Source organism: Gastrolobium bilobum, unplaced genomic scaffold, assembly GCF_033153095.1.
Source record: "Gastrolobium bilobum isolate Gb01-03AN ecotype WA unplaced genomic scaffold, APGP_CSIRO_Gbil_v1 utg19275, whole genome shotgun sequence".
Taxonomy (NCBI): domain Eukaryota; kingdom Viridiplantae; phylum Streptophyta; class Magnoliopsida; order Fabales; family Fabaceae; genus Gastrolobium; species Gastrolobium bilobum.
In genome coordinates, this window is record NW_026896117.1 from 52,362 (window position 1) to 117,636 (window position 65,275).

The 65,275-nt window shown below is 35.8% G+C and overlaps 6 protein-coding genes and 1 long non-coding RNA gene across 11 annotated transcripts in view; 4 read left to right on the forward strand and 3 right to left on the reverse strand.

The window, feature by feature from the left end:
* Positions 1–423, forward strand: part of LOC133297868 (methylenetetrahydrofolate reductase (NADH) 2-like) — a 6,946-nt gene extending 6,523 nt beyond the window's left edge. The window contains exon 12 of the mRNA XM_061497092.1: positions 1–423. This exon is cut by the window's left edge and continues 67 nt beyond it. Coding sequence (XP_061353076.1) covers positions 1–17 — 17 coding nt within the window. The 3' untranslated portion in view covers positions 18–423.
* A 2,929-nt stretch (positions 424–3,352) lies between these two features.
* On the forward strand, positions 3,353–5,339 carry LOC133297881 (mitotic-spindle organizing protein 1B-like). Its single transcript, XM_061497111.1, has 2 exons — positions 3,353–3,545; positions 4,862–5,339. Exon 2 carries the CDS (start codon positions 4,923–4,925, stop codon positions 5,145–5,147), a length of 225 nt encoding a protein of 74 aa, XP_061353095.1. The 5' UTR covers positions 3,353–3,545; positions 4,862–4,922; the 3' UTR covers positions 5,148–5,339.
* A 17,892-nt stretch (positions 5,340–23,231) lies between these two features.
* On the reverse strand, positions 23,232–24,452 carry LOC133297872 (uncharacterized). The gene is made up of 2 exons (XM_061497096.1): positions 23,942–24,452; positions 23,232–23,812 (listed from the first exon to the last, which is right to left on the reverse strand). The coding sequence occupies exons 1-2, from the start codon at positions 24,450–24,452 to the stop codon at positions 23,232–23,234; spliced, it is 1,092 nt and encodes a 363-aa protein (XP_061353080.1).
* A 7,147-nt stretch (positions 24,453–31,599) lies between these two features.
* Positions 31,600–34,550, forward strand: LOC133297869 (serine carboxypeptidase-like 45). Of its 2 annotated transcripts, none has more exons than XM_061497093.1 (10): positions 31,600–32,107; positions 32,411–32,512; positions 32,602–32,697; positions 32,818–32,910; positions 32,991–33,061; positions 33,166–33,447; positions 33,535–33,659; positions 33,788–33,880; positions 33,996–34,113; positions 34,204–34,550. In XM_061497093.1, the coding sequence occupies exons 1-10, from the start codon at positions 31,858–31,860 to the stop codon at positions 34,354–34,356; spliced, it is 1,383 nt and encodes a 460-aa protein (XP_061353077.1). In that variant the 5' UTR covers positions 31,600–31,857; the 3' UTR covers positions 34,357–34,550. The 2 variants fall into 2 exon arrangements, with proteins under 2 accessions (XP_061353077.1, XP_061353078.1); XM_061497094.1 differs by having other exon boundaries at positions 33,166–33,442; positions 33,524–33,659.
* Positions 34,551–36,322: 1,772 nt separating this feature from the next.
* LOC133297871 (uncharacterized) lies at positions 36,323–46,524 on the reverse strand. Its single transcript, XM_061497095.1, has 3 exons — positions 46,143–46,524; positions 41,446–41,675; positions 36,323–36,718 (listed from the first exon to the last, which is right to left on the reverse strand). Exons 1-3 carry the CDS (start codon positions 46,489–46,491, stop codon positions 36,440–36,442), a joined length of 858 nt encoding a protein of 285 aa, XP_061353079.1. The 5' UTR covers positions 46,492–46,524; the 3' UTR covers positions 36,323–36,439.
* A 1,664-nt stretch (positions 46,525–48,188) lies between these two features.
* LOC133297880 (uncharacterized) lies at positions 48,189–50,580 on the forward strand. Its single transcript, XR_009749686.1, has 4 exons — positions 48,189–48,382; positions 49,123–49,202; positions 49,626–50,290; positions 50,384–50,580. It is a non-coding gene; the product is annotated as an uncharacterized LOC133297880 (long non-coding RNA).
* Positions 50,581–57,688: 7,108 nt separating this feature from the next.
* On the reverse strand, positions 57,689–60,961 carry LOC133297879 (ubiquitin-conjugating enzyme E2 28-like). 4 transcript variants are annotated; one of them, XM_061497106.1, is made up of 5 exons: positions 60,877–60,961; positions 60,244–60,361; positions 59,128–59,255; positions 58,255–58,359; positions 57,689–58,002 (listed from the first exon to the last, which is right to left on the reverse strand). In XM_061497106.1, the coding sequence occupies exons 2-5, from the start codon at positions 60,311–60,313 to the stop codon at positions 57,859–57,861; spliced, it is 447 nt and encodes a 148-aa protein (XP_061353090.1). In that variant the 5' UTR covers positions 60,314–60,361; positions 60,877–60,961; the 3' UTR covers positions 57,689–57,858. The 4 variants fall into 4 exon arrangements, with proteins under 4 accessions (XP_061353090.1, XP_061353093.1, XP_061353091.1 ...); XM_061497109.1 differs by having other exon boundaries at positions 59,128–59,258; XM_061497107.1 differs by having other exon boundaries at positions 60,244–60,323; positions 60,877–60,949.
* Between the last annotated feature and the right edge of the window lie 4,314 nt (positions 60,962–65,275).

The following is a 65,275-nucleotide window of genomic DNA, read 5'->3' on the forward strand; positions in this document are numbered from 1 at the left end:
TGTTTGCAGATTTCTGAACGAGCTTCTGCATATATTAGTGTTTTGAACTCTGCCAGTTCTGTTGCTTGTCAACCTTTTTCCTTTCTTTTATTTTTTTCTCAACATGATGATTCAAATTACATAGATGGTTCTAAGTTGGAGTGACAATTGAATTGTCTGGACTATATCACTATCATTCTTCGGAGTTACAGGAGTATTATGTCGTTTCATGAAGTCACCTGTACGTTAGACAAGTTGCTCATTCCTCTGAATTTGATGGTTGTAGGAGACTCAATTTATATTTCTAAATATATGTAAGAGTGAAAGTAGAAGTAGAAGATTGAAATCTCGTGTCTTGTGTTTGCTAAGATGAAGGCCTAACCTTCAAGCTAGCAGGGCCTCTTTTTTCTCATTATTTCTTTCTCTCAAACCTCGTCCTGTCTTGAAGAGAAATATCAAATATATTGCTATTACTAATTATATGATCACCTCACTTCAGCGAATTAGAAATTTTTATTAATCCTATCTAAAAATTTAGGAACAGATCATACAAGATATGGCTATATGGGTTGAAAGTTGAAACTTATCAAATGGCATCAATACAAGCAACTTCAGTATTTCATTCGCACCAGGTTGACTGTCAGTCCAGACTTTAAGCGCTATGTGCTTCTGAAATGTAAAGATTAAATTTATATTTAAACATCAAATTTTTTAGCACAAGCACTTCAGTGTCCCTACGAAACGCTTTTAACGTGAGGGCTTATTGTATGCATAAGGACGTGAGAGATTGCTATACTATACTACTTGGGACTTCAACCTTTGCATATTAATTTTAGAAGCTATATTATTAAAGTGATATTAATTTTGTTGTTTATTTAGGGCTTATAACTTTGCAATTAAGATTTTTGACTGGGGATTATTTATTATTATTTTTGTATTTTATTTTATTTTATTTAAAATTGTATTATTTTACTTAGATAGGAACATCTTATTAGGGCATTTGAGAATGTTTGTTAGTAGAAAGATTTAAGATGTTTTCCGTTCAAGCAAGATCTTGGGTTCAAGTTCTTGTGAATGCAAAAAAAAATTTTTGGGAGAGCTAGTTCTACCATGATGTGAATGTTCCCGACTCGAATGAGATTGTCTTCCGTGAAAACACATATGGTTTAAAAAAAAATGATACCGAGAATAGTTGATCATGAATTTGAGAACTAACACTTTTATGGTTGAATATTTAAGAAAAAAAAATTATTTTAATGGTTTAAAAAATTTAATTTAACGTTTACATACTATGATATACTTATAATTGGTTAATTATGAAAATGAATGTATATATGGGAAAAATTTTAGTGCTCCAGATCCCACGTGATCCTTCTGTTCAGGAGGTGATACTTAGACACAAATTTATTTTTATTTCTTCTTTCTCTTCTTTCCTTATTAGTTGTCTGATTTTGATGGATTCGAATTACTGAGTTAATAATGGTCTAGGACCAGTGAAATTCTTCTCGTATATATGGTTCATGTTAGCAATGATGCTAACATATAATAGATATTATTGGTCAACCATAATTATAGGTTGGGAGCCTATCTAGACATGAGGCCTATTATTAATTTATTCTGGGTGGGGAATGTAAGTGTGGTGTCTGAGATTGATATGGTTCTAAGAACTTACAAAGGTTGGGCTTGAGATTAATATGGGGAGTGAACTTGCTTAGGCTGGGCCTGTTGTAGTTATATCATAGTATGCTTCACTTCAACATGTATATAATTTCATGAAAGTGTAAGTTTATTGAGAAAAATATTTGTACTTTTAAATGACATAATTTGTGTATTTTACTCTTACAAAGAGGTGAGATCCATATTTTTATTTTTTTTATCCACTCTCTCTCTCCTATAATCTATCTCTTTCTTTTATTTAAAATGACACAATTTTACATCTTTTAAAATGATACACATTTTTCTCAGTGTATATATAAATTAATTTGAACTGGGTGTGTGTAATGGTAGTGAGACGCTAGGGTTTTAGAAGTATGTAACAAGAGCATGTAACTTCCTATATATAGGTAGATGTTTGGGTAAGAGAAATCTTTTTGAGTGGATAAAGCCTTTTATCTATTAATTTATATTTGGGAAAAATATTTATTATGTTACAGGAAATAAAGTTATCTCTACAATTCCAAAACTATTTCATTTTGAGAGTTAGAGGAATTAATGAAGGATATTTTTATAATTATATTTTTTTATTATATGAATTTTACCAAAACACACTTCATTAATTCCTCTAACTCTCCAAATATCGTAATTTTCAATGTTATTAAAATTGGCCCGGTCGAGATACTGAGTCAGTGGGTCACTGGTTCAATCGCATGACCCGGTAATTATATGTAATTTTATAATTTATATTAAAAAATTATAAACATACTCAAATATCTAAAAAAAATGATAAAAATTTCAAATATATTGATATAAAAATTAATAAATCACATATTATTATCCAATAAAAGATCAAACAAAAATATAATGATCGCGATACGGAGCTTTAGGTTCAGAAAGGTACATGTCTAACTATAAATTAATTCAAAAATTTTTGCATAGTACATAGTTGAGATAATATTAGTGTTGTATGTACATAACTTATGTAAGTCAATAAACAAAGAAATATTCAAATATGTCCATTATGATTTTTTTTGAAAAAAAAAATTTAGAATTAATTTTTTTTTTACCGGGCCGGGTCACCGGTTTTTTATGAAAACCGGCCGGGTCGGACCGAGTCGCATGCATGGCCGGTCCGTTGCTTCAATCGGACCAGTTATATGACCGGTTTACCGGTTCCCGGGTCGATCCGGCCAGGTCGACCCGGTTTTAATAACTATGGTAATTTTAGAATTGCAGGAAATAACTTTATTTCTTGTGGTAGTTGAAACAAAAAAAACCCTTTATATTTAAATATCTTTTGAGTTTGTGCGTATATACTGATACAGAACATAATGTGTATCTAATAGATTATATTTAGAGGTTGTTTAAGTTTTTCATTTTTTAAATTTAATATTGGAGATATTGTTTCTAATATTATATAAGATAATTTATCTTATGCTATATACAAAAAAGTAAATGAGATCAATTAAGAAAAAAAAAACAAATCACCCACTTTTTTATATGTTTCATCGTACAAATTTGAGAAACAATATTTCCTTTAGTTTGGTATAGGAGAACTTTTTTTTTATCCGGGAATCTCGATTTTCAGAAATATGATTTTTACATTCAGTTTATGAAAATATCCAAAATTTAAAAATTCAAAAAAATTCAATTTTTCACGAATCTTAAAAAATACCGCATACCAAACATCTCCTAAATTGGGGAGGGGGGTGGTACAGCGAAATGAATAAATAAACAAATAAAGGGAGGAAGTTCACTATTTTCTCAAAAGAAAAAAGTGGATGCCAAAACCTTTTTGGGCCGAATGAAAATCAATCATTCTCAGCACAACAACCCAATTTTGCTATCAAATAACTATCATCATCTCCATCAGAGAGGAGTATTTTGGGAGAAAGGAGGTGCGAGTGCAGGTATGTTATTTCCCTTCTTCTTTCTTTTGAGATCAATCCTCTCTGTTTTACTTTTACCTATGATCTTCGTACCTTTTCTTTCTTTTATTTTTTTCGCCTAAAACCACAGATTCTGTTCTATATTTTGCAATCCCTTGTGATACTTGGTCTCTCTAATGATTTGGAATCATTTCTTTTGGTTGCTGTAACAATTGCACTAACTTCACTTGCCTTAAGTTGTTGCCTTCTCATATACTGCCATTTCCTTATAAGTGTAAGACTAAGCTCAACAAATGATTCTTAATTTCAGATTGTGATTTCAAGATTGATGAACAAGGGTTTTGCACTGCGTTTTTATCATCGTTTTTTCTTTTATATGAAATGTTGGTTTTAACAACACACTGCAAAAAAATTTCCCCCCTTCTTTTAATTGCTGCGTGAATAACAGTTTTGAACAATGCTCACTGCTGAAATGAAAAGAAAAAAATGAATGAAGCATTATGGGTTTCGTGAGCTTGCTTAATCAATGAACGTAGAAAATTCAATTTGTGCTCATGAATATTTTAATTTGAGAGAGATTATAATTATGAACTATTTTCTCTTGCAACCTCTTACTAACTATTTTTGTTATCGATCAAAATTAAATCAATTATTACAAAATAGCATCAGATGAGAGTAGCGGATTTAATTTTGATCCAATGATAACAAAAACAGTTATAAGAGATTGCAAGGGAAAATAGATTCTATCTCATTTTTGTTTTGGTGTGACAAAGTTTAGAGTAGGTGATGTTGTTCCATTCCAAGGTGAAAGTTATTAAACTTTGTAGTCAAGGGAAATCACCAAACGATAGTAGCTCAATTGGTGTCAGGGAGTTGAGCAGGTGGGGATAAGAGTATTTGTTTGATCTTTTCCAATACCATCTTTGGGAAAAGTTTAAAGTCTTAATCTTGGGATCCGCCCCGAATCGGACTAGTCGTGAAGCAATGAATCAATTGGAATATATCTAAAAAAAATAAAAAAACAATTTTTAGGGTGTAGCGAGAGTACCAAGTTCGGTATTCCCCTTTTCCTAAATTGGAAAATTTTCATCCCTTTTGTATCCATGACTTTATTTATATTTCCCTTCATGTCCTGATTTTTTTCTTATTTTTTAGCAATGATGTAGGTACATCTGCTAAACATAAAAAGCTCACGTAGTCAAGAAGTTTAATCTTACTAGTTGGGACATCCCTCATTAGCTTATTCATGAGAATTTAATTTAAACATTTCCAAATTCGTGTTCCTTTTATCAGTAATTGATTTTGTTGTTATATCTGAACCCGGGACCTATGTTCAGGTGTTTTCATTCTGTGATACTGGTGAATTAAACATACGCTGCTCAGTTCTCAGATTAAAGCATGGATCCAGAAGCTGCAAGAACTGCACGAGAATCTCTAGATCTTGCATTCCATATGTCAAATATACTCGACACAGGTCTAGATCGTCACACACTTTCTGTTCTTATTGCCCTTTGTGATCTTGGAGTCAATCCTGAAGCACTTGCTGCTGTTGTCAAGGAACTAAGGAAAGAGAAACCATCTTTGTCATCCTCGCCTCATGCAGCTCCATCTTCTTTTTCATAAATTGGTTTTTGATTGGATATCATTCTATCTATGCTTGCTCAAAGATTCATCCTGTTTTTCTGTGCTTGATTTGGTTTATTGAATTTCTTTATATGCTTTGCTATGGGTTTCGTTTGATATGTAGTGGCATTGTTTTAGTTCAAAATTGATGTGTGTATTGGAACATATATGCAATTAGAAATGCATGTTCAATGACACCAATATTTATCCATGAGTTGTTGATTTGGTGGGGATTCGGGTAGATCTCAAGATTTGATCTATCGAAAAGATAATGAGTTCGATGCCTAAGAGTCGCAACGGGGAGGGTGGAGAGGCTTGAATCCAAAACTGGATTAGTTGAATCTGTTAGAGCCTCGGACACCAGTTAACAGGGGTAAGATCTTCTTATACCGGTGTAAGAATAATAAATTTTATATTCAATCTTAACAGTTGATATCTGACGGTTATAATTTATTGAGAATAATAACTAATTAATGAGAATAACCCAATTAATTATGGTCGTTTGATGGACGGAAATCAAAGGTGAAGATTGAGTGTAAGATTTATTATTCTTACACTGATGTAAATTGATTATGTCCCCCATATATATATATGGGGAAAATATTTCTATAGCTACTTTAGATAAGGTTGTTTACAGCTACTCCTTTTTTAACTAAGTATGATCATACATAAAAATTGCATTTTCTTTCTTCGCCACGTCAGCCTACAGTGTCTGAGGAAAGAAAAAAAAGAACAGTTTTATTGTTATAACTATGTATGACCGGTGATACTTAGTTAAAAAGGGGTAGGTGTAGACAATATTATCTAAAATGGTTGTAGAAATATTTACCCATATATATATATATGATGGGGCTACTACATGTGTAAAAGCTTGTAATGGAATATCAAGTTATTTTCTTATCACGGTAGGTATACACCAAGGGTCGGCTCTAAGTCCTTATCTCTTTGCCTTAGTTATGGATGAACTAACAAAAGATATTCAAGAGTAAGTGCCATGGTGTATGTTTTTTGCAGACGATATTATGCTTATTGATGAGAGCAAGGAGGGTGTTAATAGAAAACTTGAATTGTGGAGAAGCACATTGGAATCCAAAGGATTCACATTAAGTCGAAGCAAAACTGAGTATCTGAAGTGTGAGTTTTCGCTGGTACGAGATGGGGACCAAGAGCCCGTGCATTTAAATGGTCAAGAAGTACCCAAAAAAGATGCTTTTAAATACTTGGGCTCCATTTTACAAAAAGGTGGAGAGATTGATGGGGATGTAAATCACAGAATCAAAGCAGGGTGGATGAAATGGCGCAGTGCATATGGGTTTTTATGTGACCGCAAAATTCCTCTTAAGTTAAAAGGAAAATTCTATCAAACGACAGTAAGACCGACAATGCTATATGGCGCGGAATGCTGGCCAGCACATAGGCAACATGGGCATAAGATGAGAGTAGCAAAGATGAGGATGTTAAGGTGGATGTGTGGTTACACAAGGATGGATAAGATAAGAAATGAAGATATTCGACGAAAGGTCGGAGTAGTACCAGTAGCCGAGAAGATGAGAGAACATAGATTGAGGTGGTTTGGGCACGTGATGAGAAGGCCCCTGGATGCTCCTGTAAGAACATAAGTTTGTTACCGAGAGCTCAATACAAAAAGAGGCAAAGGTAGGCCGAAACTTACTTGGGAGAAGGTGGTAAAACAAGATTTAATGGAGTGGGATATAGATTGGCAGATGGTATGTCTTAGAACGGAATGGAGAAAAGCTATAAGTATGGTGGAGGGTTAGACCCGTTGTTATTCCTATGTTCCAGATGGTCCTTTTTTAGTCTTTTTCCCCTTCATCTCCCCCACTTCTTCTTGTCCCTTTCTTTTTTTTTTTTTTTTTATTTATACACACACACACACACACACACACACACACACATATATATATATATTATTTTATTGTATTTTATTTTATTTTTTTTCAACCGTTTGTATCTTTCATGTGGGTTCATCTACCACCGACCCCAATTAATTTGGGATAAAGGTGATGTTAATGTTGATGTTGATATATATATATATATATATATATATATATATATATATATATATATATATATATATATAAAAGACACTGAAAATAAAAGACACCAATATTTCAGTGTGTATGCAAATGATCACTTGGCTATAAGTGCAGAGATATATTCATTCGCAGAACCAGATACTATAATGCTCAAAATAAAGAACAGTTGAGTTCCACGATTGAACTGAAAAGTTTATAAACATTTGACAGTGAATAAGACTGAAGTAGCAAGTTGGAGAAAATCAAGGATATGAAGCCGGGTGGTTATAATAGTTTGAAGTGAGTGCCAAACTTGTGTATTATCTTCTTTAAAAAGCCAAGGATTTTCCTTACCTAGGACCTTCGGGTCCTTTGTTTTTCTTTGGTCTCGGAATATATATAGAGGCTACACATACTACTGCAATGCGCAATAAGATTGTCCAAGAGTTCAAGCTTTGCATATGTGGCAAACGGCTACTAAGAAGAGCGAACAAAAAAAACCCTCGACTAACGGAATAATGGCCATGATTTGGACATTGGCTATATTTAAGGTTTATTTCCAGGCATATGCAATGCACCTCGCTTTATATATTGTTTTGGATCAGTCACAGCCCAATCTAATGGGCCGGTTACTAAGGCCTATTAAATGGTCACTCCTTTACATTTTCTTTTTTAATACAAAAAAAAAAAAAAAAAAACTTGAACTTATGTTAGTTTCATATGTTTATATTCTTAAAATGAGACTTTTATGTTCGCTCTTCTTAGTAGCCGTTTGCCATATATGAAAGTTCAAGTTATATAATAGTGGATATATTCTCAAAATAGAGGCAACACATACTACTAACATATGAAAGTTCAAGTTTAAATGTCTCATTTTTCTTAACCTATTACAAAAGGATTCATATGTTTTATAAAAGTGGAGAGAAACCTTACACTTTTTTTCTAGAATCTTTCATCATTAAAGAGGTAGGTAGCGTTGACGCTGTTGGTTTAGACATTGACTCATGCATCCATAAATGTAGTGCAGGCTTAACCACCAAGCATTAAATGGAGGAACAGACCCCAACAAATCTCTTCTTTCCGACTTTAATGTATCGGGTTCAACAACCAGGCACCTATGATGCACGGACACGGACACGGGACACGACACGCCGACACGTTAATTCTAAAAAATGTCATATTTTGATACGTTGGGACACGTTTTGATATTAAATAAAAATTTTAATATATATAATATAATTTATATTTAATACATATAAGAGTCCATAATAAGTCATATAACCAATCAAATATTTAAATTTCATAACATAAATATAAATATAAGTAATTTTTCGTATTTTGTTAATTTTCAATGTCAAATTTCATAACCGAAAAAAATTAATTTATAAATTATTTCTTTTATATTTAGTTAACAAAATAAAATTAAGATTTAAAAAAAAAAACGTGTCCGAGCGTGTCCAAAAATGTTGACCGTGTGTCCCCAAATATTGACCGCGTGTCGAAACGTGTCGGAGAGTTGACCGCGTGTCCCCAAATGTTGACCGTGTGTCGGACGCATGTCCTAGCGTGTCGGACACGTGTCCGACACGCAAATTTTAAAAAAAATTTGCGTGTCCGTGCATATAAGCCAGGCACCTTCACAACATTCTTTAAATTTTTTTGCTGGTACTGGCTTGGTCATCGTGTCAGACTAATTTAAGTTGATGTGTACTTTGACAAGTTCGAGTTGTTTATCCTCTATCACATACTGATCTAGTGATACCTTATGTCAATGTATTTAGTGTGGGAGTGAAAAGTCGAGTTCTTTGCCAGATGAATAGCATTTTGGTCATCACACTTCAACTCGAATTTGTCGTATTTATGACCGAATTCAAGTAGGAACTTCTTCATCCACATCATCTTCTTGCACGCTTCAGTCGCGGCTATGTACGCTGCCACAGTTGTTGAAAGTGCAACATATTTTTGCAATTTTAATTGTCAGGAGACATCTCTTCCTGCAAAAGTCATTAGACAACCCGTCGTCGACTTCCTCGAGTCGACATTTCCCCCTAAATTAGCATTCGTAAAGCCTTCTAGCATGGCCTTATCTTCTCTAAAGCGGAGGCAATAATTCTTTGTTCCTCTGAGATACTTGAAGACCTATTTGACATATTCCTTGTGCTCTTTGTCAGGGTTTGAAAGATATTGGCTTACCGTTCTAACAACATATGCCAAGTCGGGTTTTGTACACACCATTGCATACACCAAGCTTCCGACAACGGACTGATACGAGATCTTTAACATCTCATCGTTCTCTTCATCAAACCTCATACATTGTCTCTGACTCTATTTTAAGTGTCCGGCTAGGGGGTGCTCACTATCTTGGTTTTGTCCATGCTGAATCTCTTCAAAAATTTCTCAATGTATTTTTCTTAAGAGTTAAGATAGCCACATGAGCTTTCTTTAACGTTCTTTGATAATTTTAATTCCCAAAATTTGCTTTGTCGAGCCGAGATCCTTCATGGTGAAGGACGATCTCAACAACACATCCTCAACATATAAAAGTAAAAATAGAAAGTCTCCAGCCTCATACCTTTCAGCAAATACGTAGTGGTCGGCCTTCGTCTTCGTGAACTTGTGCTTGGTCTTGAAGGATTCAAATTTCTTGTACCACTACCGACGTGCTTGTTTTAAGTCGTACTAGCTCTTCAATCGGTACACCAAGTCTTCTTTTCTTGGAGCTCATAACCCTTCAGGTTGTTCCATATAAATTACTTCTTCGAGGTCACCATGACGGAATGCAGTCTTCACGTCTATTTGTTCAAATTTTAGCTCATTGACCCTGCCATAGCCAATATATTTCGGACCGAAGTCATCTTCACAATAAGAGAGAAAATTTCTTCAAAATCTATTCCTTTCTTCTGATAGTAGCCTTTCACCATAATTCTAGCTTTGTATCTCGACCTTTGGTTGTTCTCTTCTTGCTTAAGTTTGAACACCCAATTATTTTCAGAGCTCGTCTTCCTTGAGGAAGCTCGGTCAACTCATAAGTCTGACTTTCATGTAAGAATTTCATCTTGTCCTACATTACTTTCTCCCATTCTTTCTTCTGGGAGCTCGTCATGGCCTTATTAAATTTCTCGGGTTCTCCATCATCAGCAATAATTGTGGATTCATTAGGTGATTATTTTGTAAAAGGTCATCTCACTTTAGTAGAGTTTCTAGAGTGTATCTCAGGTTGAGAGTCCAACTATTCATTCTCATGTAGGACCTCTAGACGACCTATATCAACTTGTCTTTCTTCATCACCTTCAGCAGGTGGTTCTTCTTGTTGGTCATTTTCATCAGTATTTTCTTGATCGTTTTCTCCCTCTACATCGGCTCGGACAGGAGGGACGAGTTATTCTCTCCGGGAAGCAACCCAGACTTTGGGCTTTACAATGTTTTTGATTGTTTCGTCTTCATGGAAGACTACATCCCGACTTCTCACTACTTTATGGTTGACAGGATCCCAAAGTCTTTCTCCGAACTCACATCTCGGTGGAACTAAGGTATATGATTCTTTTATCTTCACATCAAGTTTTGCCTCTCATCTTTGGGAAGATGCATGAAAGCTTGGCATCCAAACAATTTCAAGTGGTCATAGGTTGCTTCCAGACCTGATCAAACTTCTTGAGGAATTTTTCCTTCAAGTAACTGTGATGATGATAGGTTAATCAAAGTAGCAGCAGTTCAGACAACTTCTTCCTAGAATGATTTTGGTAACCCGGTACGAGATATTATACTTTAGAGCCTTTCTTCAATGGTCCAGTTCATTCTCTCAGCAACTCCATTCAATTGAGGAGTCTTGGGGGGCATCTTCTCAAGTCTTAACCCAACCTCTCTATAATTGGCATCAAAAGGGCCGCAATATTCACCATCGTTATCAAAATGTACCACCTTTACCTTCTTACTAGTCTCCCTTTTCCCCATAGCATAAAATTCTTCAAAGGCTTGGAGTACCCGTTCTTTAGACTTCAACAAATACGAGTCACACTTTGCGCGAATGGTCATAAGAAAAGAAACAAAATTTTGAGCCCCATCAAGTGATCTCTCCTACATGGAACAGACATTGGTGTGAACGAGGTCAAGAATATGCCTGCATCGTCTGGGCTGGTCCGATCTCAAGAAAAAAACTCGGTGATGTTTTCTAGTCAGGCAATGTGTTCAACTCTCTTCAACCCGATTAAGAGTCCATTCTTGTTCAATATTAGGAACCATTTCTTGCTCATGTGGTCGAGGCGCTTGTGCCACAACTCCATGCTAAGTCCATCTTGGACAGAGTTGACTTCTCCACCATTTATTTTTCCATGCATCACATACAAAGAGCCTTCCTTCTTGCCTCAGCCAAACGCCAAGTTTTCCTTGGCCAATTTCCATCTTCCACCTCCAAAATAATTCACCAATCTAATATCATCAAGATTTTCTACCGAGATTAGGTTCAGTCGCATGCCATACTTCTTTTAACATAAGTCAGCACCTAACGTGCATTAATAGCTCTCTTATGGAAAGTTATTTTTAGGCTTTTATTTGATGATTTAGTGCCATATATTATGTATAATTCCCTTAGAATTACATAATATTTGCATTAATCTTGTCTATTTATTTTTGGAATGAGAAATATGTTAAGTGTTGATATTTGATATTATTTCGAGTGTTAGAGCAATTCACTGTCTATGTTGTTTTTGTTGCAGAGTTGTAGCAATCATGCTTAAGTGAAATAGTATGTTGAAGGTACAATGAGTAACTAACTTTTGAATTTAAAATTCAAATAGAGAGATAAGACAGTTACAACGTTGGATCAGGATAAGGAAGCTGCGCAATATAAAGTAAGGCATATATCGCTTCCAATTCTTAAAATTCAGCTAATAAGAGGATTAAACCGAGTTAAAGGATAAACATTTATCCTCTTCAGAAGTTATCTTTAGGGAATTCGAATTTGAAGAGTTACTTGGCGCCCAAGTCACCATCGTCTATATAAAGAAGAGTCTACACACGTCCAAATTATGCTGAGAAGCTGTGGAACACTAAGAAGATTTTGGGGACCTCGTTGAGAGAAATCCAACAAGTCAAAAGGTGAAGCTAGGGACTAGTAGAGAGATCATTGGACCCAGTTGATCCTTGCGCTATTCCGGTGGAGAATGGCGATGCATGGAGTTGCTCCGAGATCAAAGCTACAACAATGTTTCTGTATTTTTTTTATCTTAGTCTCCATAGATCTTTCCCCTTTCTTATTTCTTCTCTATTTCTTTTTTTTCAAGTTTGATTTGAATTGTTTAGGATTGGGTGATAGAGTATCCTATTGTAATGTAACTATAGTTGCCTAAACTATGTTATTGTTATTTTCCATTAGTTGTTTAATAAAGTATTTCATTCTTAATCTTGTTGACTTATCGAGAGAAGCTGCAACTGTTACGGGGTTTGGGCTATAGAGATATAGGTGAACCTGAAACCTTATTAAACATTGTGGTTAACTAGTTCAATTTAGTTAAGTGTGGGTAGAAAGATCATTCACGCCACAAAACCATATAGAACTTGAACTTAATGAATTCAGTAATTATTTTAGCTATAGAAATATAGAAATAAGTTATTGGGTATACATGTAAGGTTGGTGAGAGCCCATACATACAAAAGTGTTCTGGTTATTGATGGAGGATCGCTATAGCGTTGTTCTAGCATTCGGGTGAAATTACAATATTGGAAAAATTTACCCCAATTGTAACGCCCCGAATACTCAACCGAGGTGTTAACATTGCTTAACAACATACTTAGCGCGGAAGGATTATCCTAAGCGTGGTCTATTTTGGAATTCTAGGGGGATTAATTTCGTTCTTTAATTCTACTAAGTAAACAATCGTACTTATCCATCTTCTCATGTATTCTCAGCGTCAATAGATTCCTCACACTGCCTAGGGTGCATTATGTCACGATTTGTATCCATATGAATCTCTAAGTCTTCTATTTATTTAGCTTCTATCCATCCTCGCTTTCCCCTATGTATAGTTTCATCATTAGGTCCTCCTAGCGGGAAGGGAAAAAGTGGCTCTACTTTTAAATCATAAATGAAGAAAGCCTTGGTTCCTGAACCTTGGAGGCGTCGCCTAGGGAGTGGGGAAAAAGAATTTATGTTTCCTTTCTTCTACATGGTCGACGGCTTGCACTTGGGGAATGACCAAGTTTCATTCAATTATTTTCCCTTATTGGTTGCATGTAGTGGCAACCACTCCTCAAATGCCACATCATTCATCATATGTTCATGGACTTGGGCTTGTTGCACCACTAAAGAGGGTCCACGGTGTTGGCTTCAAAAATATTGGGATTGCTTTGCATTTTGGGCCAAGACCACACTAGGTAATGGGTTCGACCCACTTTGGCCTTTTGGGGTTAGATTTCCATTGAAATTAATGAATGGGCCAAGTCTTATTCCTTTGCATGATGGGTTCGGCCCAAGGAGTCTTTGGGTTGGGATCACACTAGGTTGGGCTACTTATGTTTAAGTTTGATGTGGGCTTAGTCTAAGATCATATAACTCCAAGAGTCATGAGTTTGGGCCATTAAGGCCATTAGTTGGTGTGGGTTCAACCCATTAAGTTTTGGGCTTTTAGATTATTTAACCATACTTAACTTGGACTATTCACATATAACTATCATTAATTCATTTGGTCCACACAAGACTCATTAATAAATGTGGCTACATAATTTAGGGTTATTACACCAATCTACCTTTAATACTTGAATTTTCTGTTCTTGAGTGCACTCTTACTTTATTTTTACTTTACTTGTAGCTTAGTTTAGTAATTAGTTAGTGATTAGTATTAGTTTAGTCCTTGTAATTCTTAAATCACAAAACTTTTATAAAAATTGTTACTTTTATTGCTTCACATTGATCCTAACTTTATAGTTTTCTTCGTGGTACGATACTTGGACTCGCACATCCATTTTTTACTTATTGACACGTGCACATACGCTAATGTGTGATTGATAAAAGAGTTACACAATTGAACAACATTTGTGGATAGAGTTATATCATAGACTTCAACAATTTTACTGGTGACTTGGTTCCCCAATTTTACAACTCTGAAATCATTGCTTCTATAGGAAGAGAATAAGCCCTTATGTAGAGTGACGCGGAAGGAGGCACCTGAGTCAACAATCCAGGTGCAATAATCATAGGCAATATTAAGAAAATTGTCCTCACCAAGTAAGAAGACCGCAACATCAGTATTGACAACCACCGCAGTAGTGCTTTTATCTTATTTCTTCTTGGGCTCAATCTGATCCGGTTTGATATTGTCGTTCTTTTGGTCTTTCTTTAGAGTCCGACAGTCAGGCTTCTTGTGATCGGGCTTCTCACAATAGAAGCATGTTAATTCATACTTTGGCCTAGAACGATATCTAGACTTATCACGACCCTGGAAGTTGGACTTTCCTTTATTTTCAACAATGTTCACATTGGACATGTTGTTTACACCTCTCTCTTCTCTTGGATTTCTTATTTAGGAGGTTGTCCGCCACAAAGTCCATCAATTTTTCCTCAGGAGCGAGTTGCTCAATGTCACTATTAGAGTATCCTAACTTTGTCGCAGCGAGTTGAGGAGTAACAGAGCCTGAAGCTCATCATCAATCTTCATTTCAACTTTAGACAGGTGGTTTGCAATGCCTTTTTACGTGTTGAGGTATTTTATCATGCTCATGTCGTCTTTGTATTCGAGCTTCACAAGTTGGAGAATTAGGTGCGCTTTGTTCCTAGGAGTCTTCTACTGTATCTTGGATTTCAGTTTCGTCCATAACTCATGCGCATTGGTGAACTGAGAAATATGCTCAAAGAGGCTTTTGTCAATGTACTTCCAGATCATGGCAAACAACCTTTCTATTTAGGATTTCTCATTCCTTCTCCTTTTTTCCTTCATGCATCTCGACATTAAGAATGGGCTCGTATAGGTCCTTGTAGAATAAATGATCTTCCATCATGAGTCTCTAGTAAGTAAAACTATCTATGGTGAGCTTAAACATGTCTCTGTCGTGAGCTTTACCACTAGTCTCCATCTCATCTTGTCAGAACACTTCGAACTCAATCTCTGATACTACTATTGGGACAGGGTCCTTCAATCAACTTGAAAGCGATTCACAGGTCGGCACGTCGAGCTCGCAGCTCGGCACTTTGAGGTCGACCGGTGTAAGAACCAGTACCGCTAAATTAGGAATTTAATGAGTTAAATATAATTTTAGGAAAATATTCCACAATTGATGTAGGATAATTATGGGAAAATTATAACAATCAGTATGAAGTCACTTTTCAGAAGAAAAGTGCAAATACCGGGTATTTCACAATATAAATGTGTACCGGTGAAGTGTCTCAAAAAATTAAAATTAAAATATGATAATTCTTAGAAAAATGTCTTGGTTAAGAATATAAAGTTTGGTAGAAAAATAATCAGTAGAGCTATTAGAACTAATACCAATGATTTAAGTGAGTACATCTATAAATAGAGAAGGACACTAAACCCTAGGTCATTTTTCTAACTCCCACGTAGGTGTTCTTCCATTTTTACATGTTGCCATATAATCACAACCTCAACACTATAGCCTCTTTGCCAAGAAAGTCTCAAGATACCTTTTCTTCCTCTTTGAATTAACCAATCTTTGCTACAACTTGAAAGTTTTCACCTTGAAGTAGAAAAATCCCTTCTTGAAGTGTTGTAGCTGTTGTGTTTGGTGGTTTGGGGGGCTGTTCTTCTTTGTGTATGGGTTGGGGTCATTCATACTCATTTGGGAGCATTAAAAAAGAAACCTTGTGAAGAAAAGAACCGAGCGGTGATTGTAAATTTTGTGCATCATCTTGGCAGTAGCTTAGGATCACACCAAAGACTTCAAATCCCCTTTCTTTCTCTGTTTTTAAGAGCCTCAAGGTAACCCCTCATCCCTTCCTTTGCATTTTTATGAAAATGGCTTGTTTTGAGTAATGAAAAAGGGAAAATTTAATGATTTGAGTTGAGAGTTGTTTATCTATGTATAATCATGTGGATTGAACTTCTGTTTGATGGAAAAACGAGAGTTGGAACCCTTGGAGGCCATGGAAGTCGCGATTATGGAAAAATCTGTAGATTTCGCATTTTGTCCGCGTGGTAATAGATTACCTTACACATGGTAATCAATTACTATGAAGGGTAATCGATTACCCCTTGCATGGTAATTGATTACCTCAGGCAGAAAGAGCCAAAAATCATCCCTTGTGCGTTGGGAAGCCCCAATTAGGGTATAGTACCTTAGGAAAATCAGTGTTATGGTAGGAAATGAGGGTACATGTAACAAACGATTATGTAAATTAAAGATTGTTGCTTTGGAAAGAATTTGCAGTCATTAAACGAAAAAGAAAACGTAGTCCAAATGTCATGAAATTCGGGAATCTAATTGTTAATGACATTTTTGACATAAAACATACTATGATTTTGTTGTTTGGTGATCTGTGAGCTGTCGTTTGGATTTTGAGCTTGATTATACTACTTGACAGGTAAGTTTCATATTCTTAGGGTTAATCCCCATTTGTTCCATCATACTCCAAGGAGGATGATAGTTTATATGGTATATGTGCTTATCTGTTATTTGAGATGATGAAATGATGCACTCTTATATATGTATGTTATATGGTGTATTACAAACAAGATGGTAATCCCTGAGTGAGGGTATAAGGTAGATGCCTTATGCTTTTTATGCGTGTAGCAGACGTGCGTAAATCATGCGTTCTCTGGCCAGTAGACTTGTTAGCATACATGCATGATATATATATATATATATATATATATATATATATATATATATATATATAAATATATATGTTGTTGCATCATATGAATATTATTACTGTTAAATTGTTATTTTTAAACTGTTATACTGAAGTGAACTTGGGGCGGAGGAACTCTTCGAGAACCCTTGCTTACTGAGATTTCTGTTAAAGATCTCACCCCTTCTAGGGCATATTTTTTTCAGGTGCAGATATCCATGAGATGGATGCTTCCAGAGGCAAGAGGTCGGAGTAGAGTTTCCTTATATGCATGATTTATTCACATTATTTTGGATATGGTTATTGTATCTGAGACATAATTAATTATATGCTAAACTTTGTATGTTTATTTGATGTGAGCATGTGGGTTGTCCATGTCACTTATTAATAATTGGTATTGTTGATGGACATACGTATCTGTATACGCCATGAGGTGTGGACGTTTGTCATGACTATGTGATGTAGCTTCATGACTTGGTATTTTATTTGTATATTGAGGCATTTAAGAATTCTATTTTGGTTTTGCAACTACATAAGGATGTAGATGAACTTTTATATTGTTATGTTAATAAAGAAAAAGTAATCTTGCATGTCTAATAACTTGATTTATATAGCTTCCGCATTTAATCGAGCTGCGCTTAATACCGTAATATGATAACAAATCCGGATGCATACGGGGTGTTACAACCTGAAGACACCAGGTCGACCAAAGCCCAAAAAATGAAAATATGCAAAAATAAGAGATGAAGAAGAAAATCACACATGAAATTTTAACATGGAAAATCTTCCATAATGCAGAGGAGTAAAACTCACGGGACCTAGTCTAGAAAATCTTCCACTATGAAAAAGTAGGATTACAAAGTAATCAAATTTTCCTAGTTTCACTAAAGCTACACTCAAGTTTCACTAACAATGGTGGTCACAAGTTCTTTTCTAAAGAGGTCTCACACTCAAACTTCTCTTCAGAAGATTCTTGCTAATCTCAGTTTTTCTTAACCTATTACAAAATGTTTCATATGTTTTATAAAGGTGGAGAGAAATCTTACACCTTCTTCTAGAATCTTTCATCATTAAAGAGGTGGGTAATATTCATTGAGGTGGTTGGTTCAGATATTGAGCCATACACCAATAAATGTGGTGCATGCTTAGCCATCAAACATTAAAAAGAGGAACACACCCAACAAACTTTTGTTAATTTACGAGTTTTATGATAATTATATTATTTAAGATATTGATATCTTTCTTTGATAATATCTAATTTAAGGAAATTCGTATATTATTAAGATTATGTATCTAATTACAATTTATATGGGATTTTTATTTACCTAAAAATTTTATTATCTTTGGGTCATAAACAATGTTATTAAACTCGGCCCAGTTAGTGACTCGGTCGGGATACTGGTTTAATGAGTTACTGCTTCAACCAGTGGGGTCAATGGTTGAACTCGTTACCCGATATATATATATATATATATATATATATATATATATATATATATATATATATATATATATATTATATTATACTAAAATTTTTAAAAATTATAACATAAACTAACTTAAAAAAATAATAATAATAAAATAAAAGAGTAAAAAGAAAGGAAAATTAAAATATAAAACTACAAGTTACAATTAAATTTTAGCCTTAATCCAAAAACACAAATAAAAGAAAAAGAAAAGATAAATAAGCCCAACACCAACAACCCATCTTTCATTAGTTAACTTTGACCCACAAACTTTATTTGTTACTACCTTCATAAAAAACCCTAGCCTCCATCTGATCATCACCCAAGAACTTTAGTTGCCGTGTGTTTCAGAAATTGCCATCAAATCGAGTCACCCTTGTCTCGGCTTCCATTCCTTCCCAAATTCTTTTGATCTAAAGCAAAGCATAACAAGATAGCCCTTATGCCAAAAGCACCGTTCGAAGTAAAGCATTAGGTGATATCTCTTCCTCTGCCAAATGTTTGCTGATGGTTGACATCCATCGAAGGTCTCCACCTCCATTTCAATCAGATAACTCCTCCATCATGCTACATGTGTGTCCCGACCAAGCACATCAGAAGATGTTTCATTTTTTTAAATTGAATGACCCATTTTTTTGGCAACCGATTTTTTAAAAAGACCGGTTCATACCAGTTCACATGCATGTTTGATCTATTATATAACTTGAACCGATTAATATGGTCGGTTCGTCGATTCCCGAGCTGACTCGATCGGTTTGAGCCTGGTTTTATAACACTGGTCATAAATACCCTTTAGTTATTTTATATAATTAAATCTTTTGCATAATTGCTAATTGATATTTTTTTATTAGGAGAGTATGATACGTAAATCAAAGGAATACTTCACCATAAAAGAATACTCTAGATGTAAATAACATAATTATTATAACTCCACAGATAAAAAAATAAAATAAAATAAGAATTTGCCTTCTTTAACAAGGATGCACAGTATAAGGAAAAGTGCGGAGTTATAACCATTGATTAATAAATCTGAGATTGAGATTATAATAAGATACATGCACATTTATAACAAACAGATAATTAACTTGTTAAAATCTTCGCTTTTTCATGTGAAGTGCACCCCTCATTTTAAGGAGTCAAATACTTAAAATAACACAAATGATTCTTGGTCTGCGTCAGTGGCAGAGATGTCTAACCGTAGGTTAGCTGGTTGATGTAGGATTTAGATGCTCTCTCTAGATACTGGTGGATTAGGTATCTTGGGATAGCGAATCACAACACACGATGTAACGACCTTTAGCCAAAGAGAGAGGGTGGTGTGTGTGCTGTGTGATTGCATAAAATAGGTTAGAGGAAGATCCGTCATACCTGTGGTCTTTAGCTCCTATTTATAGAGTTTACCTTTGGGGTTAAGTTGTCTGGACCTCCCAAGGATATGGGCCTTACACTGGTCCATAAGAGTTTCCCCCAGCTCGATAGACTGATAACTCAGGGTGCCGGGATGGATAAGTTATGTGTTTCAATATGGATGTCTTTACCTCGGATTAGTCTTTGATTCGGTTCTCCTCCTCCTTTGATCTGACCTTGAAGGTTATAGCTGAGATACTCTAGCTGACCTCAGATAAAGATTCTATTCGAGGTTCCTCCTTTAACCTGACCAATCTTTACCTAGCCAGGAGGATTAAAGCCGATATATCCCAGTTTAATCATGATAAAGGTTCCTTTGAAAAACGATTCTTTTCCCACGTAATGATAACTTCTTTCCATGTGGCTTTCCCTGACATATGAGACGTGTGCCACTACTCCCTTACACGCCGCCTCACATTAATTTGCAACTGTCAGAACGTCCCTCAATTGTCCTGTCTGCTAACAAATTTACCTTCGTACCCATGTCCTTTCGTTTCGCGGATTTTGCCCATTCAACTTTATTTTCCTCTCTTACATTTTCATTTCGTATCTGTTCATTTTGGTATCTGTTCATTTGTCTCTGCCTTGCTCCTTCTGCACTTCCTTTCCATTCGTCACCTTCGCAGTTCTACGTTTGTAACTCTCTGAAGCTTACTTCAGGTATGCTCTACATTTTACTTATGGTTTCCATTTCTATTTCCACCTTGCCCTTTATATTTCCTCATTTTTTCTTTTCAACATATGCTGTAAACATGCATGCTTCTGCTGTTGTCATATTTTACGTTCTGTATATACACAATTTGGTTCTGTTCTTCTGATCACCCACTATTTACCACACTTTGGTATGTACTGCATTGCTTATAGAGGACATTCTTGCGATTACAACTTTTCACTATTCCTCATTTCAAAAACTCTTCTTAGTATGAGTAAGAGGGATTTCACTAGTCGAGGGAAACTTACTTGTCCTCGTGGCTTTGGCCGCAGTGATGAGATGGATGCAGAAGAAAAAGAAAGGTTTATCCAGAGCCTCTCTCTTGGTCCGAGGTTTTGGTTGTTTGGTACACCCCGGATCGAGGAAGAGACCCAAGCCACGTTATTAGGGGGCTATCGAGGAAGTGGTAGTAAGAGAGCGTCTCCATCTTCTCCTTCAACTTGCGAACTCAATCCAGGCATCCGCCACAACCCTAGGGGTTTTCCAAAACATACTACTCATAGCATAGGTCAATCCTCTATCCCCTTACGTTTACTCTCAAGTCCAAGTCATAACCCTTCTTTGCCTTCTCCTTCTAGTCAAGCCGTGGTAGTTACTCCGGATGGCAGAAATCCGGATCCTTGCTTTAATTGTGTTTATCTCAGTGCCCAATTTGTTGAAAAGGGGAACGACTTCATGGCCGACATAGTGTTAGGTAGTTGTACATATCATCCCGGCTCATCTACCCCAGCTCCTTTGGTTGTTTCAGATGACTCTTCAAGCTCTTCCCATAGTAGTTTATTTAGTTCAGGTATGTACTTTTTCTGTTTTTAATCCTCCCATGTTATTGTTCTAGGTATTTATGGAGTCACCTTCTGCAAAGTTAGGTGTGGAAATGCCCTCATCTAGTCAAGGACGAGAAGCTGAGGTGACCCCAGCTGAGCAGGGCTCTGCCCCTATTAGTAATGATCTTCGCAGACAATTTCCATGGATAATAGAGGAAGTTTTCAGCTTTAGATCCACCATGACTACTGAAAAAGTATCCGGGCTTCCAATAGGTAACCCGGTTGTATTCAACACTTTCTCTCCCGCAGACGATGAGCCTGTTTGCTCAGGCCGAAATCATGAAGAACCACATTTTTTTCTTTTATCGTGATTTGATTACCAAAATTGGTATCTGATTCCCCTTCTCTCCTTTCCAAATACAGCTTTTAAACCACCTCCTCCTTGCCCCAACCCAGATTCATCCTGACAGTTGGGCCTATATCGTTGCTTTCGAGCAGCTGTGCGTATCTCTGTCTTTACCTTGCACTGTTTCTCTTTTTCTCTATTTCTTAGTGTATACTCCCCGCACTGGTTCTGAACCTCCCAAGTTCAAAGGGTGGACTAGCATCTGAGGTCGTGCTAGCAACCCTTCTAGGAAGTTGTTTTCTATTTATAGCAATTCCTTCAAAGACTTCAAAGGCTCATATTTTAAGGTGATTGGCGAAGTCGGAGAGAGAGCATGGTTTATTGGAGAGGATGGAGAAGGAAAATTTCCCCTTTACTGTTCTCAAGAACATCACCTGCGTAGGTCGTCTGATTTTAAGTTGAAATTATCAAGGGAAGATAAAGTCAATGCTAAGGCTTTATTGGACCATGTGAACTCCCAGGGTCATTTGAACGCGGCTTCCTTGGTAGCCAGATCGCGGACCGGCCCAGACCTAACTAGTATGCCTATCCCATTGTTCCTTCCTTTCTGCACCACTTATTTTGTCTTACTTTACCTGTGCTTGTTTATTTGTAGGTTCCAGCATGGACCCCAACATTGAAGAGGAACCTGATTACATATTGTCTTTGCGAGGAAAAGCTGCAGCTCATCCTCCTCTAGCTGCGAAAAGGCAGAGAACTACTGAGTCTTCTATGACCACTACTTCTTCTACCCCGGTTGCTAATCCTGGTGTATCAGTACTAGATTTCACCAATGATTCTGAAAACTGGTTAGAGTCAGGTTGTAACCCGACTTCCCCTGCTGAAGGTACTGGAGGTATTACACGTTCCGTGGTACCTGTAATTTTCTGCAATGAGCCAGAACCCGGGCCTCATCTATCAAATTCAGCTCCATTGGCATTTTTTTGTTATTTTCTTCTTCTGTTTGCGATAATGCTTGAACTCTTCTCCAGGATGGTTCTCCTAGCTCTACTGGAATCATGGCTTCACATCCATAGATTAACCTGAATGGGGTTTCTCCTTTAGAGGTTTATGTCGTGGTTCTGTATCCATATAGTACGTAGTAAAACTCTTCTACCCATTTCCCCTTGGCAGATTGTTCTATCCTTTTCTTTAATCCTTCTATAATAACTTGGTTAGCTGCTTTCGCTTGACCGTTAGCTGTTTCCACTTATGCAAAGCGATGTCAGATATGAAGATTTGCATCAACTCTTAGAAAGCTTTGCTTGCAAATTGCGTTCCATAGTCAGTAACCACTTCACCTGGGATCCCAAACCTGCAAATTAAATTTCGTTCAAAGAAACGTTGTATACTGGCCAAAGTGATTGTAGCGACTAGCTCTGCTTCTATCCACTTTGTAAAATAGCCAACAACCACTCTTAAACACTTTAGCTGGCCTTCTGCTGCTGCAAATAGGCCTAAAAGGTCGATCTCCCATTTGAAAAATGGCCAAGGAGAAATAATTAGGTTTAGCTCTTATGGGTGAGCCAGAAGGTTCTTCCCATGCCTTTGACATTGATCATATCTTTGGACATGTTCTTTGGCATCATTACTTATGGACGGCCAGAAATAGCCAGCTCTAATCGCCTTTCGAGCTAAGGCCTTTTCTCCGACATGCTGACCATTTATTCCCTCATGGATTTCAGACAAGACATAGTGCGCTCTATCCGAGCTCATACATTTCAACAGAGGTGAGTAAACTCCTTTTTCGTAGAGTTGTCCTTCAACCATAGTGTACAGAGCTGCATCTCTAATTAGCTTCCTGGCTTCCTCCTTTCTTGAAGGAAATACCCTATTTTCCAGGTAATCTATGATGCTACAACGCCAATCATCTATCTCTGCTATTTGCATTACACAAGTGAGCTCTGGGATATTCTGCTCAACCACCGTCCTGTGATTTCCTCTTCCTTTTGTACTTGCTAACTTGGATAATATGTCGGCCCTGCCGTTTTCATTCCTAGGAATATGACTTATATCCACCTTTTCGAATTCCGCAGTTAATTGCTTGGCTGGGTCTAGATATTTGATCAATAATGGTCCCTTTGCCTGGTAACTACCTGCAATTTAAGAAGTAACCAGTTGAGAATCACTAAAAACCTGTAACTTCCGTGCTCCGAGTTCCTTAGCCTGCGTGAGTCTGGCTATGAAAGCTTTATATTCCGCCTGGTTGTTTGATGTTTCAAAACTCATTTGTATTGAATACTCCACTGATACTCCTTCGGGACTTTCAATGATAATCTCGGCTCCACTTCCTTTTGAGTTGGAGGAGCCATCCACGTATACTTTCCAAAAATCGAGGCTGTGTGAACTCTCGGTTTGGATTGAGGTGAGCTCCTTGACGAAATCTGCTAGTGCTTGAGATTTGATAGCTTTCCGACTTTCAAAAGTTATGTCGAATTCTGACAATTCAATAGCCCAGCTCATCATTCGCCCTGCCAAATCAGGCTTGTGAAGGATCTTCGAAATTGGCAAATCTGACCAGACAACAATTTCATGCCCTTGGAAATATGGTCTAAGCCTTCCAGCATAAATTAGTAAAGAAAATGCCACTTTTTCCAATTTCTGGTATCTGAGCTCCGCTCCCTGTAGGAGCCGACTTGTGAAATAAATCGGCTGCTGTCCTTTTTCATCTTCTTGCACTAGAACCGAACTGATAGCAACATCACCCACGGAAAGGTATATTATTAAAGCTTCCATTTCTCTCGGTTTTCTCAAAACTGGTGGGGAAGCCAACTGCTTTTTTATTTCCTGGAATGCGGCTTCACATTCCGCGTTCCACCCATATTGTACCTCCTTCCTCAATAATTTGAAAAAATGTAGCGTTGTTTCTGCAGATCGAGGTATAAATCTAGTAAGGGAGGCTAGCTTCCTCGTCAATTGTTGTATTTCTTTCTTACTTTTGGGAGCCTTCATATCTAGCACTGCTCTGCATTTATCCGGGTTAGCTTCGATACCTCTATGAGTTAACATAAAACCAAGAAATTTTTGTGCATGGACTCTGAATGCACACTTTGCTGGGTTCAAGCAGATATTCTACCGCCTCAACTTTTCAAAAGTCTGCTCTAAGTCTTCAATATGCACCATTGACTCCAACGACTTGACTATCATATCATCTATATACACCTCTAAGCTTTTTCCTAGTTGATCTGCAAACACTTGGTTCATCATCCTCTAATAAGTAGCCCCCAATTTTTTGAGCCCAAAAGGCATCACAAAATACCAGTAGTTAGCCTTTCCCGAGATGAACGCTGTTTTCTCTTGATCTTCAGGGTGTAATGGAATTTGATTATACCCGGAGTAAGCATCCATGAATGACAACATCTGGAACCCTGAAGAGCTATCAACCAATTGGTCTATATTAGGCATTGGATATGAATCCTTTGGACATACTTTATTTAGGTCGGTATAGTCCGTACATACCCTCCACTTTTCGTTTGGCTTTTTTACCATGACCACATTAGATAACCAGGTGGTGTATTGTATTTTCCGGATAAATCCAGCCTCTAAGAGTTCCTTGACGTGATCCTTCAACACTTGCCGACGTTCAGGGCTGAACTTCCTTTTCTTTTGAGTTATTGGCTTAGACCCCGGATATACTGCCAGCTTATGACAACAGAAGGTAGGGTCTACTCCAGGAATTTTTGTTGACTTCCACGCAAAAATGTCCTTGCTATTCCTTAAGCACTTAACAAGCTGATCTTTAACCTCATCCTTCAAGCCCTTGCCGATCTTCGTGACTTGGCCCTTGATCCCTAATGGTTACTTCTTCTAATTCTCCATCGAGTTCTGGCCTTGGCATCTGAGTATCGTCTCTCATGTCCAACTCCACCATGTTAACTGATTTCTCTGTCTTCTGGCTTGGACCGACCTGGCTTGTGTCATTATCTTCTTTAAGTTGAGTTGAGGATATAGGGCCATTTCAACTGCTCTAACCAACTTAAAATAGCATTCCCAAGACTCTTTTTGATCCCCTGAAATGGTGATCACCGTGTTATGTTTTCCAACCATCTTTGTCTTTTGATGCTTGGTAGATACCAACATATCCCAGTTATGAATAGTTGGTCTTCCCAATATCACATTATATTCTGAAGGGAAGTCGGCTACAATGAACTGTACTCTCTCCCAACATGTCCTAGCATCACATCCTATAATTCTTATTTGGTAAAATACAACAATTGTGGCTTTGGTTGCTCGGTTTCTTTCTTGAATACAGGCTATTCTCGGATTGAAAGCACCTCCCGCAAGTATTTCCTTCTGGAATTCATCGTGTCACCTCCTCCCCCAAAAGCTCCACTAATGACATTACACTCAAATTCTGGCTCGACGAATTCATCCTTTTCTTTAGCCGGCTTCTTACCTCGGCTCTCCTCCCTCAATCTTTTCTCTTTGGCAGGGCTCATTTGCCGACCTTTCCGTTTCCTTTTATTTCTCCAGCCCTGGGTTCTTATGAGATATTGACGCAACTTGTCATCTTTGATGTATCTTTCAATCGCATCCCTTAAGTCCCAGCATTCATCGGTGGTGTGTCCTAGTCCGTCATGGAAAGCACAATACCAAGATTGATCTAACCCGGCTTGTTTAGCAAAGGCCGGGGACTCTCCACTTTTTTTCATTTCGGTAGAAGCCACCTCCTTCCAGATTTGCGACCTGGGTGAATTAAGGGGTGCGCATTTTTCAAACCTTCCCCTTGCTGGAGCTCTTTCTTCTTGCCTCTTACCCTGGAAATCATTTTGTCTTTGATTCCCAGGTTTTTCAATTTATTCGGGCTTTGCCTCTGATCCATATTTTCTATCTCCATCTATTCCAGCTCAAGATATTTCTTCGACCGAGCCATGAACTCTACCAACGTCCAAACCGGATCCTTATATATAGATTTAGCCAACCTAGAGGATCCATGCAGCCCTGATATCACTAAATGTAGATGGACATTTTCAGATAACCCTGGAACCTGTAAAGCCGCCACTTTAAAGCAGTCCAAGTATTTTTGTAAAGTTTCGCCGGGTTGCTTCCTTATTTTTCCCAAGGCGAATTCGGACTTCGGCTGTTTTTTGCTAGTAGCAAAATTCAACAAAAATCTCCCACCAAACTCCTCAAAGGACCTGATAGATCCGACTGGTAGTGATGACAACCACATTTGAGCTGCTCCTGTTAAGGTGGTTGCAAAAAGTCACGTGATTAATGGCTCTTCTATCCCCTTGATGTACATGGCCGTATCAAAAGCATCCAAATGCACCCAGGGATCTTGAGTCCCATCATACTTAGGGAGCTCCGAAAAGTTTAAATTTTCTGGGAAGGGCGCATCAACGATCTCGTCCACAAAAGGACTATAATTGTATTGCCCCCTATTGTACTTTCTCCTATATACCCTGGACACATCATCCGGGTTTCTAATTCGTTGCCTTCCGACATAAGGCGGGACATCCTCCGTTTGTATCAGATTTCTCTCTCCACCTCAGCTCCCATCATGCTATGTTTCTTGATTTTGAATCAGGTTAATGACTACCCTTTGACCTCGGCTGTCGGCGTTCCTCGTATGACCCAGGATTCGTGATCCTCAGGTCAGTCATGACTTGTGTTATAGCTCGCGTAAGATCCGGGTTCCTGGCCTGCCACAACCGAGATTCCAATTCTCGAATCTGCCTAGCATCCACTTGTCTTTGGAGCTCGTTCCTTCTCTCCATCTCTTCCATCCTCCTAAGCACCACAACAACAGCTAGATCTGTCACTCGCTGGTCGTTATTTGCACCATTAGGCATTTGTCCAGCATTCACAACCTGTCTTTCAATCGGCTGCAACCCTTCCACATATGGAGCATGGGGATTGACTGCTGGAGTTGATGTTGAATCGGAATGCACATCACTGACATGAACGACATTGGTGTCTACCTGCTGATGATTATTGGGCACATTCTGCCCCGATGGATCCTCCCTAATTGGGGGGATTGGTTCATGTCTAGGATTCGACATCGATGGCTGCCGGTAACCGCTCCTGGTTGTCCGCACCATTTTGATTTCTGGCTTTTAACCATGTGGTCGCGGGTTCGATCCCCACAGACGGCGCCAATGTTCTGCCTCAGAGGCAGAGATGTCTAACCGTAGGTTAGCTAGTTGATGTAGGATTTAGATGCTCTCTCTGATACCTATGGATTATGTTTCTTGGAGGTAGCGAATCACAACACACGATGTAACAGCCTTTAACCAAAGAGAGGGGGTGGTGTGTGTGCGGTGTGATTGCAAAAAATAAGTTAGAGGAAGATCCGTCATAACTGTGATTTTTAACTCCTATTTATAGAGTTTATCTTTGGACTTAAGTTGTCTGGACCTTCCAAGGATATAGGCCTTGCTCTGCTCCATAACAATTCTAATATATTCTACATTGATTTAGACTCCTTTGATGAATATTTTCAATCATATGCAAGTCTGCACATTATGTTATAAGATATATTTATAGAATTTCATAATATTATCTACCTAATTGAAAATTTTATTAAATTATAGAAACTTATTTAAAAAAGATTATAAGTATAGAGATTCTTTGAAAAAAATTAAAATTATAATGTTCTTAAAAATTAAGTAAAATCCAAATTTCTTAGATAGTAATTTAACAATAATTATATGTCACTCGATGGACGACAGCACATACTTTTGTACACTTTCCGTAGTTTGGTAATTGGTTGTTTTACATACACATCACGCTTCGATAGAATCCTGAAATCACGCTGTGTATGGGTTCGATGAGCAGACAACAAACTTTATATTAAGAGCTTTTGACCCAACGAATACCACAAGTAGTGTGAGATTGGTATATTGGTTTAAGCAATTTTTACGGTTTAAAATTTCTCTTCCTAAAATTATTTTTTATACATATATAAAAGGGGCAGGTTATATTTACAAATTTTTTTTGTTTACAAACTCTTACAAATTACACTATTTTCTCCCGAAAGAATAGAGACTTTTACAAACTACACTATGTTCTCTGAGGAGAACATAGTGTAATTTGTAAAAAAATTCAAAAAAATTTGTAAACAAATCTTGTCCCTATATAAAAATGAGGAAGGTTATACTTACAATCTTATTTTTTTACAACCTCTTACAACCATATCTTAACACCGTTGATTTTCGTCAATCAACGGTTATCAGTTATTGTGAATTAATAATTATTATTAATTCACAATAACGGATAACCGTTGATTGACGAAAATCAACAGTGTTAAGATATGGTTGTAAAAGATTGTAAAAAAAAGAATTATAAAAAAAAATTATAAGTATAACCTTCCTCTATAAAAGTATATGATGCTTATTTGGGGTCATACAAGATAAGAGAGAAAGAGAAAAATTAAATCTCATACACTTTTATACGTGTATAAAATATAATTTCGTTTTATACATTATGAAAAACTTTAAACCTCAATGTTTATTGCAAAAACAAAAACATTACTTTTTCTAAGGTCTTTGACCCTGCCCAAAATAATTCCCTTATAAATAATTTGGGGTTGTTTTTATCGGGTCGCAGCAAAAAACAACATCTTTCCTGCTGATACATTGATTGTGGTGATTGTTTTATTTTGTTTTTTCATTTTTTTTTACTAATGGGACCCTCAAGTTTTTATTAGTGGTTTTAATTTTTCCAGTAACATAACATTTATATTTTCCCTAAATAATTTGGGTGAATTGATTGATCTCAATAGTTCCCAAGAAATTTCATATCAGGATTCACTGCTAAGCACTAATTTCTTTCTCCCCCAACAACTCATCCATCTGATGGAATAATTTCTCACTCACGGCACCGAGATAGTGGGCAAAAAAAGTTATAGTCTTTTTTTTTTTAGAGATAGGGTATTTTTACTATCAAATTTTTTTAGTATCACTCTAATCATCATTAAATTAGAGAAAAAGTTAAATGAGAGAAAAAAAAAAAAACTTTTGAATCCAATAATAATTAGAGTAATAGTAAAAAATTTTGATAGTATGAATATCTTATCTTTTTCTTTTATATCACGAGGGAATACTTCTCACCTATATATACCTCTTTCATCACTCAAAGAGTGTCTTACATCCATACATTTTATTAGTTGTTATTATGTTGAAATAGAGCTACCATTCTCTTACGCAATCTCTCTTGTTAGCTGTACCCGAAATACACATCTATGGTAATTTTATAAGAGTTTTGGTTCATACCACTTTCTTTAAAACCACCCATACAATTATATATAGAATACATACCAATACATACCAAGCTCTACTACACAACAATATCTGTACTGACTTTATTTTCACAAATTTTTAACAAAATCAAGCAAGTGCATTGTGATAATGTTGAGATAGATTTGATCAAGTGGAATGATTCATCACCCACCATTATCATTTTCAAGACCAAATATCTTTGTTTAGTTGATAGGTGTGAAGGTGCACTTGCATTTTGTCTTCAGGAAAATTATTTGTGGACCAGTTTTAGGACACCAAATTTGTGGACCATTATCATCCTCACATCCTTGGAGCATACATAACATTTGAGGCATATACAATGAATGCACACTCTTTGGTTCAAATTTGTCATACTGACATCATCTATATCAACTACGGATGAAAATTCCAAATTGTTGGAAACAAAAGAATCTCATAATTCAATTAATCTGTAAACTTCACGTGAAACTGAGGCTGTAAAGTTTTTCATATCTACTTCTCTTGTTGACACTTTTTATTCTATGTGCAACTCAAAAGGGAAAATCGCCATTATGATAAGGAAAAAGAAAACATTAATCGGATTTTCAGATATATGTTTGATATTAATTTTTTTTTTCCTTTTTTTACAAATCAATCATAGAAAACAAACAACAAAGGCATCCCCCTACGCACATTATTTTTTCTAAATAAATAATTCAAGGATCTGTTTTCGCTTTCTTATTGTTTATTTAAATCGCACTTTTAAGTTTTAACATATTAAAATTTTACCAAACGATGACATCTCAGTTGACGCATCGAAGTTGAGCATGTGAGAGTGAAAGAATGTGTTCGATTCTCCCCAATACTATATCTTTGAGAGGGATTTAAAGTCTTAATTCTGGATCCGTCCCGAACAGGATTGTCTCCTGTTGAAGATAGCATTTGTTGATCAAAAAGAAAAAAATATTAAAATTTCAACCGGCATATGTTTATCCGATTTTTTATACACGATTAAAGACAAGACCCTTAATAATTTGTTTTAAGAATAACAAAAGTAGCAGCAAATGAACTCTGAATCAGCAAGATAATAATCAAGCTCGAAGACTCAAAACATTCGGATCAACACCAAAACTTATCTTATGTTTTCAGATTTTATTTATAATAGCTGAGAAACATATAAATCTAAATGCTAATTGATTACAAACCAAATCAGACAACTATTAAAATGGGAAACAATTCTAGAATGGCTTCACCTGTCCAATTCCATGGGTGGGCACTCACGAGCCAATTTAAGTAATTATTTCTCTACTTCAAAGTGAGATTTTTAGACCCTCGTAACAAAGGATCTCTCACTCCTTGCACTAGCTCACTTCATAGAATAAATTTTTGGTGCTACTGCTGCACTAAATATTCAGTGTATCTCATTCATAGAAATATTACATGTCGGTCGAAATTTTTTTTTCTCTGCCAAATTATTTCTCTCTCCTCTGATGTGTAATGTTTCTATTGATGGGATGCATTGAATCTAGGTGCAACAGATGCACCTAATATTTATTCCACTTCATTTGCATGTAAGCGGTGTGTTTGTCTCGCGCATTACAATGGGACCCACTCACACATATAAATACTCATTTTCAGCCATTTAAGGGGCATCTTGCATCTAGCCACCGTGCCCTTTCACCATCCCCTCTCTCATCCTTTGTCAAGAGTTTGGTTTGGTCCATATCAAGGTATCCAAGAGCACATTGAGATACTTCGTCCTTAGATAGACCTAAACTCCTCGAGATGGACTCAATTTCCACGTTCCCACTGACTATAGTAATATGATAATAGTATAGGTCTTTATTATATTCCTTTCCTTTGCATTCAACCTTCACAACCATAACTGGGTTAGTAAGCCAGAGAACCATCCCCGAACCAACAACTTCTCAGATATTACCATGCTATCTCAGTCGTTTAATATGATTGCAACAATAATAATACTAGTTATAGCACAAATAACTTCAAGAGTGAATTCGTTTTCAGAAGCTGATAAGATAAGCACTTTGCCTGGGCAGCCACAAGTCAAATTCCAGCAATATGCTGGTTACATTACAGTGGAGGAGAAGCAGCAGAGAGCTTTGTTTTATTACTTTGTTGAAGCTGAAGTAGAACCAGCTTCTAAGCCATTAGTTCTCTGGTTAAATGGAGGTATACTCTTATGTACATGGCAAAACATGTTTTTTTTTAATGGAATCAGAATGAACTCTTTAGACCAAACGATGGTAGCTCAGTTGGCGTATGCGAGCTAAGTAGGTAGAGGTAAGAGCATGTGTTCAATACTCTCAGTACCATCTTTGGGAGGGACTAGTTTAAAACTTTAATCCTGAACCTGTCCCGAACAAAATTGCCTTCCGTGAAGGATATATGTGATTTATCAAAAAAAATAAAAAAAATATGAACTCTTTAGATTCATTGGAAGAAGAAATTAAGATGCTGTCTTGGTTTTTGAAGGGCCTGGTTGTTCTTCTGTTGGAGCTGGAGCTTTTGTTGAGCATGGCCCTTTCAAACCCAATGAAAATGGTCTTGTGAAAAATGATTACAGTTGGAACAAAGGTAATCCTACAACTCTGTATGTATGATATCATGCTAACCTTTTAAGGATTTAATAAAAAAATTGCTTATTGATTTCCTCCTTGTTGCAGAGGCAAATATGCTGTACTTGGAATCACCTGCTGGTGTTGGTTTCTCCTATTCTGCCAATAAATCTTTCTATGACTTTGTGACCGATGAAATGACAGGTTCTTCCACTTCATTTTGTGCAAAATAGCATTTAAATTGCTTAATAGTTAACCATCTTATAGTTTAGTTTGCATTCAAATTATGATATTCAAGATCTGATGATATTCCATTCTGTACAGCAAAGGATAATCTTGTTTTCCTACAGAACTGGTTCTCTAGATTCCCAGAGTACAAAAACAATGACTTCTTTATCACAGGGGAGAGCTATGCAGGTAGTATCTTTGTGATACATGAATAATATTTTTTTTTTTCGTTTTGGAGCTGCTGTGGAGTAATTCGTACTAGTTTTCAGGTCATTATGTACCCCAACTTGCACAACTCATTGTTCAAACCAAGACCAAGTTCAATCTCAAAGGGATAGCAGTGAGTACAAAGATGGGACATTTCTAATAGTTAAATTAAAGTATAAGAAAGATTTTGGTTAATTTGATAGCACAACAGGTTCATATGTTAATTAATATTCGCAGATAGGAAACCCACTACTGGAATTTAACACTGATTTCAACTCCAGAGCTGAATTTTTCTGGTCCCATGGACTGATATCAGATTCAACTTTCGAAGTGTTTACTAAAGTATGCAACTATTCCCAAATTAGGAGACAATCTCAAACTGGGACACTTAGCCCCGTTTGTGCAGGAGTAAATAAACTAGTGTCAACAGAGGTTAGCAGATATATTGATACATATGATGTTACTCTTGATGTGTGTCTGTTATCAGCAAATCAACAGGCTTTTGTGCTGACTCAACTGGTACACTCTTCATCCGGTCTCTCACAATCTTAATTCTCTTTTTCATCACTTGTTTTCCTATTCATTTTCATATCATCTCACATGCAGCAAGAGGGAGAGAAGATAGATGTTTGTGTCGAAGACGAAACATTCACATACTTGAACAAGAAAGAAGTGCAGGAAGCTCTCCATGCTAAGCTTGTAGGGATCACCACATGGTCAACTTGCAGCGAGTAAGTTCTATTGCCTAAAAGATGCTATAAAACAAATTGCACTCAAAGTGCTTGTTCATACCATTAATTCTCTCCTTTTGTTTGAGGCTTACATTGGTTGTTGATCACTATTTCCTTTCTTTTTACAGTGTTCTCAAATATGACATGCAGAATCTAGAGATTCCAACCATTTCAATTCTAGGGGCACTTGTTAAGTCAGGTATCAGGGTTCTGGTATACAGGTAAGTGAATATATATATATAGTTTTTTAATCACCATCATCTTAATTATGTTCCTATCATTTATTTATCAAGGCAAAACAATTTTAAGCAAGCAAAGCTATTTCTCTCTCTGCAGTGGAGACCAAGATTCAGTCATCCCATTAATTGGGACAAGATCCCTGGTAAATGATTTAGCCAAGGAGTTTGGACTGAATACAACAGTGTCATATAGAGCCTGGTTTCAAGCAAGACAGGTTAAGACTTGGAATGCAGTAAATCCTGAAAAAATTTCTTACTTTTTGCCCTGAAGTCTGACTCAACCTTTTTTTTCCAATATTTTTCAGGTAGCTGGATGGACACAAGTATATGGCAACATGTTATCATTTGCCACCATAAGAGGAGCAGCTCATGAAGCTCCGTTTTCACAACCAGAGAGGTCACTAGTGCTGCTAAAAGCATTTTTGGAAGGAAAGCCACTTCCAGAACTATTGTCTTAAATATGAATAGATAGATAACAGTGGTGCTTGTACCACAATAAGTAGAAACTCATATAAACTCCTCACAGAAATGGATTATTGCTATTGGATCACGGATCACCTTCTATTTCATTCCGTACAATGAATAAATGTTACATGTACTGTCATTGGTTGACCAAAACGAAATGATCCTACAAAAGTACCCACTAATTTATTGGTTCTACTTGCAAACATGAAATGTGATTTGACTTTTTCAACATTATTTAACATGGATATATTGTGGTGGGCCTCACGGGCCTCCACCAATTATTTTATATCGAAGAAATGAGAGGGGAACAAGGGCATGTTGGGGAATGAGATGGGAAATGAATTGGAGGAGATTGTTCTGCAAGAAAAAGTGAATCTAACTAACGGACAGGAGGCACAAGGGAATTGGTGTAGAGGATTTTGCTTTTCTGAAATTCTCTTTTGTTTTCTTTCTTTTGTATTGTTTATATATTGTGTTGGTTTGTTTGGGGGTTGGAAGCAATGGTGTGAACCTAAAGTTGACAGAAGGCAATTCTGATGGTGGACTCCCGAGGTATCACAGTTTCTTGTACCCAAATCTTGTTGATGAGCTCAAAATCCCCACTAGGATAACCGAGAGTACTTTATGGAGATGGGAACTGGTCAACAATTTAGGAGTCAAGGTGTGGGATTACAGCTACCAAACCTAAGGGTTGTTTAAAATTTCTATTTATTTGAACTAAGTGAGGTGGATGCAATTTTGGGATGCAAATGGTTGAAAAGTTTTGAGAAAATATAGTGTTGGTTTGAGACACCATTTGTTTTAGATTCAGGAAAATGGATAAATAATTTAGGTAAAAAGGTCCCAAGGCTATTGACAACAATGGCACCCATAAATGCATTTACGAAGGAGATGCTTATGTGGAGTTCTACATAGTGCGTTCAATTAAGGAGCTTCTAATCGAATATAAACAACTTCTAAAATAATCAATTAACATATTTATATAGGAAGACAACTTAAACCACGTTTCCAAAAAATAAACACACAGTGGATTGAAAAACTCATCTCTTAATGATTCAACATAAAGTGGCTCTAATACCACTTGTTAAAAACTTAGTTACTTCAAAGATGAAAACTATCATCAAAAACGATTTTTCATATTAAATCATTAATAGAATGAAATCCAGTAGAAACATACCTGAATACATGGAAAATTTGAATGAGGAACTCGTGAATTCTTGATCTTCCAAGTCTTGTATGCACAATTCGTCTAATGTTTGGAGTTTTTTCGTTTCTAATGATGGGATGTAAAACAAAATGTCCGTATGACTTGAGGACCAAACCCTTTCATGGAGAATAATGACTTCAGAACTTTTTTTTATTTCTATTTTAGCCCATCATGAAAGAAGAAAAAAGATTTTTAGAATCTACACAATACATAATCCATACCAAATAAGATGTCATTAATCCCAATAACTTAATCCATATAAGTTCACTTCAACAGGACTAATATTTAATAACTTCCAATATAGTATTAATGATATATGTAAGCCTACATATTAAATATATATCTTACACATCACACAAACCCTTTAGCAGAATGCTATTACATCTACACCCTCTTTCAGACTAGAAGCTATGTTATTGACAATCAAGTCACAGATCTTAATTAATAATGCCAGTCTCAAACTCGCATACACATCATTCGACATCTATAGGGTTTTTCCCATCTAATAACAGTTAAGACTTATTGTTTTGTTTTGTGTACACCTGAGATCTGATTCTATCACATTCTCCGGATGTGAATAGATGTGATTTTTTAAGATGTGCAACAAACATTATCCTAAAGTATAATGAGATAGTTTCCAGATCTACAATGAGAACAACTCCCTTACATATGAGACATCTTTTGAAAGAAACATAGAGCTCATCAAGATAAAACGAAGACAACCTTAACCAAGAGAGCAAAGTAGTAGCCACTCAACGTGTATTTTATAGATACATAGACTCAAAAAACTCCATTACATATAATTTGAAGATATGTACAAGAAAAGTTCAATAATTTTACTTTTGGCTAGGGCACAATGTACACTTAGTTCATAGAGATGAATAAATTGGCACACCTGGTAAGGTGGCTCCAAAATCAACAATAAAATTATTGCCCGTGACATATTCAGAAGAATCATGAATTAGGTAACGAGCTAGAGATGTTAAAGCTGGATCCGAAGTGCCTAAAGTTCTCAAAGGAAATATTTTCTTTGCCACATTATTCAGCCAATCTTTCTGCATCAATTTTTCAGTGATTTCAGATTTAAAAATTCCAGGGGATATGGAATTCACTCTGATTCTGTGTACCCCCAATTCCATAGCCATGACCTATCAAATACCATAAACAAGTTAATGATATCAATATGTTTTTGATTAATCATTATGAACAGAAACAGAAAAATCTAACATGCTTTTATGATTTTTGTGAATGACACTATATGAAAAGAACATGTTGAGTGTGACAAATTTAGAGCACAATGCCATAAGTACTGTATATTGTATTGTGGGAATACACTAGACAATTTAGAAGTCGTGGGAATCATAAATCCTAGTTATGTATTTTTGTTTCATTGGAATATAAAGGGCAGCAATAAGGAAGTTTAATTTATATTGCTTATATAGGAAAAGAATAAAAAGTTGTTCCTACCTCCTCACCTTTAATGCATACAGATAATCCTTCTATATTTGGGGGGTTTTGAAAAGTGATAGTAGCAAGCTCCTAAACCTTGAGACAAAGAGAGAACAAAAGGAAAATAGAGAGAAATATAGCTTCAATGAATATTCACACATACAAGGTCCTATTTATAATGACCCAGAAACCACGTAAAGTAACTAAGCGAATTGATATACCCTCTAACTAATAAAACCTCCTAACTGATACAACTTCTTCTACAACTACTTACTTGCTCTAGCTGGTCTTCCATTCATAAATTATCATCACCTTTGAAAGGGACCTTGTTCACAAGGTCCAAGTGAAGGTGAAACCTTAAGATCATTTGTACCTGCAAGGTGCAGGTACATCACCATCCGCTTCCTCCGGATCTCCAATCATCAAGAGGAGTTTGTTGTTTCACTTGTGATGAACTGACCTTTTCTCATCACAATTATAGCATAATCCAAGCTCACACTTCATATGTAATTCATCAGGTGATAACCATTTGACGGGTAGCGAAGATGGCAGAGCTAATTGTTGCACTGCCTGTCAAGATAGAGTGGGTGGAATACACTGCATGCTACAGAGACTGAAGGTGGATCGCATTTCAGTGGGGTGAGCATCATTTGCCAAAGTTAATTGCATAGCTTGGTGCAAATTCGTAAGCCGATGGAGGTGAATGGTTCTTCACAAATCTGCTTGAAAACCAAAGAAAAAAAGAACACATCAAAAGATCATCACTCAATCCACAAACCTAGTTCGTCAGGCTTTCAAACCCACAAATGTAGTTAACAAAGGACTCTAATTGCAACAACTTCGACAAGACCCCTGTGAGCTCCGCTTATGAAGACGCACCAAAATGCTGTCTTAGAGCATGAGTGGAATCAGTTCAAGAGATGATCATACCACCATTGTACAGCCACAAGTACCACAAAGAGGTTGGTCCTTCCTTACGCACGCCTGCCAACAGAACTTGAGCTCTTCAGGCACCTGTTGAAGCTAAAAGAACATGTCAAATTTAAAGGTCCAGTTGTTTGAATATGAACAATCAAACCAAGGAATTTCCACTTGGACGAACTAAAGCACAGAATGTGAATTTGCTATAGCAATTTTCATATGTATAGTTGGATCTCCGAGGAGAGCTTCCAACGCAAGCATGGTCTCGCGTACTTGTTGCACCTGAGCAACATGCAATGAAAATTGGCTCTAGTTGTTATAGAACTTATACTGCATTGGAGCAAGTTCGTCGATGATGGGCATGGGAAGTATGTTGATAAGGGTAATAACAGAATTGAGGTGGTTAAGGAGAGAGAAAAGCAAGAGAGTTGGTTGGAGGATTCTTCCAAAATATACTTAGAGGATGAGATAAAAAGAGGGGGAGTTTTTGGAGTGAGGAATTGATGTATTGAGTGAACCTAGGGGTTAGGTTTAGGAGGAGTTGCAGGCAGCTCGCTTGGCAATTGGCAGATGTTGACACTTTTACCAAACAAACATTGGGGTGTCAGTAAAGGGGTTGTACCTCTATTTGTTAAGAGAAATAAAGAGTGAATTGTATTGGTTTTTATTATTTTGGTATCAGGGCACTTCCGATCTAGGGGTGCTACTGGTCCAAATCCTTGAAAGAGTGAAAAGTATGGGAGTAACCAGCATGTCTGAGTTCAAAAAAACTTTGAAAAAAATGGTGAAGGTTTTAGATGAGGAAATAGAGAAGATGGAGAAACCAAGCTTTGAAATCAAGAACAAGCACAATTTTGATGCCAAAAATCAGTCAAAGAAGAATCAAGAAGAGGCAAAGGCAGATATGAGATGAAAATCAGATTTGAATAAAATCAACGCAGATACTGAAAAATATGAAGGAATTGAAGACGTATAGGTTGAAGAAGAAGAAGACGACGTTAAACAAGAAGATGAGGATGAACAACAAGAAGAAGAAGACAAAGATGGGTCTCACGTTTTGTTTGATGGGACACAAAAGATTTTCAACATTCTTCCTATCAATGGGTGTGATTTAAGAGCAAAAATTACAAAGACAGGAGAGCGTTTGCCTCTCGATATTTTGGAGCAGATAATGGTGGAAGCACAACGTGTTGAGGGAAGAGAGGTTGTTTGTAGTCGAGTCGGAGCCCTAAATGGGCGAGTGGGAAATGGGTCTATTGCTGGGAGAGGGCATTATACCTGTCCAACTCTTCCAAACAAGGCTGTTAGTGGGGAAATACAGAAGCCAGGTGTTAGAGTATAATACAAACCATTAAAAAGGTCCTCACCTAACAGCTTAAGCTTTTGGGCTGAACTGACACTTTACATAGTATTAGAGCTTCAGTGACTACGAGATCACAGGTTCAATCCTCAACGCCTCCATTTAATTAATAACTACATAACTATTGTGGAGTTTGTTAACAGAGGTAGGTGGGCTGTGTATTGTCCACCTTTCAATTCTAATGGGCTCTCGTGTGAGGGAGCGTGTTAGAGTATAATATAAACCATTAAAATCGCCCTCACTTAACAGCTTAAGTTTTTGGGTTGAATTGACACTTTACACCAGTCACCAGGCCTAATGCTTCTAACATTGAAGCGCAAAATGGGCCAGTTGGTTTAGGCCCAACCCATCTAACGTAGACTGGCACCTAAACTAGTGAGGTTGAATCTTCAGAAACCCAACGGAAAAATACTGCAACGATGAGCAAAGGGAGTGGAAGTGTGGTTGGTCGAAACCTTAACAGCACTAGTGGCAGAGGAGGGGCCAGATTTCGATGTTTGTCGCCGGAGGATATAAGCGAAAAACAACGGAGAAACTTGTGCTTTAGATGTGGTGCACCTTATTCACCTGAGCATATATGCCAAAATTCACATCTCCACACCTTGCTGGTTGCAATAGTGGAAGTCGAAGTAGGAGAAGAAAGAGGGGGGTGGCTCTAAGGTTGAGTGTACAAGGCATGGTGGGTTGGAATTCCAATCGATTTTTTGAAAGGTCATCCCATAATTTTCTGGCCATTTATGTGATTCATGAATTGAAGTTTCCAATTAGGTCAATATGCTGCAAGCAATAGGATCCAGGTTGTAGGTTTCTCACACTTGGACAAGACTCTACCCTTTTCTTTCACCTTGAGGATAAGGTGAATTTTGGCTGAAGATTTGATGGGCATGAGAAGTATGCTGATAAGGGTAATAACTGAATTGGGATGGTTAGGGAAAGAGAAAAGGAAAAGAGTTAGTTGGAGGATTCGTCCAAAATATTCTTAGAAGATGAAATAAAAGGAGGGGGAGTTTGTGGAGGGAGGTATTGATGTATTGAGTGAATTCAGGGGTTAGGGTTAGGAGGAGCTACAGGGAATGCTCTAGGTATCTTTCTGTTTCTAGAATAAGTAGTCTCTTGGCAATTGGCAGACGTTGCCATTTCTACCAAACAAACATTGGAGTTTGTACAGGGGTTGTGCCTCTATTTGTTAAGAGAAATAAAATGATGAAACCCAAAACAATTTACTCTTCCCTGCCTACACACCATCATGTTATCTATAGGGACCTTCACCATCGCACTATTTATAATAATGGTTTCCTTCTCCATGTTCACCTCCACCTTGTTACCCCGAAGATGGTCTTCATGACCCAAATTCTCTACTCTGTTTGCCCTTTGTTTCTTCCTTCCCATCAATAGATAAGCCTCTCCATCTTTACCATAGTTATTTCAATTTTGTTTCTTAAACTAGTTTTGTTCAGCATTATTAGTTTCTTCTCCACCACAATGGATCTTGTTGTTGATCATCAAACCTTCACCTTTACTTTCATTTTCTAGCTCCAAAGATCATGAAATGTCACTACCACACTAAGAACCACTGCCCTCCAAGTTCTCCTCGAACTACTTGGTTGCATTCTGAGTCACGTTCAATCCAAAGGGTTTGTTCATTCACTGCTTCAACCTCAAGAATCATTCCCTTCATTTTCATCAATTGATGCATTATCTGCTTAGGTTTTGAAACATTAGAATTCAACGAATCAGGCTATAATCCATCATCACCGATCATCTTCAAGAACACCACTGAATTACGATCGCAAAAAAACAAATAGAGAAACAGTATGAAAGATTAAAATTAAAAGAACAAACCTTTAACAATCAGAGGAAAAAAAAAAAAAAAAAGTCTCCTCCAAAAGTTTCCCAAAATAATTGAGCTATTAACTTTATTTTCTTGATGCTAACAACTCTCTCCCCACTCCTGTCTATACTGTATACTACGATTCAACAACAAGTTTCTTAATCTTCGTTTTTTTAGTTTTTGCTATAAGCATCAATCCCTTAAAGTTGGTTAGATTATTAAGAAATCTAAAAAGGAAAACAAGTAAGAGAGAGAAAAAAAATTTAAAAATGGTGGTCTGGTTTTAAGAAAAATCACATATAAAATAATATTACCTTTGTCAGCATGTTGACACCTGCCTTCGATGATGCATAGGCAGCAGCTCCAGGCAACTGCCCCCGATTTAAACCCGCAGTTGAAGAAATATTAATGATTGATCCTTTTTGCTGGGCATCACACATGCGTTTGCATACATATTTTGACACCAACCAACAACCAGTTAAGTTAGTTTTGAAAACGAAATCCCATTCCTCCTCGGACAATTTTAAAGGTGATTTGACACTTCCTGCACAAAACAAAAATAGGAAACATGACCATCCTACCAAAAAAAGAAAAAGAAAATAGGAAACATGACAACTTTTAGGGATTCAAACCCATCGGTTAAGCAATTATGTTAGGCCCTCAATTTCAAGAAAAAAAAAATCGTTCTTTATTTTTTATTTGGGCATTCAATTGACCATTAATACACAATAAAAAAGCATATTTAAGGTTTATTATTGTTAGAGATGTAATATAAAATTATCTATGTTTAAGGTCATGGTATCATAGCCTCTATGACCAAGTGATATAGAGTTTGATCCTTGCTGCTCCATTCTTTTAGTAAAAATATAAAATTCAGCACAAGGTAGGTGGACTTGTATGTTGTCCACGCTTAATGCTCGATGGACTCTTGCTTGAGAGGTCTATTAGCTTACGCTTCTTAAACTTTTAGGAGATTGGTTCATGACAATTATTATAGTCAAAGGAGTATTTTGTTTATTGTTTTAGTTAAAGGAATAATCTACCCTAAATGATAATTTGTTCGACGACCGAAACCATCTACTACTAAGCTTTGTTTTAGTATAGGAGAAATAAACCATTTCAACTGCTGCTATACTTGTCATTTCAACCGAGAGACGTTGATTCGAAATTGATCTAAACATAATAAAAAGTTGTGATCTTATCTTAAACAGACTCAATGTGAAACCCTATTTTCTTTTTTTCAGTTTTAGAAACCAAATTAAACCATTGATGGATGCAAGCATAATACAAGTATCTTACGGGCGAATAGTAAAAACTTTTTTATTTTTTTCCCTCTTCCGCTTTTTCTCTTCTCTCAGTTGAGGGCACCCTATAAAGGGTATATATCCTCAAGCCTGTCTATATTTTCAAAGTCATCCTAACTAATATTTTTCATCAAACCAACGAGTATTTATCGAATAATTAAATTTGAATTCAAACACGAAAGAAAGCTCTTGATTCTATGCTAAATTCAACTAGCAGGTCCAAATCCTAACACAGTCTATAATAAAAGAACCACTTAGTTTTTTCAATTTTTTCTTTTAATTTTCGAAGAACTTTGCAATTTTTAGCCCGAAATTTTAGTTGTCAATTTTTTAAAACTCAAATATAGTTCAATTTCAATAGTTAAACGTGAAAATTGTTGATAGCACTAAAACTACTAAACTAAAATCAACAAATAGAACTTTCCTCATGTTTGATTCGAGAGGCATTCATTAAGGAAAAAAAAGGTGGAACCCTGAGAAGTTGTCGACGAGCTAATCTATGTTCAGCATGGGATATGAGTCCTTTGAATAAGCCTTGTTCATGTCAATGTAGTCAACACATACTCGCCATTTCTCATTTGCTTTCTTTACCAAAACTTGGAGAGCTAGGTAGTGTATTGAATTTCCCTTATGAATCCACCCTCGAGGAGTTCCTTGACATGCTCTTCTATTGCTTGTTTGCACTTTGGGCCGATCTCGCTTTTCATCTAAGAAACTAGCTGAACACCTAGATATACAAAAAGATGATGATAACAAAAGTTTTTGTCAATACCTGGTATATCGGATGACATCCAGGCGAATAAATCTTTGTTTTTCTTCAAGAAGGTGGTTAGTCTCTCCTTGTGTCTATGTTCTAGGGTTCCTCCGATCTTGGTATATTTCTCAGGAGTTTCTCCTAGTATCAAGTTCTCCAATTCACCTTCTAGTTTCGGCCTCGAGAGCTGGTCAGTCTCTCGCATGTCTAATTCGACCAGCATAGCCATGTTTTTGTTGAACTTGATCCCCTTGTGACGGATTTAGGGAGGTCAGGACAGTCCCCAATTTGTGATCTTCATTGCTCCGTAATAGCAAGTATGTGAGGTCTTTTGATCTCCTCTAATGGTTACTTCTTAGTACATTTAAACCTCATTACATGGTGAATGGTTGAAATCATTGCACGAAGGCGTGGATGGTATGTTAGACTAGGATGTCGGTGTATGCTGATAGGCAATTCACCACAATGAACCATACTTGCCCTATTCTAAACGCCTCCTTGGACCCTAGAGTTAGCTTTAGCTCAATTCACCCCTTAGTATCCATTGAATTAGATGAACTCTGCGGTGTATGGCTTGAGGTTGTCCTTGTCTAGGTTTAACTTATGGAATATATCCCGATATAGGATGTCGGACGAGGTCCCATTGTCTATCAGCATTTTTTCAACTTTGAAATTAACCAGTTTTTTTGTGATAACGAGGGTGTCTTCATGGCCTAGCAGCACTCCCTTCATGACTTCTTCAGTAAAGACTAGCGAAGGAGGATTCGGTTTAATGTTGCATTCTTTAAACACGGGCTTTGTCTTGACTGACAATATTTCCTTTAAGTACTTCCTTCGTGAATTAGCCGAGTCACCTCCTACCTCGTATCTGCCATAGATCATATTGATGTCAATCTCGGGCTCTTAATACTCATCACTGTTGCGAGAGTTGTGGGACCGGGATCATGCCTAGTGGTCATCCTTCAGATAGTCTATCTTCTTGTGATTTTTCTCAGGATAGCAGCTCCGACTTCTGCAACTTCTGCTTCTACTGCGTTGCTGCCTTTTATTGCTCTTTCGTTCTTGAGTACAGATGACGTATTGCCATAGCTTCCCATCTCAAACAACTTTCTTTATGACATCCCTCACGTCTTGGCATTCATCAATAGTATGACCATAACCATCATGAAAAGCACAATATTTGGTTCTATCAATCTTACCTCAATTTCGGATGGATTTTGGCATTTCTGCTCGCCTCAATTGAGTTTAGGGGACTTTTCTCCAAATTTGAGACCTTGAAATGTTCAAGGAGTGTAGCTCTTGTAACTCCCTCTAACAGGGCGGATGCTAATGTTTTCAGGGCAAATTTTCGAGTTCTTCTTGCTCTGTTGTTCATCTAAGTCACAGCGATAGCGAGAGGGATTGTGCTGGAGCTTAGCATTTGCCCTTTCAATTTCTTCAATGTGTATGTACTTAGATGATCTTGCTTTGAATTCGACAAGGCTGGAGTTCTTGTGGAGGGACTTCGAGAGAAACCCAAAGAGGAGTCCAACGAGGAGGTGCAAAAGTGGACTCTTTTGTCCAGGTTGTGGACTTGCAAAGCTTTCACGTTGAACCTATTTAGATATTCACTAAGAGGTTCGTAGTCCTGTTGTCGGATTCGTGACAACGCTAGTGATGACTTCAGATAGATACTATTGGTGGCGAAACTCAGTCGGAATTTCTGGGAGGTCCTTGAATCTGTTGATGGAGCACAGGGGTAATGCGTTGAACCATTTAAGGGCTGGATCAGTAAGCATGGAAGCGAAAACTCTGGTAGTGAATGGATCTTTTACTCCAGTCAGGTACATGGTCATCCTGAAGACGTCTAGGTGTTCCTCGGATCTTTGGTTCTATTGTATTGGGACAGGGATGGCCATGACACGATCCATGAATGGGCTGTCATTCCAAACAGGTTGCTTGTTGTTATGCGGTATTAGGGTCAAGCTCATAAATTTCAACTTGTTCTTCCAAACAGGTTGCCCTGCGTTTGACTCTGTGTTTAGCCGGGCGATGCTCCATGTCGTCTAATCGTCAAATCAATAGTGCAACCATAACTTGGAGGGGTCATCCTGTTGAGAAGCAGTGTGAGGTATGGGCTTGGCAGGCGGGGCAGATGCAGTGGTAGATTCTCCCTCGCTCACGTGAATATGATTCACCTCTGTGTGATTAGGGTTTGATGACTGTTGCACATCCTGTTGTGCGTTCTAATGCGCATTCTGGTCAAGTTGTTGCTGTTGTGGCCATGAGTGTGGTGGCTGGTGATTGTGTGCATGTTCACTATGATGGGATAAGAATTGAAGTTTATCGTTTCCTACAAATGGCTGGGGTTTGGTGGCTGTTGCGCATCATGTTGTGCGTTCTATTGCGCATTCTGGTCTGGTTGTTGCTGCTGCAGCAGCGATGAATGTGATGGCCGGTGGTTGTGTGTGTTCACCATCGTGGGATGAGAATCGAAGATTATTGTTTTACATAGATGGCATCAATGTTCGATCCACGAGAATCGTGGTCATGCAAGATTTGTATACTCATGGAGCCTATAGAAGAGAGAGCTACAAGGGGGTGACAAATAATTGTGCACAAGAAAGGGCTCGAAGCCAATGGGGATGAAGTGTATGCACAGTAACAGACAACGAATAGGGATTTGTAGATAAACTCCATCTTTTATTTATAGAAGGGATTTACCTCAAGGTGCAAGAATTTGAATACTAATCAAACTCACGAGGGATGAATTCCTCTAATATTTGAATTATGATTAGTATAATCAGTTGCCTTCTAGAAGTTGTGCTCATGAAGTGTCTCCGAAACACCGCGCGAATTAAATAGAAATAACTGACTTGCAAACTCTCGTTAACACTTACGAACGATGGTCTCTCATTTCTTATTATTATTTGAATAAAAAAAAAGAAAACAGAAATTTTCTCAGTTGAATTACCTCTAACACCAGCGTTGTTAATCAACGTATCAATATGGCCAAATGCGTCCCAGGCCTTCTGCACAGACTTGTCGATGGTGGGACCACCGGCGCAGACATCTAGTTCCACGGCCACCGCACGGAGGCTTCCGGCAGCGGCGTCGGCCTCCGATGGCATCAACTGATTGATTTCGTGGCAGAGGGATTTGAGGCGATCAAGGCGGCGAGCTGCAGCGACGATCCTGCAGCCAGCTTTAGCGAGGTCGAGGCACAAGTCTCGTCCAAGCCCGGAGGAAGCACCGGTCACCAATACAACTTTGTTATCGAGCTTGTGCCATGTCTCCAGCTGCTTCGAGACCTGTGTAGCCATTGATTTTAAAGGTTCGAAGTAGATTTTCGAGTGAGGAGGATTTTACATAGGAAACAAATGGTTGAATTCATGTTTTAAATATTAAAATGAAAACAGCGAAATATACGGTTCATAATTTAATTATTTTAATTGAATTGAATTAGATAATATTCAAGCAACACGACAATACGTACTTAATAAATAAATAAAAAAATCCGGAATAAACATCAAAGGCAATAGAATAAAAAAGGCACTAGCACAATTAAACAGGTAAAATTATCGTCTACGACCCTAAAATAAAATTATTTTGATATTTGGAGAAAAAAGTGTAAAGTGTTTTTAGTAAAATTCATGACATAGAAAGAAAGTAAAATTATCTTCTATTTCAAGAGAAACAATTTTCTATAATTAAAACAAGGGAAAACAATTTTCTATTTTAAGAGTTTGTAAATAATTTAGTTTGTAAATATAACATTTCTTTTAAAATAAAAGCAAAACATTTATTATTTTAAATGATACAATTTTATGTTATTTTAAATGACATAATTTTATGTCATTTTAAATGAAATAATCGTGTTTCAATTGATATTTATTGGGAACTATTTATCTTATGTTGTATAAGATAATTATCTTATGCAATAGAGACAAGATAATGAAGTCCACTATCTTTTTTTTTTTAAGAAAGTGGACCCAAACCTTGTCTTTATTATATAAGATAATTATCTTATGCAACATAAGATAACTATTTCTCATATTTATTAATCTTTACATTTTTTTCTTCTACACAAAATTAAGAGGGGAAAGAATTGTGGAGAAAGAGAATGTGAAAAACTAACATATATGTATCAAAATATGGTCATTTCACTTAAAATGATAGAAAGTTGTGAGCTTTAAAATTACAAATATTTTTTCCTTTAAAATCTAACACCAATGAATGTGTCATAATAAAAATTTCTAGATTAATTATTAATTTGAAATAATTGTGATTGTATGGTTTTATTCAAATACTCTTTAGAGGAAAAATATCGTATATTTTTTTAAATTAAAAATTCTATTAAACTTGTAATATTTAAGGTAAACTATAAAATTTTGAAAAAAAAAAACAATTCTTTTCTAAGAAGAAAAAATACGCAAATTAACCACTAAATAATAAAAATTTTGAATTATGATTTATTTGTTTTAGTCCTTATATGAGTTTTTTAAATTTAAAATTCATACTCCTCTAATAAATAAGTATGATATATTAAAATGATTTATAATTTTTAAAAAGAGCTAGCTAATATTAAAAATATTTTAAAAAAATCTTGTATTTTGGGCCAATAAGTTGACCTAGGATCGAACAATCAACTTTTCATTATCAGAATGGTCAAAAATCTCATCACCTTGGTTGAATCTTACCATAGGTTATATGTTTCATTACATGGGGGCTAAATTTTACAACTAGGCTAAAGTTGATGTCCTAATGGGTTACATCTAGGGGTGATAAAAAGGCCAGGGACCTTAGGCCCGACCTATTTAAGCCTGGCCCGGCCCGTCTTATTTCATTATTGGGCTCAAACTTGAACTAACATAAAAGCCTTTTTATTTAAGAGGCCTCAGGCGGCCTCCATGGAGAAGCCCGGCCTTTGGGCCTAGGAGGCTGGCCCGTCGTTCCATTAATTTTTTTTATGAATCATTTCAACGTGACAACAAACAACGACACAACACAACGTCCCTCACTCCCTCTATTTCAACTTTCCTCTTTGGCCTCTGTTCTCTCTCTCCTCATTCCTCAACCAAGTTCTCCCAAATCGATCCCCAACAAACGCAGATCTGCAAAGCCACGCCGGAAACTCTTGGTCGGACTTCCTTCCCGCTGGCTTGTGAGGAAGGAGGCAGAGAACTGTTGTGACCTTCTTAGACTTCCTTCAAGGTATAGCTTACTCTAAGTTCTGAATATTCTGATTACTCCTCCTGACCTTCTTAGACTTCACTCTCTCACCATTGTTAATTTGATTTTGCATTCGTTATTAGGCTTTTTATTTCGATTATTTTCTAGCCCTCCATCGCAGCGTCCCTTCTAAGGTATCATCGTTCATATCAGTTATGGAGTTTCTTGGTTAGGTTAGTTAATTAAATAATTGACTCATTGGATTAATGTCAAGATGCATTAATGTCAAATTAAGAGACCACGTTGTCGAGTCGTCGACCATCCCTTCTCTGTCACTATTAACCACCGAGACCGACACCCATTAAAATCAATGATATATATGCCAAGGTATCCTCCTCTCTTGCGTATGAATAGCCGGAGACATCATAACAAAAGGTTGATTGTCTTTTTACTTGGAGCCAGTTGGTCAAAATGAGTTGGCTTGTTGGGTCATTATTTAGGGAAAATAGTGCGTAGGAGAGCGAGATGCATGAACTGAATCCCTGTGAACTTTGGAACTTATAGAAACACTGCATGATTTGTTAGAGAAGCCAAAATGCATGATTTGTTGCTCTTATTCAAAATTTATTACCTTTAACTCCACTTATATTTCATATCAAATAAACAATTCATCTACAAGTGGGTTCATTTGCATTATAGTTGAGAGAGATCACCTCTCTAATTGAGTTGGGAATCTTTTTTAACATCTGTTTATTAATACCCTTTGGCTAATTTGCAAGTAGATTCAGCTGCAAATTTTAAACCTGAAAAGGTTGAAGACATTTGGAACCTCAGAGGGATATTAAACACTTCATGGCATCGGGTACTTTTTAACTTGATTATAGTCCATTGTGAACTTTCTAAATTTTTTCGTGTATTATATTATATTATTTGGTTAAGTTCTGTTATGTGAACTATTATATTATATTATTTGGAACCACATGCGTAAACTTTTTAACTTGATAATACTCTTGTCCTTGAACTTTATAAACAAAGAGGTTAAGTTATGTGAACTATTATATTATATTTATTATATAATGAATGGTTTCCATGTATTGATCATTATTATTTAGTTCATTTCAAGAAAGCTTATGCGTGTGAATGTATACATATAACAAGCTAGACACCCTTGTATGCAGTGGAGTTTTGTAGCTTCGGATTGCTATTTTTTTATTTTTTATTTTAATGATAAATGTAGCAACCAATAAATTACTGATCATATTTTTTTTATTGCTATGTTTTGTAGCACATGCAGTTAATAATGTTGATGTTCAAGGACAATAACCACCAACACAAGATGTAGATGCAAACACCACAAACAAAAGGCATAAAACATCAAAGGTGTGGGATGATTTTCATGAGGTGGACATCCTCAATGTTGGGCCCAAGGCAGTATGCAACCATTGTAAAGCCAGATTTGCACGTGGTGGACCAGGAGCAAGCATAAGCCATCTAAAGAGGCATTTAACAAGTTGCTTGAAAAAAAAATGTCAGAACTAGGGTGGAAGGATCTTCCTCTTCTACTCCCTCAACTGAAGTTTCACAAGATTCTGAATCTGGGTTTGCTCAACTCATGAGCATGATACGTGCAAGGGAATCTACTTATTCAGTTAAGTCAGAGCTGAAGTGTTATTTGAAGAGAGTGTTTATATAAGTGAGGATAATTCTCATCTTTCATTTGATGCCTTGGAATGGTGGAAGAACAATAGCATGAAGTATAAGATTTTATCAAAGATGGCAAAAGATATATTAGCAATACCAGTCTCGACAGTTGCATCTGAATCAACATTTAGTGTTGGAGGAAGAGTCATTGATGCTTATCGGGCAAGTTTGACAGAAAATATAGTTCAAGCATTAATTTGCAGTGCAGATTGGTTACGTAATAAGTATGGCATAAAGAAAAAGCAGAAGGTATTAATTTGCTTAATTTAAATTGTTTTATATCTTATGATATTATAATTGAATGTCAAAAATAATCTGACTTGTTTTTTGTTTTTTATGTAGGAGGAGGCAACATCGCAATATGTTAAATTGTTGATATAAGTATATTAAATTGTTTACTCAGAATTTGTAGTTTTTTGTTCTTTTGGATATGCAGAATTTGGTACTACTTTAGTTTATTGGTTAAGTAGGCTTTTTGAATGATTTTGTTCTATATTATGTTGTTTGGATATACATTGAATTTATGAGTCTTTGTGGAATTATTAGTGCTGCTGATCGTATATTCTATTTGGATATACATTGAATTTATGAATTTTTGTGAAATTTTGTTCTCTTTTTTTTATTTGTTAACAGGCTTAACACAGGCTTTTATTTTTTGTAAATAAATCAGGCCACAGGCCAATATTATATTCGTAACAGGTAACAGGTTAAGGCCAGTCTGACACGTTTAAATACAGGCTTGGCCCGTTAAGATCAAAGCTCGGCTCGGCTCGGCTCGGCCCGTTAACACCCCTAGTTACATCTGCATAGGTCAAATGCCTCGCCTCATGTGTAATTACACGGGTAAAATCTTCATGTATGCATCTAATGTTCAATGCTTCATCCTCTTTGTTAGGATGTGAATTTCATACTCAAAAGATGGGTAAATTGAGTATTGCAATTTTTTTGCAAAAGTCCTATTCTTATTTCTAAATTAACATTTCAAACAAATTTTGATATATGAAAAGATCATCAAAATATTCAAACAATCCATGATATACAATTTAAACACTTAAACAATCTACACTAACGCATGCAAGATTTCCAAAAAGTAAATAAAGAGTTACTAAATAGATTCAAAGGTATAAAAGAAGGAAGACATTATTTATTTTGGTTCGATCACAATCATTTGTGTCTTGCATCCAGACTAAAGTCTTCATCTCTTTCTTTTGATGATGACAAACTTAGAATTAAGAAAATGTTGGTTGACTGACTTTTGCCCCCATTTTTAAAAATATTACCACTTTATCCCTATTTTTAAACTAATTAATAATTTTAACCTTTTGTCAAAGCTATACATCAATCTGCCATGGTTCGATAGTTGACCGACCCAGTAACTCGAGTAACTGTTGGCCAGAAGCTTATAACAGTGGGTTTAAACCATATTTTTGTCATACACATTTTTTATCCCAAATTCCCCCTCATTTTTTATCTTTTTTCCAATCCAACAAATTGACTTTCATCCCTAAAAACATTTACCCTTATCAAATCATAATCAATACACTTAGATATTCCAATTTTTGAGCAAAAAATTGATCTCATCTCCAAACCCTAATCCTAATCTGTGGCAAAGATAAGCTCAAGTTCCAAAACATATGTTGTAATTGTCTACGACAATGGTAGGCAATTTGAAGGTCCCAATAGTGCAATTATTTAAGGTCAAATGAAAACAATGCAAATCAAACATGACACTACATAGAACAATCTGAAACAAAAATTGGGGCTCCAAGGCAACCAATGCATTTTTCACTTGAATTACAGGTATGAGACTAGAAATGGGTACCACGTTTGTAACGATGTCAATTATGATGAAGATGTGGATTGTATAATCGATGCATATGTAAACTGGAAAGAGAAATTTTTTATTAAGATATATATTGAAGTTGATTCTGGTTAGTCGTCTTCTTTACCCACTCAGTCAATGCATATGAGCACTAAACGACATTATGGTCATGAAGATAGATTTGTCCGCTCATTTGCACCTCCACCAATGTTAAGTTAGATAACATCAGGGAATAGGAAGACAATGAGAAAGAGGATATGGACAGTGATGAGAAGGGAGAACATAAAAGTGTAATTCCACTTATTGATTCATCAGATATTGACGTGGGGGTGATTTTCATTCTGGTCCGAGCCCAATAAACATGTCTTCGTCAAGTCTTCATGTTGACCCAGTTAATAGTGGTTAGTTAATGAATTCCTCTTTTTATTTAACATGTCATATTTATGTAGTTAATGTATGTGATAAAAATGTCGTGGTTTTATGTATAATGCCAGATAGTGTGCCATTCTGGAATGATAGCCAATATTATCAGGGTTGGCAAACCAAGCCAACCCAGCTCGACCCAGCCTAACCCGTTTGCAACTCGAAAAAAAAAAGTCGAAATAGGGTTAGCTCGGGAAAAAAAATGAGCCAGAAAACTCAACCCAACCTGACCCAAGAGTTAGGGTTGGCTCAAAAAAATGGAAAAAAAAATAGCCTTTGTCACACTCATCCAGTACATGTAGTGGGGAAGCTAAGGAAATAATTTTCATTTGATATAAGATATTTATTGGAAAGGAAAACACTTGATATAAGATATTTAGTTGTTGAGTATAATTAAATTAACAAGTTACAAGACCAAAACAACAACTTGAAATACATCACAAAAGGTCCAATACCTCATTAAAAGTTTCCAAACAAAATTTTCCAAGTCCAACAAGATATAATGCTAAACCAAATCAAGTTTCATGAGCATTAGATAATGCTAAACATAATGTTATTCCAAGTCCCCTTATTATTCCAAGTCCCGAGTTGTCTCGGTTTTTTTTTAGCTGACTAGGGTTGGGCTGGCTCGGGTTGTCAGCTCATTTTTATCAATCCAACCCGACTCATTTAATGCGGGTTACGAGCCAACCCGACGGGTTGGTTCATTTTTTGTTATCCCTAAATATTATACATACATTTATTCCACGAGATTTTTTGACCCAAATGAGTTTCTATAGTCATGTACTAGTATATTTAGACTTGGGGAGGGCCAACGTGGGTTCAAAACACTTATTAGCAGTACCTATCCAATTAAAGATACAAAACCAAGGTTTTGACTTGGTTTCAACACGCCAAAGTATCATTTTTGTGGAACCAATGCACTCTACGTAAAGAATATAAAGGTTCAACGATTTTGATGATAACAAACAAGCATGGAAAGAAAGCTTCAAAGTGCAACCATAAAAAAGAAGTCTAAACAAGATCAAGACTCAAGCTTCAAGAGAAGTCTCTAAGTCCAAGCAATCTCCAAGTAACATAGTATAGGACTTAGGATTATTTGAAAGGGTAATTGATCCCTTACGTGAACGAAGCTCAAAGTATTTTTCAAATACATGCATAAAATCATCGTTTGACATTCAGATACATTCCTATCATGAAAATATAGTTTTCAATGTTTATAAAATGTTTAAACAATATTTTAAACTGATTTGAATCAAGAGAAAATCATTTTAGGGTGAAATCCAACCTTTCAACAGGTTGGTAATCGATTATCCAAACAATGGTAATTGATTATCCTTCATGGTAATCCATTACCTACTGTGCAGAAGACAAAATAACGGCTATAAAATGGCTAGTTTGCAAAAATGAGTGTGTAAACAGCCATGAGGGCCCTCTATAAATAGATAATATTGTTCCCTTGATGGGACACACTTCTTGGTCATTATTACTCATTTATTATCATTCTATTTGCATTATTCTTGTCTTCTTGATCATAAATTTTCTTTGAGCTTTATTCTTGTGAGAGTGTCAACAACCATTGTTCTTCAACTTGTGTTATTTGTACTTTGAGAGTACTTAGCCATTGTTAAACACCTTCCTTTGATTTCTTGAATAGTTAGGGGAGTGAACCCTATACACTTGAGAGGTCACCAAATTCCTAAGAAAATTTGGAGTGAAAATTTGTAAGGCATCAAGAGCCCGAAGTCTTGAAAGGTTGTAGTGGCTTGTCAAGTACCCTCAAGCTTGATAGTTAGTGAAAAGATTTTATCGAGCGGTTTCAGTCTGGACGTAGGTCACGGTGGTGGTGACCGAATCAGGATACATCTAGTTTGCAATTTCTCTAACCTTAACCTCTTTATTTAAGTATTGAAATTGCATTTTAGATTGTCTTTTTATATTCGCTTGCTTACTTTGTTCATCACTACACTTGCTCTCACACTTAAATTTTTTCTTTATTAAATCACTTTATTGAAGAAATAGTCTTTAAAATAACAAAGGAGGCACTTTGCGAAATTTTTTTGTAAAACTCAATTCACCTCCCTCTTGAGTATTGAAGCCACATGTCCAACAATTTTGGTTCAATAATGATGCAGACATGATTATATTGCCATGTACTCCTATATTTGGACTTGGGATGGCCCTTTCTGGGTCCATAAAAATTGTGGATGGTCCTCATCCATTTCATACCAAGTTTAATGGATAGTTCCAATATATCAATTTGAAAACTTGATTCTTGATTGATACAAAAATCCATGTAATGTCATATGAATCTATTTTCATATTTAAGTTGATTATTTGTGCGTCTAAATTGTAATAGTAGCATCAACATCCATTTTAAGCTTAATTTCATAAAATAATGCATAAATTAAAAGAAGAAACACAAATGAACATTAAGCCGCATATCAATATTGTAACGCTCGGCCGCTTGCAAGATGAATGATTGTCCCCTCAAACTAACACGAGACTTTTCAGGGTATTTTACCCTCACTCACATTTTTTGGGAAAACTTCACTGGAGGACACCCATCCCAGAATTGCTCCAAGTTAAGCACGCTTAACTATGGAGTTCTTAAGTTATGTGCTACCGAAAAGTAGATGCATCTTGTTAGTATAGGTAGTATCAATTAATTCTTATAAGTTATCCTCAACTGTACAGTCTCATACCTGCACAGTCTTTGGAATCCTTCTCTTTTGGGTGTTGATTTGATTAATTCATTTACCCCATAGCTGCAAGCCTGACAGAAGTCGTTTATTGTTTGTACCTCATCTCTTTTGCACCGACAAATATCATTAATAAAAGTTCAATACATAGTTATTAGTACATACCATACAATTTAAATATCAAAATACATTAGCATCGTAAAACAACACTACAAACATAAAACAACCCTAAACTACTCTAAGTGTGTCTCCTCGTCGTCGTCATCTTCAGCTGCAGCAAATTTATCCACGGTCGCAAGAGCCTGTCTGTATCCAACCTCCAAGTTACCACTCCTATCTTCTAAACTAGTAAAGTGATGTTGCATACAATCAACGTTGTAGATCGTCGAGTGCAATATAAGAAATTTAAAATATATTTATTAAAATGTATTTGATAAAGCAATTTTGATTCAAGAATGAAATACACATTGCACAGAGTCCAAGATAGCATGGCTATACAAAAACTCTTACAATACGAACGACACTTAAGGATGATGAATCATACAATCAACATTGTCGACTACTGCATGGAATATTAGAAATTTAAAACATATTTGTTAAAACGTATTTGATAAAGCAAATCTGCTTCAAAAATTATATCCACAATTCACAGAGTCTAAAATAGTGTGACTATATGAAGACTCTTTCGATACATCAAACTAGTAGTCAAACCAAACCCATCACCTCCTAATCACGCAACCTACAACCATAAATCAGTACGACAGATATATCATCAACCACTCGATACATCCTTTATTAAATATGGGGAAAAAAAGTAACACATTTACACTACCTCTATTTTTAAAATTATTTTCTTTCATATATTTTTTTTTTTTATAAAGGAATATCTATCCCATTGCAGCAAAAATATACTCCTTGGTGACACTCATAACCGTCGCCATCTTGTCCGATAAAGTTAGAAGTGGAAAAACTTACGCGACCACAGCCACTCTAGTCTCAAGCCCGCTCCCATGATGGCCGTGACTAAACTCCAGTCCAGTCAAATGCAGAGAAAAAAAAACCAATGATTGATACAAGTAATTTATATAACAATAATTATTAATATTCTTCAATATTTCAATGAACAACTATAAATTTACATTCTTTTTTTTTAAAGTGCAACCTTCACTTTAAAAGGAGTCTGTCTAATTGGAGACGAACACTACAAGAAAAGGTGTATTTTGCGGCGGTTGAATTACCATTTTGAGGCGGTTATAACCGTCGCTAAAGTCGTAGTGCGACGGTTAACCAACTGTTGCTAATTAAATAGTCGGGAAGGAATCAACGACGGTTGAAATTCCTCCGATGTATAGCGTGTTCAAATCATACTAAGTCCCATTGTTCATTAAAACATCCACCATTATGAAATTTATATTCTACGACGGTTGGTAACCGCCTTAAATGTCACATTCTGCGTCAGTTTGTAACCGTCTTTAAACTGAGTCGGTTCAAACCGTCGACAAATTAAATATTCTGCGTCAGTTTATAACCATCGCTAAAAGCCGTCGTCAAACGGTTGGCCACTGACCGTCGCGAATCATCGGTCGCAAAACACACATTTTCTTGTAGTCGAATTTGCATGAATCGACTGGGAAAACTTGCTGACCCAACAACGACATTATGGTAGAAACACAGGAAAAATTTAAATAGGAACTTCGATGATGATGTAGGAAGTTATTCCTTTTAGATATATTTTAAGGGATTTACTAGTGTCCTGTAACAATAAACTCGGTCCATCATGTCACAGACACATCAATTATAAGATCAATTGTTTTTTTAATAAAATAAAAACTGAAACAACAACTTCACACTAATCGAAAGGTCAGCTGGAAGGAAGCTAAAAATCCTATAACATGATACTTGATAATCCCATATTTTAACGGTAGCTAATAGGGGTGTTCATCAACCGATCCAAACCGATTCAAACCGCGAAAACCGAACCGAAAAACCGATAACCGAATAAATCGAAAATCGAAAAATCGGAAACCGAAAGAAAACCGCAAATTATAATTGGATTGGATCGGTTTTCGGATGGGTTGATGAAAATCGATCCAATCCAAACCGATCCAATATATTAATTATCCTCTACCTACTTGTCCTTTCTCCAATCATAGCCCAAAAATTTCTAAACTCAAGACCCATTAACTCATCAACTAAACCAAAAAAAAAAACTTAGTCGTGTCTCATCAACTATAGTATTGTTTAGTGATATTTTTGTATTTCAATTTTTTTTTTTACAAAGCCAATATGTACAAAAGATGTTATTTGTACAATAATCATGAAACTAATTTTAGGATATTCAAAAAACCGAAAACCGATCCAATCTAAACCGAAAAAAATTGGATTGGATCGAATCGGATTTGAAAAAAAATCTAAACCGAAGGGATTGGATCGGATGAATTTTGCTTCCAAAACCGATCCAATCCAGACCGCGAACACCCCTAGTAGCTAACGTATGGAAACAAGAGTCACCCAAATTAAAAGGAAAAGGCTCCTACTAAAAATATTAAAAATTACCATCATATCGAAAATAATAGTATAATGGTAAATAGTATGACACTAATAACATCTTAATAAATAGTTAGTGGGGATGAAAAGCATGGTTTGTAAACTACACGATTCGAAAAAGTAGTGGTCAAATCGAAATCTCAAGAGCAAATATGAAGGCAAGCATAAACTAATACTGATATATCAACCTTTAAATAAACCTAAACATTTCCCAAGTTCGAATTATTATAAAATCAATGCGGAAGCACTATATTTGTTTGTATATAACAACTTACATCCCCACAACTTTATTTACACACTAGAACCAACCATAAGCATATCTCCTAGTTCATGGCATATTTCTGAGTCCAAGAACGGGCAGTACTCTCGTACTTGGCCTTGTCAGTCTTGTACATGTGGGCAATGTCAGGGACCAAAGGGTCATCGGGGTTAGGATCTGTCAGAAGGGAACAAATTGACAGTAGCACCTGCCACAAATTGCAATGTCAATGGAAGTCTGAATACATAAATATCTATGGCAATGGCTGGTAAATTTCACTGCTATAATCAAGTGAGATGGTTAAAACATTCCTGCATTTTCCACTATTTTCTTTCTATGAAAATTCAAAACTCAATAAAAGTTACTTATTATTTTCCTATACTTAGATTTTTATCAAAAAATTTGGGAGGTTACGCAAAGAGACCCGTACAAGGAATAAGTGACAACTATGAAGACTTACCTTGGAAACTGTAAGAGCAGGGCTCCACTGCTCTTTCAGAATGTCAAGACAGATACTTCCATTGCTGTTTATGTTAGGGTGAAATACCTTCGTTCGGAAGGAGACCTACAAAAACACCACATTGTAAATACTTTTCCCAACCCAAACTACCGACATTTTTTCGACCCAAGATCAAAGAAACATGCCTAAGACATACTTCAGGCCTCAAAGAAAAGTTATAACATAATAAAAAGGTCAAAAGTTAAACATTAAAAATTTACAACAAAGCAATATCAGATAGAGGACCATAAATGCTTCACCAAGCTACCATACAAAACTAAAGATGTAAAGGGACTCTTTATCACTTGCACCTACATATTCAAATATCTGGTTTAGTTCATGTCAATGACATGGATGGTGATACGAACCTTGGGAGAACCTCACCTCAAAATATAGCTTGTAAGGTAGGAGAGCCCAAAGTCTATATAAACCCCACATCAAAACCCTATGTTTCAATGTGGGACTCCAAGTCCCATACCTTGCAATTGCATCGTAACAGAGGGTCTTGTTTTGATATTAGTTTCGTAACAAAAGCATTAATTAGAGATCATATCTCAATATTATTCTGACAATGGACAATGGTTGAAATCAATGTCATGGCATGCCACAAACTACAGGAGAATATTTGTCAAAAAACAATTAAAACTGCAAAATCAGCAATTCAATTTTTTTAGAGTCAAATATTTCAGCCAAAATACATATTAATTTCAATTTTCAATACAATATCCCATAAGAAATTGAATAAGATGATCAATCTCTTTTATGCTCATACTGTAACAGAGATAGCAAGAAAGCACTTGAATCCAACACGTTAGCTTAGGCCTAGTTAGTTACCTTTGGAGGCTTAAATGGATAATCTGGTGGGAAGTGAATGGTCACTAGGAATACACCACCAGCATAAGGACTGTCGGCTGGACCCATAATTGTAGCTTGCCAATGAAACATGTCTTCACCAACAGGGCCTGCTCGAGTGTAGAATACATAAGAATCATGATAACCTTCTTATACAAGAGTATGCTTGGCACTTGGTGCAGATATATACCTAAATATAAAATATTATAATACATGCCATACATTTATTATATATCTAACTCATTTTCATTAATTCCTTTTCATTTGTATCACTCTGTATTCATCCCAACCAATCCAAACTCTACTTTATTGTTGCAGTTGGCAACATGAACCAGCAGTCAAAAGTTCCAAACCAATTCAAATCTACATATAGCTTCTGCTATTCTCAACCCAAGGTTTTTTCCATCCCTAATCCTTATGCATTCTGCAACAGTATCCTACTTCACTATTATCGCAACAAATGTTTTCTCTCTTTCTTTCTTTTTTAAAGCTCCATTCACAAATGTTGTCACTAGCCACCCTGCTACCCTCACATTTCCTACTTCATTCACAACAGTATCCTACTTCACTACTACTGTGCTCTCACATTTCCATACCATGCAAGCAAAATGGTGTAAATTTGTACAATCCAAACCCATATAAAACAACTTTCCCTCATTGTATTATATCTCAAATTCAAACAAATCTCAATTTACTCAAAAGAATATTTTTGCATCTCGTCCAGGTATAAAGTAATTCAACCATAAATAAACCACTTTCAATCAGTTAAGAGAAGTTAAACCGTATGGAACGTTTAATAATCACAAATCATTTTCCAAATGACAAATAAATGGAAGAGATAACAGATTACGAGGAGTCAAAAAAGAATATATGAGAAATGCATTTGCACACATGAGAAAGTAGAATGATCTAGAAGTACCAACAGAACATATTAATTTTTCAGCTTGCACATATATGTACACAACTACACATGGTTCTGAGCTATTGAAACAACAGGACTATATGTGTGTGTGTGTGTGTGTGTGTGTGTGTGTGTGTGAGAGAGCGAGAGAGAGAGAGAGAGAGAGAGAGAGAGAATGAATGTCAGTGCAAACAAACCAGCGCTGCAGGAAACAGGAGGGTCCTTCTGTAGGTCCTTCAACTCCTTAGTAATGCGTTTTGAAGCCATCACAAGTGTACTACTAAGTTTAAGACACAAATTTCAGGTTTCTCACTTCTAAAATTTAACCCAAAAAAAAAAAGAAGAGTGTGAAATGATAATTATAAGTTCTAAAGCAAAAAATTATTTCTAAAACAGCTTATCAAATTTACACAAAATAGCATACTAGCCGATTCAAAGTGAGAGTACACATGATAATCTAGAATGCTTTCTAGATTTTTACCAAAAAAATAAAATAAAATAAAAGGACCCCCTAGAAAAATAGCTCACTGAAACCCAGAATTTGAACCATACGACCAACTATTAAAATTTTGAAATAAGAAAAATAAACAAACAAAAAAAACTGCCAGTGCCGTTGCAAAAAGCAAGAAAGTAAAAATAATCAACAAACAAAAGGGTAAAAGGAAAAAGTGAGATTAAACCCGAAAAACCCCAAAAATAAAATTCCTCTTTCATCAAAATCCGATCACACAAAACAAACCCCCAAAGCAAGTGTTGCAAAGGGAGGAACAGACAGCACGGAATGATCAAAAGAAAGAGAATCGAAAAGGGCACAGAGATTCGTAGCGAACCTTGCAGTCCTAGGGTTTGAAATCAGAGAGAGCAAAGCGTTGAAGGGTGGAAGGGTGACACTGATGAGACTGTTTTCATATATAATGTTGTGCGTCCATTGGATACCTACTATGCAGGTTGGTAAAACAAATTTTTCAATTTTTTTTTTTATATTTTTAATTTATTATATTTATAAAAATAGGTTATATTTGTTTTATTTTATTTTTTTCATAGGAATTTCTTGTAACTGTTTTGTTATGCTAGCATTAAATTTATTCTTTTTTATTTCTTTTAGAATGATAATTCAATGATTTTGTTGTTGGTTTCAGATGAACTCAAAAAGGCTGAATTGAATTTTATAAAAATAATTCGTTAATTAAAAATTAACTCAAAGTAACAAATCAAGATAAGGATAGAGAGAAATCAACACAATAGCTTTTACGTGGAAAATTCAAAAGGGAAGAAAAATCACGGACCCTAAAATCGAATACTGAAATTCGACGGGCAACTTGCGTACAAACTACAAAGAGTTCTCTAGTATTTTAGTTTCCTAGTCTACCTCTTACACAAATTTTCAACTGTTATCCTAGTTTCTCAGTACGAAATCATAACCCTTTAGAATTCTGAAACCCTATCACACAAGGGTTCTCAAGTTACTCTCAATTTTTAAGAAAAAGAGATATGCTGGTATCCAGTTTCCCAGCACAAGAACTGATATCCAAGTTTTCCAGTACAGACCTTCAAAAAGGTCAAAAAGAAAATTACAATTAAAGTATTTACAAAATTACAATTAAAGTATTTACCTCAATGTTTCTTTTTCTCAAGCATATAGGTAATATGAATGCCTATGGAGAAATATTCACTTTGCCAAAGGATGAATGTATGAATGTTCCTGAGAAAGCTCTTCAATTAATGCACAAGAAAGAATCTTAATCTTGAAAATCTAATTCTCGCTTCTCTCTTTTGTATTTTCTCCACTATGAAATAATATGCAATGAACCATATTTATAATAATAACATCTTAATCTATTATGCAATGCAATCTTAATTAAATCTTTAACAAAGAATATTTTATTTCTCTTACATGAAATCTAAAAATATAAAATCTATCATAATCTTTACTTGATTCTACGCTTTTCTATTTCTTCATGATATCTTCCATATCTTCTCTAATCTTCAACTATCTTGAATACTAATTCAAATTAGAATAAATATTATTCTGAAATTTCAAACAATCAGCTCATTAGTAATTTCAAGAATATAAAATATTGTTAACAAAATTAACATTAAATTGATTGTAATCATCAAAATATATTTTAAATCAATTAAACAATTGAAGTATAACAAATATTCAACATTTATGACCTATTCAAGTTTAATTTTGAGATTATATATTGGATGAAATGAAATGAAAATAATAGGTTCATCTTAAGGCTCTGACATAACATGTTTATGGAATAATAAAAGTTTCACTCGCCTATTTTGGATTTCTATTATAATAAGGAAAAACTAATATTATGTTATAGGAAAAATCTTAGGTCATGTCTGATGAACCCTTAGTTCATCAGGTTTTTGAGCATGAATTAGTATAAATTTGTGTGATTAAATGATGGAAAAAGAGGTTAATATCTTAGAATTTCCTCAACTACAAGTTCAAGAAGCTTTATTGAGAATTTGTATTGTTCTTGTAGGAAAAGCAAGCTAAAAAGGCAACTGGAGAAGGAAGGAGATTTTGAAGAGGAGAAAAATGCCTAAGTGTTGAGCGCTAAAACGTCCACACAGAACGTTTTAGCTCCCTGCTGCAGAAAGATGCCAAAACTTGCTGGTGTTGAGCGCTAAAACGTCCACACAGAACGTTTTAGCGCGCTTCTGCATTCCGAGGATGAAAAGTTGCTGGTCTTGGGCGCTAAAACTTCCTTCAACGAACGTTTTAGCGCCCTGATGTTTGAAAAAGCCTCTGGTCTCCAACGCTAAAACGTCCAAACCAAGTGTTTTAGCGGTGGAGTCAGTTGAGGACAGTTGAGCATTCACAAGGCATGGACGCTAAAACGGCCATTCATGAACGTTTTAGCGTTCAAGTTAGTTGAGAGCAGTTGGGCATCCGTCAAGCATGGACGCTAAAACGCTCATTCTGAACGTTTTAGCGCTCATATTAAATTTCAGTTGTAATTTGTAAACTATAAAAGGACAAGGGGCCTTCATACTCTGAGACACAATCCAATCCTATCATATCCCATTCTGACTTTTCTCATCACACTAGAAGAAGGGAGATCAGATCAGGTCTTTCATAGATCTGATCTGACTCCTCATTTTCTCTGAATTTCCAAATTCTTAGGATTAGTTCTTGTAATAGTTAGTATTTCCTATGTAATTGCACTTGGAGATTGAAGACTCAACTATCATGTCAATGGAGTTTGATCTTTCTTCTCTTGTTTGTATTTCAATTATGTCTTAGGAGAGTCCTTTGTAGTCTGATTCTATGGAACTCAAGTTTGAATGTATGAATGGTTAATTAGATGTTTTGTTTATCTATTATATGATTGTATGAAGTTGTCTTGATTAATTCTTCATGTTGAGAAATAGTGTAGAACAGACATGTTTACATTGTTTCTCTATTTTTGACAACTTCATCATCAGTGTTCTAGTAGTCAAGGGATTGATGCTAGGATTCTAATGTGATCTTAAGACCTTAGTAATTAATGCATGTATTAAGAAAGGAATCACCAAGGGATTGGGGTTTCTGATTAATGTGTCTATCAGGGTAGTAAGGGATTACATCTTGAGATGATAAGAAAAAGGTTGATCAACATCACATAGTAGATAATTCATAATGGAAATTGGTTCATCTATAAATTCATGTTTGAGGGAAAATGACATCTGACTATTTGTTTATATTATAATTTACATTTTATTTAATTATCAAGTTTAATTCAATTCAGTGTAGTTTCTGGTGACAAGAAATCTATGCAATCTATGAACTTTTGTTTGATTCAACTCAAGTACATATGGTTAGTCAGTGCTTGACACAAATCCTCGTGGGAACGATCTTTACTCATCATTTTATTACTTGTACGACTAGTACACTTGCTAAACGTCCAACAATGTCATAGAGATAACCAATTGTGGGGTCCACATTTTTAAAATAAAAAAAAAGTAAAAGAATTGATAGGTCCACTTTTATGTTTGTGTAGAAAAATTACTTGTGTTATGTAAAAGGAGGAAAACATTACTCATTATAATAAGGCCTTTCAATGAAGTTAAGAAGCTGAAACTTTTGATTTTTAAATTGACAGAAAATAGAATCAAACTATCATATTTATAAAATTAATATAATAATATTAATCTGTAATTAATAAATTATTGAAGTATTATATTTTTTTAGTTATATATCTAAATAAAAAATAAAAAAAGTCAATACAGTAGGCTAAATAATTTTTTTTAAAGACATTTAAAGAGATCTTAAAATTTATTTTACAGGTACATGGAGCTTTCGGATAAAACTTGAGATACATTGAGGGCATCTTTAATACACAGTATAAGATAAAACTTGATAGTATAATACCTGATGGTATAAGGTCTGATTGTATAAAACCTGATTAAATTTTAATAATATCCAGCATTTGGCATGATATTGTATAAGATAATATCATCCAATATTTGGTCATGCACTATTTAATACTAGATAGGATAAAAAAAAAGTTTAAATTTTTTTTTAAAAAATGCCTTTTAATAATATATCAGATGATATTAATTTTTATAGAAATCTATTGATCAGTATGTCCAAAAAATATATTAACTTATAAAAATAAAAATCTCTAATGTTTTAAAAAATTATATATTGAAAAATTATATTTTATTTAATATATTAATATTAAAATAATATATTAATCCTTGAGAATTGCATTGGTTAATACATCAATCACTTATCAGACTTAATTCTACCTTTCTAGGCCTGATTAAGTTATACATCATTTTAATGTATAAAGGGATATTGTTGTATAAATTTATACTATACGATGATCACACCAAACAACTAAAAATATCATAACGTATAATATAAGCTTATACTATCAGACCTTATACATCACACCAAACAGGCCTGAGTGTTATGAGATTGAAAATTGATTAATTTTTTATTACCAAACACCACACAATTAATGGTAACACATTAATTTCAGGTTTGTTAATTCATTAGTGAGGTCTTTAAACCGCAAACCCAACTCGCGAAGTAGAAAAAGCAATAGTTTGAATGCTCTTAATTTAGCCATTTTAAGAGCCTGTTTGGATCCTCTTTTCTTTAAACTAGAATTTACTTATGTTAAAGTAAAAAAAAAAAAAAAAAAAATTTAAAAAAAACTAAAAACTGTTTGGTAATTACATAAAAAATCTAGTTTAAAAGTTACTTAAAAAATACATATT

Excerpts from the sequence above, each read along its gene's own strand:
- LOC133297881 (XM_061497111.1), top strand. The coding sequence starts at position 4,923 with ATGGATCCAGAAGCTGCAAGAACTGCACGAGAATCTCTAGATCTTGCA.
- LOC133297872 (XM_061497096.1), bottom strand. The coding sequence starts at position 24,452 with ATGGAAGCTTTAATAATATACCTTTCCGTGGGTGATGTTGCTATCAGT. Across the intron at positions 23,813-23,941 it reads GGAGTATTCAATACAAATGA|GTAGTTACCAGGCAAAGGGA; the intron begins GTTTTGAAACAT and ends CTTAAATTGCAG.
- LOC133297871 (XM_061497095.1), bottom strand. The coding sequence starts at position 46,491 with ATGGCTACACAGGTCTCGAAGCAGCTGGAGACATGGCACAAGCTCGAT. Across the intron at positions 41,676-46,142 it reads TAACAACGCTGGTGTTAGAG|GAAGTGTCAAATCACCTTTA; the intron begins GTAATTCAACTG and ends TGTTTTGTGCAG. Across the intron at positions 36,719-41,445 it reads GTGTCAACATGCTGACAAAG|GTCATGGCTATGGAATTGGG; the intron begins GTAATATTATTT and ends GGTATTTGATAG.
- LOC133297879 (XM_061497109.1), bottom strand. The coding sequence starts at position 60,313 with ATGGCTTCAAAACGCATTACTAAGGAGTTGAAGGACCTACAGAAGGAC. Across the intron at positions 59,259-60,243 it reads TCCTGTTTCCTGCAGCGCTG|CAGGCCCTGTTGGTGAAGAC; the intron begins GTTTGTTTGCAC and ends TCTACACTCGAG. Across the intron at positions 58,360-59,127 it reads ATCCATTTAAGCCTCCAAAG|GTCTCCTTCCGAACGAAGGT; the intron begins GTAACTAACTAG and ends GTGTTTTTGTAG.
- LOC133297869 (XM_061497094.1), top strand. The coding sequence starts at position 31,858 with ATGCTATCTCAGTCGTTTAATATGATTGCAACAATAATAATACTAGTT. Across the intron at positions 32,108-32,410 it reads AGTTCTCTGGTTAAATGGAG|GGCCTGGTTGTTCTTCTGTT; the intron begins GTATACTCTTAT and ends TGGTTTTTGAAG. Across the intron at positions 33,062-33,165 it reads TCAATCTCAAAGGGATAGCA|ATAGGAAACCCACTACTGGA; the intron begins GTGAGTACAAAG and ends TAATATTCGCAG.